The sequence below is a fragment of the Zingiber officinale genome, chromosome 3A (assembly GCF_018446385.1).
Source record: "Zingiber officinale cultivar Zhangliang chromosome 3A, Zo_v1.1, whole genome shotgun sequence".
Lineage (NCBI taxonomy): Eukaryota > Viridiplantae > Streptophyta > Magnoliopsida > Zingiberales > Zingiberaceae > Zingiber > Zingiber officinale.
The window spans coordinates 7,939,333-8,011,421 of NC_055990.1; the positions used below are offsets into that span (position 1 = coordinate 7,939,333).

A 72,089-nucleotide genomic window follows, 5' to 3' on the forward strand; every position below is an offset into this window, starting at 1 on the left:
AAATTACCAAATATACCTTATGTAATATATATCTAGATTCGGTCCAGTCCGATCCGAATTTGTAAGTGAGTTAACGAGCCGATTCTGATTATTAGATGGGGTTTCAAAATTTCAATCGTTTTTTATATAAATATATGTATATTTTTAAAATAATAATAATAATCTTGAAGCATTTTAACTGTCGTGAATTATGAATAAAATCGTAAATAGACGGTTTTAAATCATGAATTATAGCTGATTAAATTTAATTGACGTTCTAAGAATTATCAAGTTGGCGGTTTTAAACTTTCGAATAGTCAATTTTCAACAGCGGTCAGATCATCTGTCATTAGTTCGTTTATTCTATAATTTTATTATTAATAATGATGATATTGAACCATGGTCACAGAAGACTCGCCTTAGATGGAACACGGTAGTTATTAACTTTAGATAATTGAATAATCTATGGAGAAGACAGGTATCCGACTGGTAATAGAAACTTGACTCCCAAATTTTACTATGATAACACCACCATATACTAATAGAACCATAATAATATAGTTGGAGTATAAATTTATTTAATTAATAATTTAAAATATTAAATAATATTTGATGCATACTAATAATTTTAAATATAAATTAAAAAATCTGAAATTGGGCATTTAGAAAAAAAATATTTTTAAAAAATAAAAATAAAATGATAATTTTTAAAGTTTTATATGATATATTTATAAAATTAAAATCTTAAAATGGGCAGAAAAAGGTATTTCTAAAATAAAAAATAATACGTATTTATAATATTTTTATATTAATAATAGGTCGTTAAAATTATATGCACAATTAAAATGCTCTCTTAATCAAAATAGTTATTTAATTTTATCTTTTTTCTTGTATATTTTTATTTATTAAGTCAATATAAAAATAATAAAAATGCCAATAAATTCAAAGTTATTTCATATGCCAAATTTAGGTTTTAGAATAAAAAAAATTTAAAAATTCAAATAAATAAAATATAAGAAAATTATCAAAGAACTCCTATATTTTATCATATTTTAAAATGCACTTAAATTTTTGTTAATATCAAAATGACCTAATAATTTAATAGTTTATCATCCAAAAGTCTTATTTGAACATAACTAAAATAGTTATTTTGTCTTTGTAAATTATTATTTAAATTAATCATAAAGACAAAGACAAAATAACCATTTTAGCTTAATAATAATATTATTTGAGCTTAAAAATGTTTATTCATCGTGCTTATTAGTAATTAATATTTTCATAAAAATATTTTTAAAAATTTGTATAATAGAGACTTTTATGTTTAAAATATTAAACAAAAATATCGACCAATTGGTCGATAATTATAAATTTTTTATTAGTCAAAATAAATTTTGATTAATATTTTAAATTTTTATTACAAAATAATTGATTGGTAAAATATTAAAAAAAATACCGACCAACTAAATTCTGTACCGTAATTATCATTATTTATTTGTCAAAATAAATTTTACCTATCATCTAGGGTTACGGTAAAAATTTTAGAAAAAAGTTGAATTATAAATTTAATAAACAAAATCTAATTTATTGGCTAAATTTTGAGTAATTATATTAATTTTGACCGTTAATTTTTTTAAAAATGTCATAAAAAAATCCGGGCATGTTTCAAGCTTATGTGCAGTGCGCCGTTTAAGCACAAAGGACGTAGACTTGCTTAAACACGGAGAAATCTTTAGTTCTGTTGTTCCCTGCATGTTTCAAGCTTTAAATTTCATTTCCAAACGTTTTGTAGCCACTCAAAACTATTTACCCAAAGTAACCTGATTTACAAGAATCAAGTCGACATTTTGGTTCCGGAAAATGGAGTCTTGATTTGAACATCTTAGAACACAAGGGTTGAACTTAGAAAATTTTACATCCAGATATTTGCCAATCTTGTTATATATCTTGATCGTAACTAAAGAGAATGTTTTAGAATTATACTATTTAATTATCATATTATATTGATACTGTTGGGGCAATCATATTATACAATACATCAAGTATAAAGGAGAAGAGAGCATGAGATGAAGTTAATTTGCTCAAGGCTTAATGTTTCTCATCAATGTCAAAGAATGCAGCAACAGAAGATATAAATCAATTAAGATATATATGTTTTGTCATAATATCCATAATCTTCTCATGTTCAATGATCCGGCGGTAAGAATGGGGGACCCACTTCCTAAAGGGTCTCAGCTTAAGGACCGATGAAGGGCTGACTAAGCGGTTAATGGCCGCGCCGAGCAGCTGGGTAGGTCCGAGCGGAGCTAGAGATAACCCATCCATGGGCTTGGGTTTCCGACGCCAAGACAGGAGGATCGAAGGGCCGAGCGGGAGTCCGCTCGGCAGTTGCCAAAGGGCCGATCGGGTTGTCCGTTCGGCCAGAATAAGGGCGAGGGTACAAAGGTGGCCGAGCGGACAACCCGCTCGGCTCGGGATATGGGATATCAGCAGAAGCATGTCTGACGATTAGGCCGTACACAAGATCGCACGATGGAGGATCTTGCTGTCACATCGTGGAATGGTTGATACAGTAGCAGTATGGTCTCATGGACATCTTCCTGACAGATCCATATTTGGGCATGGCCCTTCTGACAGACCCATACTTGAGCATGGTCAAAGGCATGTGGTTGCTTTGACTGGAGCACCCAGGTTTCCTCAAGAGGTCTATATAAGGCCTCCATTTCTCCACCAGAGGTATGCGAAATCTTGATTTGGGAGCCACCTTTTTGTTATTCCTCGCCTGACTTGAGCGTCGGAGGACCGTCGCCGGGACACCCCTCCCGGCTCGGTTTTGTTGCAGGTTCACCGGAGCATTCGAGGATTCCGCAGGAAGCGCCACGTGCCCAGCGTCCCTTGACTCCTGATTCGGACAGGATCAAATTGGCGCCGTCTGTGGGAACGCTCCTGCATCCGATCGGAAACAATGGATGAGGCTGGACGACAACACGCGGTGACGCTTTCAACCGAAGAACTCGAAGCTCTGGTCGAGATGAGGGCTGCCAAACTAGTGGAGCAAAGACAAAAAGCGACAGCCGAGCGGCCGGAACAACAAGCGACATCTGCGTCCGGTGGCCGAGCGGAAGCACCTCAAGCCACCGTCGCATTCCATCGAGCCTTATTTCGCACCCCTGAAGCAGCACCAGCTCGAAGAGATAGAGGCTCCTCTTCAGACGAAATGCCAAGGCGGGATGACAGAAAAGGGAAAGCCCACCGGACGGACTCATCTCCCGAGCGGACCAACCGCCAATTTTCGGAGGCCATTCTGCGAGATCCTCTGCCCAAGCACTACATGCCCCCTACGATCGGCGAGTATAATGGAACAACGGACCCGGATGATCATTTGGGTAAGTTTGACAACACAGCCACACTCCATCAATACACTGATGGAGTGAAGTGTCGCGTCTTCCTTACCACTCTCTCGGGATCGGCTCAACGGTGGTTCCGGAGGTTGCCGGACGGATCTATCACAAGCTTCAAGGATTTCCGAACGGCCTTCCTCCACCACTTCGCTAGCAGTCGGCGGTATCAGAAAACAAGTGTTAGCTTGTTCGCCATCAAGCAAGGACCAAAAGAATCGCTCCGAGCTTACATCCAGCGATTCAACCAAGTGGCAATGGATATCCCAACGGCCACATCGGAGACGATGATGAACGCCTTCACACAGGGCCTTGTGGATGGGGACTTCTTCCGGTCACTCATTCGAAAGCCGCCCCGAGACTATGATCACATGCTGCACCGGGCCAACGAATACATAAACGTGGAAGAAGCTCAAGCAGCTCGGAACAAGGAAACTCCAACCGAGCGTGCACCTGTTCATGCCGAGCGGAAGCCGCACGCCGCTCAGCAACCACCCAGAGGACCGAGGGCTGAAGCAACTCGATCCCCCCATACCAGATCGCACGTACAAGAAGTGGCTGCCGCTCGGCCCAAGCCAAAGAAGAGGTGGACCCCTATGTTCTGCTCCTTCCACCAGTCAGATACGCACAACACGAGGGATTGTCGAAGCCTTCCCTTCGTGACTAACCCCGTTCCCAGGAAAGTCGAACGACGGTCTCCTCCCATCGACAGAAGACAAAGGACCTATGGAGCTGACCGGACCCGCACCGAGAGGCGACATCACCAAACGCCCGATCGGCACCGATCCCCAAGACAGGAGAATCGCCGGGCGTCTAGGGAGCGGTCCCGACCATCCACTCGGGAGGAGGAAAACCGGAGCAATACTGCCCGGGGCGAGATCAGCGTTATTGCTGGCGGGCCGACCGGAGGAGACTCCAACCGAGCAAGAAAGGCGGCCGTCCGGCAGCTGCAGATCCATGCGGTCGGCTGTAGCCAAGAGCGGGCGAGTGGACCGGAAATTACTTTCGGGCCCGGAGACTTAGAAGGGGTAGAAGTGCCCCACGACGACGCACTACTCATTAAAGCGGTAATAGCAAATTATACCATTCACCGCATATTTGTTGACACAGGGAGCTCAGTCAACATCATCTTCAAGAAGGCATTCGATCAACTACAAATCGATCGAGCCGAGCTGCTGCCCATGACGACCCCGCTCTACGGGTTTACGGGCAACGAAGTTCAGCCAGCTACCTCGCTGGGAGAAGAGCCGCTCAGGAGGACCAGAACAATAAATTTCGTGGTGGTAGACTCCCCATCATCCTACAATGTCATTTTGGGACGACCGGCGCTCGGCGAATTCCGAGCGGTTGTTTCAACCTTCCACCAGAAGATAAAGTTCCCCGTGGAAGACAAAGTAGGAGAAGTGCGTGGAGATCAGCTAGCAGCTCGGCGATGCTATATAGAGATGATCCGAGCAGAAGCTTCTTCCGCTCGGAAGACCCCCCGAATCGAGGTACACGCCATAACCGAGAAACCTCCTGCTTTAGTTTATGATGAAAAGGAGGAAGTTCAGATCCACCCGACCCGATCGGAGGCCACCACTTTCATCGCCTCAGATCTGGAGGAAAAACAGAAGGAGAGGCTGATCCAATGCCTCCAGCAAAATCATGATGTCTTTGTCTGGTCGACACATGAGTTGCCCGGAATTTCGCCAAGCCTGACGCAGTATGAATTGCATGTCCGACCGGACGCTCGGCCAGTGAAGCAGAAAAAAAGAGATTTTAGCGCCGAGCAGAATGCCATAATCCGGGCGGAAGTAGAAAAACTTCTGAAGGCAGGCCACATACGCGAGGTGCAGTTCCCGAGCTGGTTGGCCAACGTAGTCTTGGTCTCCAAGCCGGGTGGCAAGTGGAGGGTCTGTATCGACTTTCGAGACTTGAACAAAGCGTGCCCCAAGGATTTTTATCCTCTGCCCCGGATAGATCAGCTGGTGGACTCTACGGCCGGCTGCGAATTAATTTGCATGCTTGACGCCTACCAAGGATATCATCAAGTGCCACTCATGAGCTTCATCATGGCCGACGACACATATTGCTACAATGTGATGCCGTTCGGATTGAAGAATGCCGGGGCCACCTATCAACGCTTGATGAATAAAGTGTTCAGGGAGCAGATCGGGCGGAATCTGGAAGTTTATGTGGACGACATTCTTATCAAATCCGTCCGAGCGGCCGATCTTTTCAAGGATATGGAAGAAACCTTCCGAACACTGCGCAAATATGGAGTCAAGCTAAATCCCCAGAAGTGCCTGTTCGGAGCTAAAGGAGGGCGTTTCTTGGGGTATATAGTGACCGAGCGGGGGATCGAAGCAAATCCCAACAAGGTGAAAGCACTGCAAGACATGCCGCCCCCAAGAAATACAAGAGAAGTGCAAAGGTTGACCGGTCGGATAATTGCTTTATCCAGATTCATCTCCAGAACCGCCGACCGGAGCCTGCCGTTCTTCAAGATCCTGCGAAAGGCTACTAAGTTCCAGTGGGATGAAGAGTGTGACCGAGCATTTGAAGAGTTGAAGACATATCTAAATTCCCTGCCTGTACTGGCCAAGCCGATCGGGGGCGAGTCACTGTATATGTATCTGTCGTCAACTGAGCATGCTGTAGGCTCAGCACTTGTGAGGGCGAGCGGCGAAGAACAGCCGGTGTATTTTCTGAGTCATATTTTGAAAGATGCTGAATCTCGCTACACCGGGCTCGAGAAGTTGGCCTTTGCATTGGTTCTAGCCGCTCGGCGCCTTCGACCGTATTTCTTGGCCCACACAATCATTGTCCGGACGAACAGTCCACTCGGAAGAGTCCTGTTGAATCCAGAAGCGTCCGGACGGCTTATCAAGTGGACAACAGAATTAAGCGAGTTTGACATCCAGTACCAGCCCCGCCCGGCGATTAAAGCCCAATCCTTGGCTGATTTTGTGACCGAGGTACAGAGGCCAGAACTGGAAGCTCTATGGAGGATATATGTGGATGGGTCTTCCACTCGGCTCGGAAGTGGGATTGGGATATTGCTTATCTCACCGCAAGAAGAAAAGATGCACCTATCCGTCCGGCTAGATTACAAGGCCACCAACAATGAAGCAGAGTATGAGGCCATTATAGCCGGATTACAGGCAGCAAGGCATGTGGGAGCCGGTCGGGTGACACTCTATTCCGATTCGCAGTTGGCCGCTCAACAACTTGCTGGTACCTTTGAAATCAATAGCGTTCGGCTTAAGCGCTACGCTGAAGCCTTTGAAAAACTCAAAGCCACTTTCCGAGAGGTCCTTATTCAAAAGATTCCCCGAACGGAGAACCAGGCAGCCGATGAGTTGGCCAAACTAGCAAGTTCTATAACGCCGATCGCCGTTCAACAACCAATCGAAAAAGTACTGCTGGTGGCGCACGTCGATCGGATGGAAGGCCTCTCATTTCCAAGCGACTGGAGGACATCCATCATAGAGTTCCTCCAATCGGGAAAAATACCTTCCGACCGGGACGAAGCCCAGCTGCTCAGGAGGAGGGCCGGTCGGTTTACACTCATCGGAGATCAGCTGTACAAGAAAGCTTTCTCGCGCCCTTTGCTGAAATGTGTAAGCTCAGAGGACTCAGCATACATCCTTCAGGAAGTACACCAAGGATCATGCGGCGGTCATCCGGGAGGGCGCTCGTTGGCCAAGAAGATCCTTTTGGCCGGGTACTTTTGGCCAACATTGCAAGAAGACGCCGCTCGGACAGTATCTACCTGCCTTTCATGTCAGAAGTATCACAACTTCTCCCACCGACCGACAGAGGAGATGAAGGCATCAACCATCTCATGCCCGTTCGATCAGTGGGGAATGGATATTGTAGGTCCATTTCCGATGGCGACCGGGCAAAGGAAATTTTTACTAGTGGCGGTAGATTACTTCTCCAAGTGGGTGGAGGCCGAGCCGCTCGCAAAGATTACTGAACAAATGGTGAAAAAATTCATCTGGCAACACATCATTTGTCGGTTCGGCATCCCTCGCCGACTAGTGTCCGACAACGGGCGGCAGTTCACAGGGAAGATGTTAGAGGATTGGTGCAATAGCTACGGCATTGAGCAACATTTCACATCCGTGGCCTATCCTCAGAGCAATGGCCAAGCTGAAGTCGCCAACCGGGAAATTCTTCGTATTCTGCGCGCTCGGCTCGACCATGTGGGAGGGAGTTGGCCAGATGAAGTGCCGAGCATCTTGTGGGCCATCCGGACGACGCCAAAAGAAGGGACAGGAGCCACCTCGTTCCATTTGGTATACGGCGGTGAGGCCGTCATTCCGGTTGAAGTCGGCGTCGAGTCCGCTCGGATCCAGTGCTATGATGAAGGCAATGCCGAGCGGAGAAATATGGAGCTAGATATGGTCGAAGAGGAGAGGGCTAAGGCGTCCGTCCGGCTGATGGCATATCGTCAGCGGATGAAACAAAACTACAACCGACGTGTCATTCCCAGATCATTCCAAGTCGGCGATCTTGTCTGGAAGAAGGTCAAGCCGGTTGGCGACGTCGGTAAGCTGGAAGCTCCATGGGCAGGTCCTTTCAAAATCATCGAAAAGCTCCGCTCGGGCGCGTATTATCTGGAGGATGAAGACGGTCGGCAGCTAGATAGGCCGTGGAGCGCGAACCACCTCCAGCCTTATCGGGCGGGGTGAATGGGGTATCACTGTAAATCACCACGTGTACATTTTTCGACTGATTACTGAAAATGCAGAAATGGAAAGTCAGAAGAGCAAAAATAAGGCCTGATCATTAAAAATCGAAGGCCCCCGAGCCGATCGGCCGGGAGGTTTATATCCGAGCCAGGGGCTCGAAATCGAAGGCCCCCGAGCCGATCGGCCGGGAGGTTTATATCCGAGCCAGGGGCTCGAAATCGAAGGCCCCCGAGCCGATCGGCCGGGAGGTTTATATCCGAGCCAGGGGCTCGAAATCGAAGGCCCCCGAGCCGATCGGCCGGGAGGTTTATATCCGAGCCAGGGGCTCGAAATCGAAGGCCCCCGAGCCGATCGGCCGGGAGGTTTATATCCGAGCCAGGGGCTCGAAATCGAAGGCCCCCGAGCCGATCGGCCGGGAGGTTTATATCCGAGCCAGGGGCTCGAAATCGAAGGCCCCCGAGCCGATCGGCCGGGAGGTTTATATCCGAGCCAGGGGCTCGAAATCGAAGGCCCCCGAGCCGATCGGCCGGGCTGCATGCTATTAGGGCTGGATGGGAAACCATAACCCTGCGCTGTTTAGGACGGCCAGGTACATTTTAGCCGAGGCTACCTCGGAGAGGATTATATACGAGCCAAGCGCTCGATGGGAAGCCCGAGCCGCTCGGCCGGGTATATAGTCTCACTTGAAGATCGACGAGCACCGTCGTTAAAAATCAAGAGCCGCGCCGACCGGCTATAAAAACCGCGCCGTCGAGCTCCGACGATAAATATCGAGAGACGAGCCGGCGTCTATAAATAGTCCGAGCGGACGAGCCGTCTAGCCCAGACGTTAAACCGCAAAGCCGCGCCGACCGGCTATAAAAACCGCGCCGTCGAGCTCCGACGATAAATATCGAGAGACGAGCCGGCGTCTATAAATAGTCCGAGCGGACGAGCCGTCTAGCCCAGACGTTAAACCGCAAAGCCGCGCCGACCGGCTATAAAAACCGCGCCGTCGAGCTCCGACGATAAATATCGAGAGACGAGCCGGCGTCTATAAATAGTCCGAGCGGACGAGCCGTCTAGCCCAGACGTTAAACCGCAAAGCCGACCGGCTATAAAAACCGCGCCGTCGAGCTCCGACGATAAATATCGAGAGACGAGCCGGCGTCTATAAATAGTCCGAGCGAACGAGCCGTCTAGCCCAGACGTTAAACCGCAAAGCCGCGCCGACCGGCTATAAAAACCGCGCCGTCGAGCTCCGACGATAAATATCGAGAGACGAGCCGGCGTCTATAAATAGTCCGAGCGGACGAGCCGTCTAGCCCAGACGTTAAACCGCAAAGCCGCGCCGACCGGCTATAAAAACCGCGTCGACGAGCACCGGCTTTAAAAATCGAGAGCCGCGCCGACCGGCTATAAATATAACAAGCGGAACGAATATCAGAGTAAGAAACTGCGGAAACTATGAATATTAAAGCAGTCAGGCCCGAAGGGAGGTTGGTCCTCCGACACTCGGCATCTGCTGACTCCACGCAAGCGGGATATGAGCCGAGCCGATCGGACGCGTGAGGGAGAAAGCTTAAGAGCACGGCTGGCGAAAATTTTTCAAACTTTGATGTTAAGCAAACCAGAGAATATTATAGACAAGAAGTGAGAACGTTTCCATAGAAGAAAAATTATGCCGTACGGCACATACAAAAAGTTCACATCCGCCGAGCGGAGGAAGTACAAAAAAGTGCTTAAATAACGCACATCACTCCGGATCCTCAAAATTAAAAAAGGTGTCCGGGATGCCGTCGAGCATGGCCGTCAGTTCGGGAGATGGGATGCTAAGGTCAGCAGGAAGATGCCCCCCCTTCTTGAAGTACGCTGTGGTGACCTTGACTGCCTCGAGGAAGGTTGAGGAGACGTTGCCGCCAAACTTTTCGCCAAATCGCTCTGAGCGGATGTATTCTTGGCGCGCTGCAGCTAGGCGACTCGGCTCCCCCTCCTGGTATTTTTTGAGCAGCGCCCGGGAAGCAGTTAAGGAATCTTGGAGGGCCTTCAAGTTTGCTTCAGCCTTTGTGCGTTCGGCCGAACGGACCTCCCGTTCGGCGTTCAGCTGAGCCTCCAAATCCTTGGATCGCTGACCTAGCGCATGGACATCCACTTTCATTCTGTCCAGGTCAGCGATCGCCTGCCTCTTCCGGCTACCGGCGCGCTTCACCTCTTTGTCACGTTTCTTCACCAAGTCCCCTAGCCGAGCTACTTCAACAGCCAGGTCGGCAGCCTTCTTCTGTTCGGCCTCAAGAGCCTGTTTCTCCCGCTCAGACGTGGAACTTTCCGACACTTGGAGTTTTTCCAGAAGGCCCTCTAACTCGGCTAGCCGACGGCTAGTGGCAATTTGTTCAGCCCAGCGCTGTAAGGGAAATAATAATCAGGAATCAAACAATAGCATGACACGGGAATGAAGATGGGTTTACCTGAGTCGCCTGCTGCATATTGTTATCGCCGAGCTGCTTGGGCGTCATGAGGGCCGCCTGAATCTGGGCGTCCTCGAAGAGCTTGGCGAGCGGACCCGTCAAGGTTATTTCGTGGACAGGGCTCGACGGCCGATCGGCGGATAGCAAATATTCCTCCGATGGGAATCGGAGGGTGGTCTTGATGGTCGGATGGCCGGACGCCGCTTCTGCAGCTGCAGTAGCCTGGCCCGAAGACTCCCCTATAGTGGAAGTTTCGCCGAACCGTCGCAGGCGACGACGAGTCCGGGGAGGAGAACCAGAAAGCTGTGCCAGTGGCGACGCCATAGGGGTCCCGATCTGTGATGGCGTGCGGTCGGGCGAAGTCACGCCGATCGGCGCCTGTGGTCCCTCCTCCTGGGTCGGCGGAAGGTTCGGGTCTCTTCGACGTTTCCGCCGCACCTCCAATGGGGGATCCTCGACATGCGGAACGCCCAGCTCGGCGGGAGCCGAGGAAACAGGATCGATTTCCGCCTCAACCGCCGCAGAATCGGACGAGGCAGCTTCTGTTTCAGGGGCGGACTGTGCCCCTCCCTCTCCTGTACCGGCCGGGCGGCTAGGAATTAAACCCCGCGCGGCGAGCTCCTTCTTGGTGGCCGATTCAATTTCTACAGACTTCAATTTCAAGTGAGTGGTAGCCTTGGATCGCCACATGACGTCAGCTGCAGTGAAAGAAATTAAAATCAGTTAGACAAAAAAGACTAAGAGAGTAAAGAGTCCTTACTCATGCGGAAGGGAAGATTCGCCCGAACGGGAGATAATCCGAAAATATATAGCACCCCCTGCAAGAGCAATTTGTCGATCTTGTATCGCTGACCGGACAACCAATTCGCCGCATGAAGATAGGCTGGGTTACTTCTGAACTTGCCGAGCTCCGGCTGGGCCGGCACGGCGGTCTGCCATTGGGTTCGGAAGGCTGGCCGATCGGGAAGTCGAAGGTAGAAGAAAAACTCCTTCCAGTGCTTGTTGGAGGTCGGCATGTTATCAAAAAATTTAAAGCCTATTCTGCTTTGGAAGATAAAAGTGCCTGGTTCGGATTGTTTGGGGTAGAAGAAAAAATGAAATATCTTAGGGTCGAGGGGGATACTGTGCAACTTAAAGAGGACGACCATCCCGCTCAGCAACCTAAAGGAATTCGGCACAAGCTGGCCGAGCGGGATGCGGAAATAGTTACAAACTTCCAAAATGAAGGGATGAGTAGGAAATCTGAGGCCGCCCTGGAATTGGTCTAAAAAGAAACAAATAGAGCCGGTCGGCGGGTCATGAGGCCGGTCGGTTGGGTCGGCTATGATTATTTCGTGGTCATCAGGAAGCCCATATGTCCGAACGAGGCGCCGGGCGTGCCCCTCATCGAATCGGCTTTCCATGGTCAAGTACCAAGGGCCCAGAACGCTAGCAGCGGGTTCGGAGGAACTTGCCATCTCGGAAAGGCGAAAAAAATAGCAAGAAATCGAAGGAAGGGAAAGGAAAGGGGCGAAATGAGCAGGAAAGACCTAATAAGTGAAGGGAGAAGACTCACAGGGAAGAAAACGGGAGGAGAGAATCACCGATGAGGTGATCGCCGCCTAAAACCAGACACTAGATCGCCGGAAGCCGCAGCAACGGAATGAAACAGAAGGCAACGCGCGAGCGAATAGGCGGCCAAGAAAGGGACGGAGGCTTTATACAGCCGAGGCCGATTAGCCTCCACCGTCCGATCCAGGTCACGAGAAACAAGGACGCCATCGGGCCATCCATTTCAAACGGGCGCATCCCATCGTATGTGACGTCGCCGCCACACAAGGATCGACACGTGGCGCTCTGTCACCGAGTGTAATTAATGCGCCCACGTCGCGCATGCTCCCACTTAATGGAGAGGATTTGCACAATTTTCGAGGAGATCTAGACAAGTGAACATCAACAGGGAGCGACAAGACAACCAAAATAAAGAGCCGAGCGGCTGAATCTGGCAGAAGGGCTGGTCGGCCCCAGTGATATTGAAAGCTACGAAAGAGCGGCGACCACCCGCTCGGACACATATAGTCCAGTCAGTCGGACTCACTGCCTCCTTCGACTAGACTTGAAGGGAAGGCAAGTGATCCGGCGGTAAGAATGGGGGACCCACTTCCTAAAGGGTCTCAGCTTAAGGACCGATGAAGGGCTGACTAAGCGGTTAATGGCCGCGTCGAGCAGCTGGGTAGGTCCGAGCGGAGCTAGAGATAACCCATCCATGGGCTTGGGTTTCCGACGCCAAGACAGGAGGATCGAAGGGCCGAGCGGGAGTCCGCTCGGCAGTTGCCAAAGGGCCGATCGGGTTGTCCGTTCGGCCAGAATAAGGGCGAGGGTACAAAGGTGGCCGAGCGGACAACCCGCTCGGCTCGGGATATGGGATATCAGCAGAAGCATGTCTGACGATTAGGCCGTACACAAGATCGCACGATGGAGGATCTTGCTGTCACATCGTGGAATGGTTGATACAGTAGCAGTATGGTCTCATGGACATCTTCCTGACAGATCCATATTTGGGCATGGCCCTTCTGACAGACCCATACTTGAGCATGGTCAAAGGCATGTGGTTGCTTTGACTGGAGCACCCAGGTTTCCTCAAGAGGTCTATATAAGGCCTCCATTTCTCCACCAGAGGTATGCGAAATCTTGATTTGGGAGCCACCTTTTTGTTATTCCTCGCCTGACTTGAGCGTCGGAGGACCGTCGCCGGGACACCCCTCCCGGCTCGGTTTTGTTGCAGGTTCACCGGAGCATTCGAGGATTCCGCAGGAAGCGCCACGTGCCCAGCGTCCCTTGACTCCTGATTCGGACAGGATCATTCAAGTTGCGGCTTAGGATTAAATTTAAGAGAAACAAATAAGATTTCATGAGATGACTCAAAAGGATTAGGATTAAATTCAAAACGATTCAAAAAGCTAGATGAGTTTGCTAACCATTAAATTCTTAAAAGAATCAGATTGGCACGGCATTTAACTAAACAATTCAGATGGATAAAAGTAGAATTTTTTTCTTCACCTAAAATTTTGTTTCTAGCATTGTTTATTTGAATCGATCAGTGACCCGAAGCAACTTAATGATTTGCTGGATGATTTGCAAATTGAATTTTAACTTTAATTAGATGGCTTCAAAGGATTCTAGTAGATGGACTGAGAGTTGAATTTTGACTTTAATTAAATGAGCAAAGAATAGGAAGGATTAGGGATGGCTCGAAAGGAGTCTGTAGTGACTGATTTGGACCTGAGTAGTGACTTTTGACTTGAATTGGGTGAGTCAACTTGATGAGTAAGATCCAATTTGCATTAAATGAGTCAAAGGATGTGGATAGAGTTTTGGTTTGATCAACTATCAAAAAAGACTCAGAGTTTTAGTTTGTGTTTGCTCGGACAATTCAAAAGCATTCCAGAAAATTAGTTCCATCTCTTCAAAGGGATCTAGGTAGGATTTGTGGTCATTTAATAGACTCCCTTGAAGAGACAAGTTGAACGTTGAAATGGGAATGAGAGATAAGTCGATGGATGAACGGTTTATCTATAGTTTCCTTTTACTAATAAAAAGGAAAGATGAATATCTAAAGATAAATTTTGGCATCCATCTTTTGTAACTCATTACTCGAAATTATATGGAAAGAAGTTTATAAATATCTTAATTCTTTAATTTGCTACATATTACAATCATAATCACATGCAAGAATGGTGGTAAAAGGTAAATACATTCGCCCCAGCGTCCCAGCCAATCGGTCCCAGGTCAACACGGAGCATGTAAATCACGGGCAGCTATTAGCTTTTGGAATACTGACTAGTACATAAGGGAGACATTTACCTCAGTTTTGTCGAGATTCAAATCATAGACCTCATGATAACAACACCTGATATACTAGCCATTAAATCATCCCGAGGGGACTATAATCACATGCAACAATGAAGTAAAGCTTCATGATCAAGAGATTTTAAATAAGGAAATAATATAACATGGTCCAGAAACACTAGCAAAAAGTAATTCAAATAAGGGAGAGTAAACAATGATCTTTGACCAAAAAACAAAAAACTATGTACACATCTCGAAATATCCGAGACATATTTTTTTAAAAAGAACAAAAAAAAAACTTCTAATAAATAGTTTAGCAAATTAACTTTCAAATGTCCCTCTCCGAGTTACTAAATAGCCATTCGGATGTTTCACTATAGAAGAAAAGAGATATTAAGTTACATAAAAGCTAACGAAGAAATTATTCGGTTGAGGATTTCGACTTGCGATGCCTTTTTATTATCATTACAAGAGCAGCTTTTGCATCATCCAGACTTTGAATTTCACGTTCAGCCTCGAAGGATATCCTTCGAATGCTAAACTGCAAGATTAAGTCCCCAGTAAACCGTTCAATATCAACAAAGACCAATATTATGTTGAAACATATCCAAATGCCTAACATGCCTGAAACAATGATGGAAGAAACCAAAAAAATCAAAAAATAAATGCGCCCCAAAAGAAAAACAACAGTAGCAATATTGCTGTCACTTGGCATAACTGAGCGTCTAATGTAGGGTTTAACTATATGGTCAGTGAACGATATTAAATTGGCCTAAATCATTTTTTTCATTTTAAAATTTGCTCTATTCAAATCCATCTACTAGATATACTCAATGGCAAGTAGCAAGTTGCTGGCCTTGCTACTAAGCATTCGTGGGTTGTCCATGGTAGTATGTCCGTTTGAGATGATAACATGATGTTGATGAGGCAATTGACCAAGATTATAATGCCAACGTGGATGCTGTGTATCATTACGTGCTACTGAGTACATACGACAAATGGACCTAACTGGAACAATTTTTTAGAGTCGGCAATTACACAGAAACATAATTGAAATGTAGGTGATGATTAAAATCATGTTGTATGATTACCTCAGTTAATAGATAAATCAGTGGAACATGAGGATTTATTAGTAGAACAGATGAAATGTGTTTCAATACTATGAAGAGCTGCAACAGACGTGAAAGTAAGATTTACTATCAATAAGTCAGTGACAATTGATGGAAATTTCATTAATAACAAAAAAAATTATTGATAGAAATGGAGATGACCTGTACGAGTTATTTGTGATTGGTGTGTGCTCATTAGGTTTAAACATAACAATTAATAAGACTGGTACCATCCATTATATTCCATGGACCATAGTTTTCATCGATGTGTACATATTTGGTGAAAGAGAGAGAAGCAGCAAGAGAAATGATAGTTGGATCTATTATTCAACTGGTCAGTAATAATTGATAAAAATATCATTAACAACATAATGAGGTTACTGACAAAGATGCATAGCAACTATCTTGTGCAGCTATAAAAGATGATAAAATAAGAGAGAATAAGTTAAAATGACAAATATGTTCAAAGGCCACTAATAAATTTTATTATTATCATCAAACAAGTTAAATCTAGTTGAAGTTGTAAGGAGTGAAGGAAGATCAAAGATTCTAGAGCTCTAGGACATAAACATGTCCAAAGATGACTAATATATTTTTAAGTTGGGCCTGAATCAATTAGAGTTGAAGGTGTAAGAGATAAAGGAAGATCAAAAGATTTTTTAAAAAACATAATTAGCAGTGATTCAATAGATTTTAATATCATTTGTGTTTGATTTTGACCAGATTGAGAATTTTGGCGCACAATTAAAAAAATCGAAGGAATGGTAATTGCTCATGAAACAACGAAAAGACTTGTAAGAAAGCACACATAATTTTCACTTTCTTTTCAGTGATAACTCATACCTGTGCGCCTTGTCGAACCCGAACATCAGTGCCTTTACTATCTACAGATATGAAGGCAGCATCATCTATCTCAACTTTTGTTGATAAGATATCTTTAAGTTTCTTCGAAAACATTGCATTAAGTTCCTAGCATGGCATGTTAAGATGAGATGTTTTGAAGAGACCATTTCACCCTACAAAAATAATATTGAAAATGGAAACAAAACATAAGCAAGAGTATGAAGCCTACCTTCAAATTTTGATCTCCACTCTCAGCAGCAATCTTATCGGGTTTTATGGTCTCATATTCCTTCACATCCACCCACGCAACAGTTCCAAATCCTCCAATAAAATATGTCACTGAGCAATGTTGAAAACTATATTAGTCATTATATAGCAGGATACATGCTTTATTCTATATTATATTGCTAGGAAAAATACTAACTCATACAATAAACAAAACAATCATAAAGAAATGAGCAACAAAGTTATGAGAACACATTTCATAAGAATCTGTCAATCTCTACACCTTCTTAGATGGCAAAAAGGTTAGCCACTATGAGTTAAAAACAACTTCAGAATAAAATCTGGAAATAGGAACTTCAAAAAATTTAGGCAAAGTATTTGGAGACATGAGAACATAACTTCGGTCATACTGCATATCGTAAATACCTTTAATTTGAATTGGACTGGTAAAAAATTGGCAAATACTTCTGTACTTATACGAGCCAAGTTATCTAAAAGCTTGTATGTGGCAGAGATCAGTTCCAACTATGCATGTTACAGTGTGGGTGTTAACACAGAGAAGGGACCTGCTTAGTTGGAGAATCTAATGGTTGTACTAAAAATTCATCTAGAAAAATAGAGTCAGACTAGAGGCTATTGCCAACTATCACACGTCTAGTCCAGTTAACAATGCATACGGTAAAGAGTCTTGTGTGATTGTTGTGTTCTGTTTAGGCTAAAAGAAAATTTGTTGCCATACTATATAGAATGATGTGTTGAATTGCTAGGGAATCACATGTACAAAAGAAGGTTAAGATGGACGTGTAGAGTACAAGAAAGATTAAAAAAATATATAATCGACAACAATTAGATGTCGATTCAATAGATGATAAAATGTGAGGAGTCGGGAATTTCATACCGGGGGCGAATGGGTGGGTCGTGTCGTTGCCCCTCCCATTCCTATCTCTGGTTTAGATGGTACAATTGCCAGGCCTAGGGGGCACTGGGCGGCAGGACCCGCCTTTGCACAATGGTTTAGATGGTACAAACATATTCACAGACAGCTAACTAATATTATAGTTAGAAGAGTTGAATTTATTAAATTAGATTGTGCAAGGGGTAGAGTGAGAGCAAAGAAAACATTATTCAATTAATTAAAAATAATGATTAGAATGAATATTATTAGTGACAAGTAAAATGGATACTTCAAGTTTGAAGTTTACCAAGAAAACACATTCTCATAATGTTGAAAATTTTCTAAAATGATACACACACAACAAATGCTGTAGTTGACTGATTGGCGGGGGCGGGTTTATCGTACCCATTCCCGTCTCTTTCTTACGTAGTTGACTGATTTCGAGCTTAGCTTTCTAAAGTTGGGGGAAGGATGGCAATTGGCGGGGTAGGGGCAGGGCGGGTTTATCGTACCCATTCCTATCCCGTTCTTATTTTTTCGGGTTCGAGGATTCTCTGAATCCAAATCCACGGAGATCAAATCGCTATCCTCGCTCCCATCCTTGCCTCATTCCCAAATTTAATTTATATTATTATTATTATTATTTAATAATTATTAATAATTATTAATAATAATATTAATATCAATAATAATATTATTATTATTAATATTTTAAAAATTTTAATATTAATATTAACACTATTATTATAGTTCAGATCTTCTGTCCCCATTCCTCTCTGTTCCCGTGTCCCACTGTCGATCGGACAGATCAGATTAAATCTCAAGACATCTTTACACATCACGAGGATACTGTACATATCTTAAAGATGCCATGATGTCTTAAAATTTAATCCGATCCGTTCGATCGGCAGTGGGACACAGGGACAGAGAGGAATGGGGACAGAAGATCTGAACTACTATTATTAATACTTTTTAAAAATTATATTATTATTTATTAATATTAATAATAATATTTGGGACGGATTCGGAGATAGTATTTCCATACCCACCCCGATCCGTCTCATCCCTGAAAAATCGGAGATCCCCATCCCCATTTTAAATTTCCCCCCGGTCTGAACATGGGAAATTGTCATCCCTAACTGTTGGCTTGCCTTGTCAACATCACTGATAATTTATCATGATGACAAAAGGCGAATACGCTCGCCCCCAGCGCCTCCGCCAACCTGTTCCAGGGCCAACACGGAGGAGGTAAATCACGAGCAGCTACTAGCCTTTAGAATAGTGACTAACACATAAGGAAGACATTTACCTCGACTTTGTCAAGATTTGAACCCTAGATCTTATAGTGATAACGCTAGTCACTAGATCGTCCTGAAGGGACACTGATGATTTATCAGGTCCAGATGTAAGTGGATCTATCCTCTTAGAAAATAATGAGCCAATGACGGCAGAACAAAGGGCACTAAAGCGGAGCAAACGCAAAAACAATCAGCTGTTGGAACTCCTGCTTATTTAGCACCAGATATATACTTTTAGGGATGCAACCTGGTTTGCCACATTAAACTTTTCTATTGTTTTTTTCTTATTGCTCTTGACTGGATACCGACTTATGCATCATAATTATCATGTCTTTTTCTTGTGGGACGATACGGTAGTTAAGGTATACAAAATTATTATATAAGGTCTTGGGATCGTTATTCAGTACATTTGAGTATATCTTTTTTTATGTTTTGATCACTTACACTAATGGTTAGTAATCATCCATAATTTATCTCATCCATATTAGTTTAGAAATAGATTAATAGAGGCACTGGGACGAACAAATCGTCTTTTATCATATAATTGCCGTGTCTCAATTTCAGGACCAACTGCAGATGGATGGTTGATGGGTTTCATTCTTTTAGAACTTGTAATAGATATTCCTCCATTGTAGAATCCACATCAGAATAGAATAGTAATTATCCTATGGATTATTATATTTGTTGATTTTTACATAAATATAAAAAAAATCTTTTTTATTAAAAAAACATATTAGAAAATAGAAAAATAAAAGAAAAATAAACTCAAACAGAAAATATTATTAATTCCATGACTTTTTCTAACATCAACTCAAACAGTTTGAATAGACCTGCCCAAAGGAAAAATACTAATAGAAAGGGAAAATCCTAATACAAAAGAAAAAAATTTAATAGACTCAATGCTAAAAATTCTGAACGGACTCAAACCCCTAAAATACAAAATATAAAAATTATTTAAATAGTTTAATTACCAAAACCCCTAAAAATTATTAAAAATAATAATTTATTAAAAAATAATAAAAATAAAAGCTTTGGAGCCTCCTGTATCAATCATCTCATATTGGAAAAAATTTTATCCTTGAATTTTAAATAATATCATACGATAGAATAATATCATACGATAGCCCAGGAGGAAGAAGATCTCTTGATACCAAATTAGTAAAATCTAGTAATAGCTGTTACACCTCTGCTAAAACTAATTCAGATTGACTTCTGACGGTTGTCATAGTATCTTCACATTATTAATCAAAATGTCTTGATCTTGCATGCTCTGTGGCAGTAGAAACAATATCCTAAGATGTTCATCTTCAAGAGACTTCTTCTCCGCATTGTCCTATGATATGACATGCACTGCAACCTCAATGCCATCCCGCAAGCAACCATAGTAAACAGTCCCAACCCCTCCCTTACCAATTACTCTTTTGAAGTTGTTTGTGATAGTCTTTATATCTTCATATGTGAACCGACAATCTCTTGGGATAATTGTCTGTTGTTTGAAATTGTGATCTTCTGAACTAACTTCATTGCATCTTCCTATTTCTGGCTTTGGACTCTCAATAAGTGATTGGTTCCAATTTCTGAACCACTCCATCCCATATATACTCCTCTGGAACATATGAATCACCTTGTCAAATTGTCATGTGGTACATTTTCTTCAAACTCATCATAGCAGCAAAATCTTGATAATACATGGGTGTTCCTGTGAGCTCCACAGCTATATAGATCTCCGCCGCATTGAGCGACGGGTGGAAGCTGCTACCTTTGTGAGGTTAACATTAGTAATATACCCAACAATCACTACTTCATATGTGATGCTTATATTGTAGGACCGTTGGGTCGACTAGGAGAGGGTTGTTGAGTAGTCCTGTAAAATCAAAATGAACAATCCTTCTCGAACTATTTAAGCTAACACTTGCATAAATAAAGCAAAGCAGTAATTAAAAGCATAAAGAAACGAGACACAAGATATTTACTTGGTTACAACCGATGTGATTGTTAATCCAAGGAAGATTAAGCGCACTATCAAACTCCTTCAGGCGAAGAAGCCACTTACAACGTTGAAGCACAAATAAAAAGAAGCTCAACTACAACTAGAAGCGCATAAGCGTTGGATTTACAAGTACAAAGTTCGTTTTAAAAAACTTCTAGACCAAGACTATATTTATAGCCTTGGTCGGGGCGGCTGGAAGGGTTCCGGGCGCCCTAGGGGGGGATAAACTTTATCCCCCAACGTTCGGATTGAGTCAAATCTCGATCTAGTCAAAAAGCCACTTCCAGGCGCTCGGACTTGATCCGGGCACTCGGACCTCAAAGTCAACTCTGGTTGACTTTTGGTCCGGGCTCTCTTCTCCGGTTCAGTTCGCCTTTGGTCCAGATCTTCAGCTTCGGCTCCGCTTGCTTGGGTGATCTCTGACATCCGGAATAGAGCTCACCCGAACCCAACTTCCCGTCTTCTCGAGCAGCCTTCCGCCCCGGCTTTTCGTCCCTGGGAATCGTCGCGTGTTTCCTTCTCGTCCACCAGCGTACTCATCCGCAGTCTTCGTCCCTCGGTCGCACTCTATGCCGACCTTCTCGCTAGCTGCGTCTCTTACTCCCCGAGCAATCTTCCGCTCCGGCTTTTCATCCCTCGGAACCACCGCACGCTTCCTTCTCGTCCGCCGGTGTACTCTTTCGCAGCACCTCGTCCCTCGGACGCACCGCGTGCCATCCTTCTCGCTAGCTACGTCTTCCGCTCGAGTGCCTGTGCTCCTAAGCTCCTGCGCACTTAGACACAAGGTCAGAAACACACAGGACCTAACTTAACTTGTTGATCACATCAAAATAACTTTAGGGTTCCAACATATATGACTCGATGTCAGGTATTATGGGACAATAATTGCCCCATATGGATTGCCCCATATGGATCTCGAGGCATGATCACTCGAAACATTCTGCTCTCGTTGCAAGGTAGATATTCTAATTCAACAAAGTGCATATAGAAGTAGTATATGTGATTTGTGATTCTAGTGCTTGGAGGATCCATGGGATATGCAAAAGTAGTGCTATCTTTGGTTGCACCAGCAATTTGCATAACGGTCGATGGCACCTCATAAGGATCATTAGGAGGAGTGCCAATTGTAAAAATGGTGTTAATGATATTTTATGGGATATAGGAATGCCAAATCCTGTCGTACATGTCATCTAGATACCTAATCCATTGGTTGAAGCCAACGTTGTATCTCTAAGACAGAACTCAAGAAACAGTTGAATTCACATCCTGAAAGACCCTGCTGTAATCGATGAGCCTCAGCTCAAGGAAATTTATAAAAGGGGTTCTGATCTGTGTGTTCACTAAGCAAACTGAGAAGTAGTTGTCATTCTATGCTAGATCAGCGATCAGAACGTTCCACGTACTGAAAACCGAATAATCCGCTTTCTAGAAGGGTTCAATAGCTAGAGTGATGAGCCCGTAGCTCATGTACCCAATGATCAACGTGTTGTAAGTGGCACCGTCTCTGTCGTTTATTTCATCGAACACTTGACTAACAAAATCCAAGCAGTCACACTTAGCAAAGAAATCGATGATCGGATTCCTGCGGGCACAGTATGTTGACATTATGCATTGTCACTAATTCTATCTGAAAATTATAGAAATGACGCATTGAGTACGATGGTTTGATGGTTGACTGGTAAAAGACTTTTTACTTCACAGAAAAACTTCCTTTCAATCTTGTGCACACGAAGACAAGCCAATAAAACATCAGCGCCTAGAAACCAGGGGAATCCTTGGCGAAGATCCTCCGATACTCAAGTCAATACACTACAAAAAAAATACAATTTTACTGACGGGATTTCCGACGGAAAACAAATTCCATCGGTAATGTCTGAAAATCACCGATGGAATATACTATTCCGTCGGTAATATCTACATTACCGACGGAATTAAATATTCCGTCGGTAATTTTTGGACATTACCGACAGAATATTTAATTCCGTCGGTAATGTGTATTTTTTTAGAAAAAAAAAATTTATACCGATGGAAAATAATTTCCGTCAGTAATTTCTTTTTTTTTTTTAAATAATAGCTTTACTGACGGAATCTTATTCCGTCGGTAAAGCCGCCTAAAAAACCCTAGCCGACTCCTTTCCTTTCTTTCCACGCGCGCGCGGAGCTCCTTCCGATCCTCCTCCCCGATCTCGCCGATAAGACCTCTCCCCTCCCTCCCTCCTTCCTCCTCCTCATTTGTGTGCTGGCCGTTGCCGGCCGCCAGCGGCCTGGTGGCCGCTGTGTTGGACGCTGCTATGCCGAACACTGCTATGCCGAACGCTAGCCCTAGCTGTGTCGGATGCCGCCAGCAGCTTGGTGACGGGTGTGTTTCTACTTATTAATTTTTTGATAAATTTTGTGCTAATTTATTTTTATTTTGTAAACAGATAGCATTTGTTTCTCTTCTCCGGTAGACCTTCACATCTTCAGGTATACATTAGACAAAGACGGGAAGCAGACTTTATGTAGTTGGTTGAAGGAAGTAAAATTCCCATATGGGTATGCCTCAAATATGGCTCGTTGTGTGGATATGAATAGGTTAAAGATGTTTGGGATGAAGAGTCATGACTGTCATGTATTCATGCAAATACAATAGTTTTCCATGATTTGCTTTCGTATAATGTTTGGTAAGCTCTCACAGAATTAAGTCTATTTTTTAGAGATTTGATAGAGAGGTGTATTATGATGGACGATATGCTTCGGCTAGACATAGACATTTCTCTCATATTATGTAAGTTAGAGCGCATATTTCCACCCAATTTTTTTGATTCAATGGAACATCTGCCGGTACATTTGCCATATGAGGTACAAATAGCTGGTCCTGTGCAATATAGATGGATGTATCCATTCAAACAGTTTTTGAGAAAATTAAAGAATAATGTTCGTAATAAAACAAGAGTTGAGGGCTCAATATGTAATGCTTATCCGATTGAAGAAGCATCTTCTTTCTGCTCCTATTATTTTGCTGATAATGTCAAAACCAGACATCACAAGGTTCCTAGAAATTATGATGATGCTCAAGTAATAGACCATTCAATGCTTTCTATTTTTAAGTTTCCTGGCAAACCAATGGGTGCATCTATTTCTAGATTCTTATCTCTAGAAGAATATCATGTTGCAAGAACATACATACTCTTAAATTGTGAAGAGGTCAAACCATACATAAAGTAAGTTGACTTCTCTAATTTAAAAATTATCCCCCATTCAATTTGTTGTTTGATATCTCATTTACCTTAAAATTACCTTCTTTTCTAGTTTATATGAACAACAACTATATCTACAAAATCCTTCAATGGATGCAGATAGCGTTGCTGAAAAGTTAGAGGTTGAATTTGCATTATGGTTTGAAATATATGTAAGTTGGAGATTTTATTAAGTATTTAAGTTCATATGTGTTAAGTATTGTTCTAATGTCTACTAACTGTGTAGGTTAAAGACCGTAGACTATCAAATGTGACAGATGATAGGATCATGAATCTTGCATTAGGACCTCTTCGTAAAATAAAGGTCTACTCTGGTTTCTATGTTAATGGCCTCAAATTCCATGTGGCACTATGAGATTCACAGAGATTAACCTATACTTCTGGTGTTTGTGTCAAAGGATCTATGGACAACAATAACACTCAGTATGATTACTATGGTAGACTTGAGGAAATCATAGAAGTTGAATATCCTGCATTACCTATTAAGAGGTGTATGCTATTTAAATGCTCATGGTATGATCCTACCCCAAGAATAGGTACCAGAATACATCCAAAGTATAATTTAGTTAAGGTTAATGCAAACAAAAAGTTCAACAAGTTTGAACCTTTTATTTTTGGGGTACAAGCAGCACAGGTTTTCTATCTTGAATATCCTACAAAGAGAAGAAGAGGTAGTGAATGGTTGTCTGTTTGTCGAATGAAGTCTCGCTCGATTATAGAAATGTCGAATACCACTCAGGCTACTGATGTATTTCAGAATGACGAAGTGGAGAGACATTCAATTGATACACAACTTGAATCAACATCTCAATTACTTGTTGATGTTAATGTCACTTATGAGGAGATAGATGATGGAGAGATGTCCAACAGTGAAGATGAATTTGTACTAACAGAGTCTAGCGATGAAGACTTGGAAACTATTAATGTTGATTAAATAGTTGCTAATGTAATGTCTGAACTGTTATTTTCTATATAATTTTGTATTGTGTTGCTAATGTTAATGTTATGCATGTGTGTATATATATTTTTGTATTATGTTGCTAATCTTAATGTTATGCATGTGTGTATATATATTTTTGTATTGTGATGTTAATGTTAACATTATGCATGTTTGTAGATATATTATGTAGATATATTATTACTAGTACATGCATTCTATGTTATTGTGTAGATATATTATTATGGCTGAGCAGTAGACAGTAGCACCCCGTGGCTACAAGGTTATTAGAGTTGTCGGAGATACGCATGTATTTTTGTTATTAGTAATACAAGTTCATTGGTTTCTTCAATACTTTTTATATCTATTTTTTTTCCTTGCAGATTTGTTCCTGATGGCCACCGGGTAGCCTCTTATATCACTAGTAAGTTTAAAGAGCGAGTATGTACTTCTGGTACTATATGGAGGCATGTAGACCAGGAGATGAAGACATTTTATTACAATGAATTCATAGTAAGTAAAATTAATATATTTGGTATACAATAATATATTTATCCTTTCGTATACTAAAATTTATACTTATAGTTGCAGAAAAGGTATACATGGGAAGATGATCAAGAAGAACAGTTTAAAGCTGCATGGAATAGTTATTGTGCTAAACTGTATAGAGACCTTATGTATTATATCAGGAAAAGGGCACTAGGCCAGTGTATGTTTCTTAGATGACATGGAGTGCATGGACAACCACCTGGGCTACAGAAAGATGGCGAGAAAATGCTGAAAAGGATCGATCTAATAGAAATACTGAGCCAGGTGGCCCGAGCACCGGAATTGCTCGGCATACGCCAGGATCGAAATCTATTGTTGAGTATGCTATGGATTTGGTAATTTAATTTAAAGCTATAATTTTTAACAATTTTTTATTTTATTATCACATTAGTATATATAATTATGTCTCAAAATATTTGTGTATGCAGGAGCATGATCTTGCTCGGCAGCCCACATGCATGGAGGTATTCTGAAGACCCATAAGAAGAAAGATGGGTCATTTATCGATTCTCGATCTCAGGCCCTACACGTAAGATTATTAACTTTATTACATTTGTTCATGCATTTCTATTTTGATTAACTTTAATAATTGTTATCAAATTAAATATTGATCAATATTATAATTTTGAACACAAGAGCAAATAACAGAAAGAGTGGCTCAGGCCTCTCAGCCACCATCAGAGGGGGAGGAGTCACAGTCTCTATCCACCGACGCGCTAAATGAGATATATTATGATGTTGTCGGTGGAAGGACAAAAAACTCCACCCTCTACGGCCTTGGATCCCAAGCCAAAGTGACATTTGATCGTTTGAGGACTCCTAGAGGCCGTGCTAGTTCCTCTTCTTCTAGTGAGGTGCAGTCATTAAGACGCGAAAATGAAGAACTGTGCACTCAACTGAAGTCAATGGATGAGAGGATGACTTCTATGGATCAGTGGAGGGCTGCTGAGGAGAAGAGGAGGACCGACCAGGATACTCTCTTTACCAGTATGCGAGAGATCGTGGTAAATTTCACTCGCACCCAGACGCCAGATGGTCTTGAGTCGCTGGAGACTCAAAACCCATCAGACCGTGGTGATTAGCATATTTCGAGGTTTGTTCAACTACTATTTAAATATTTATTTATCATACAAGTTACATGCAAAATATATTTGATTGTTTTATTCTACTATGCTCATTTCTAAATATCACATTTTCATATGTTTCAGGTGTCAGGGTGTACATATTCAGCACGATCATCATCATCATCATCATCATCATCATCATTTTCTTTCTATCTAGGTATTTATTTTTATAAATGTAAAATTCATTATACATTTATGTAATATTTTGAATTATAGATCGATATCAATCTCATCATAATTTATTGTATTTTACTTTTTGCAGGATTTTACACTATTAGTTATTTTTGGAGTATTTGTTATCATTGTATAGATTTATATATTTGAGTACAAAAATACTTTGTTTATATTATGTTTGTTTCTATATGTTTTTATAAGTATGGAGTGTGTTGTTTATATATGTTTTATATGTATGGAGTGTTTCTTCTATATCTATGGATTGTGTTAGTATGTTTGTATCTATATATGGTTTGTTAGAATATGTAAATTGTGATTGTGTTAGTTTATTTGTAAATTGTGATTGTATCTGTGATTGCATATATCTGTGATTGTGTTAGTTTATATGGATATATAATTTGTATACATGGTTGAATGGGAATACAAATAGAAGCTATCATTTTTTTTTATTTTCCTGACGGAATACCGACGGAATACACCTTAGTAAATACCGACAGAAATGCCATCTCTATCGGTGATTTAAGTCCCCGCGGGGTTTACCGACGGAAATATAATTCCGTCGGAAATATAATTCCGTCGGAAATATATTATCGACAGAAATATACCTTCCGTCGGTAATATAGGTTTCGACGCATATCTTAGCGACAGATTACTTTCCGTCAAAAATATGTCGGTAAGGCCCTTTAACGACAGAATACCGACGGATATTTCCGTCTATAATCCTGGAAATTTTTGTAGTGGTATAAGTCCGGACGGGTGAATGAAGAACTGAGAACATACATGCGAGAGTAAGTTGTAGATGTTCAGAGAACGTATCTTCACCACGGAGAGGACTCCCCCTTTATATACCTTCTCACATAACCTCCGCGATTATGAGATGACGAAATATGTCAAAGTTTGTTAGATAAAGGGAAGAGAACAACCTAGGCAATATATAATAGTTATTCGAGAAATCTTCCTTTTACCCACATGTACATCCCTTTTGTCGTTTATAGCTTCTATTATTACTGACGTTACTGAAGGAATATGTTGTTATAAATAGTCTACTGATAGGGGACATCATAGTCCCTGAAGAAGTTTTTAGAAGAATATTCTCTGTCACATAGTTATTATTTTGACATGTTGTTAGGATTCTTTGATTATGCTGTCGACTGAGTATATCTAGGCCGACTTATAGGGCCAGTTGTCTTTATACCTGTCTTCGCATTTAGACGCTTTGTCATGTAGTGAAGGCCATGTAGAAATCAGTTTAGGAAATAATGTGGTTCCCCAAGTATATTGGAAATCCATCTGGTAACTTGTGTGTGTTATAGGTCCGTTCGGGTAACAATATAAAGTTAAGCGTCTTAGGCTCAATCAGTTTTTTGTTCAGTCGGGCGTAAATTAAGCTCTTAAAGAAATGAAACTGTGCTTTGAGAGCTTCGGTCGGTATTCTGAGTCAAAGTGCCTTAGACCCAGTTGGTCAGTTGTCCGACTGGTATATAATAACTTGTATGTAAATTGCCCTTGGCCATTCTGATCGGATTTATAAAGCTATTTTATAATTATGCATAGGAGAGATGAGTCTAGAGTCATGTAAACTCGTTTGGTTCTATTATTAAATAGATACCCATAGGGCTGACCGATGATCAGGTCGACAAGGTGTATGTGGATAGGCTCACACATAGTAAGAAGTTTGACCCTTTCTTTGACCAAGTCTATGGCTGGTCGAACGTGAGGTGAGTCGATCATTCCAATCGGCCTGTAAGGGCAGCCGTTATTAAACTTGATCGGTTATTGAGTGACCGGGCACATTATCTCTTTAGTTCAAGGGTAAAGCATTGAACCCCTTATGTTCAGTCGGCTTAAGGGGCGATCGACTTTTTTTCGCACGGTTTGGAATCTAACCAGACCGATTTCGGCAAGCCTTAGTGCTGGGCAGTCAATCAGAGCCAGATGGGGAGATAGTTCCCTTCATTGACTTTGACCTCCACATCATCTCCTGGGTCTGCTTAACCCGTATCACTAGCCCCCCCTTCAAGTCTAGTTGAAAGAGGTGTAGCTGACTGACTAGACCTAAGTCCAATTTCCACCCGCTCGTCCCTTTTACTAAGGTTGTCTGAAAAATCACATGCTCCTTCGCGCCTTAGGTACTTAGTAGTATTTTTTCAAAAACTACTTGTCCGTGGTTAGTTGGTTAAGAGCGATTACCGAGGATGTATAGAGAGGTGCTTGGACAGAGGAATGATTTGGTTGTCACTTCCATCATAAATGCCTATTTATGGGTAGACGCCACATGACGCTATTCCTTATTTTTTTAAAACAGCCTTTGACGCATGCTTCTCCGTACGAACCAACGACATATCTCCCCTTACAGATCAACGGTCTGCTACATGCCCTTTATTTTGATCGGATAATGATGATTAAGTTATAGTTTATAAAAACCCTAAGCGACACAAAATCTCAACACTTTACCTTTAATCTTCCCTGATTTCTCTCCGGTAACCTTTCTTCTGCAACCTTCTCTTCCCTTGTGACCTAAGTGCTCTAGTAAATTGTTCACTCTTCATTCATTTTGTAGTCTCTCATGGACTAGGAGTCTTTCACCCCCTGGTATACTTTCACTTGTTCAGATTTCGATGATTCTAATAGAACTTATATCCGCTCTCAATATGAAATTCCTAGGAGTTATAACATCACCATCCCTTCTCCTGACGTCCATCCTCATCATCCCCTGCTAATTGTTGGTTGATACTCGGAACACCATTTTGTTTCCCCTGTACAAAAATTTGTACAAGCACAAAACTTTACCTAGCTACCCATGTGCTTTACTGAAGTTAAACTTGGATTAGAAACAAAACTTAATATTTTTACTCCAAGTTCAATCTTCAGGAGTTAAACTTGGATTGCAAACGAAACTTAACATTATTAATCCAAGTTCAACCCTTGTGATCTTCAGAAGTTAAACCATATTACATAAGTTGATTAAATATTTATTTTAAGGATTGACTTCCAGGTTAAACATGGCAAGGTACTAGACCTTTTTGGTTATGAGATCATCCACCACTTCCTAGACAAAACCTTTCAAAGAAATTGAATATTTAAGTTTCTCACAGTAACCTTAGGTTTAACTAAAGAGACCTCAATTAAAACACATGATCGAAACACAATAACAAAGCACAAAAATGAAAAACAAAATCGCTAGCCTCTTGTGTTGGTATTTCAGGATCCATACAAAGAAAAACTAAACTAGTTCGCAGTGGAATAAAGAACTAGTTATACCTTCTTTTGCAGACAAAGACCTCTTGTATGCTGTATTTTTCTCCTCTTCTTGGACGTCGTGTGGACGACGATCTACCAAGACAAACCACCCAAAGCTTCTCTTGCTTGCTTTCAAATCCGCCGGCCACCAAGGAATAATGAGCACCTTCTCTTCTTCTTCCTCTCCTCCAATTCACCGGCCACCAAGGGAGATGGGGCCACCGGCCCTAGAGGGAAGAAGGGGAGGAAGAGGGGAAATTGGGCGCCGGCTCTAGAAGGGAGAAAAGAAGGATGCCGCCGGCCCTAAGGGGGAAAAGAAAAGGGGGATAGGAGCAAAGGGGTGTCGACCACAACTATGGTTGGAAGGGAATTATTGTTGTGTCGTTTTCGGGCATAACTTATCCTCTTTATATAGCCCTTGGAGCCAGATAAAAAAGAGAAATATTAACAGAATTTTGTTTAGAAAAATTCTCTAGAAAAGAATTATCATAATTCTTTTTAAAAAAATTCCTTAAGAAAGAATTTATTTAATTCTTTTTAGAAAATTTCTAAGAAAAAATCAACATAATTCTTTTTATAAAAATTTCTTAGGAAAGAATTAATTTAATTCTTTTTAGAAAATTTTTAAGAAGGAATCGACATAATTCTTTTTAGAAAAAAACTCTAATTTTGTCGAGAAAAAAATCCCCCCCTTTTTTTTTTCTTTTCTCTTCTTTTCTTTTGGTTTGACTGACCCCTTGCTTGGGCACCAAGAAAGGCTTGGCCAACCCCCTTTCTTGGGTAGGAAGTAAAAACAAATCGGGTGATACGAGGCTATGTAGAGGCTATAACAAGGACCGAAAGGAGGAATTAGTTTTGACCTCCTAATGGACTTGAGCTTCCTGTGTTCGACCCCAACACCTAACTCAAGTTCATCAATAATAACTAATACCACTAAAGAGTTATTATTGAACTACCGTACCAATCCCATATTATAATATGGGCTCCTTCTTATCATGAGTGCGTTAATCTCTCTGTGTTTAAGATATCGATGTTTGTTAATTAAATGAGTTACTGACAACTCAATTAATTAACATCTAGCTCCAAGACTTGTATCACTCAACCTTATTATCATGTCGGACTAAGTCCACCTGCAGAGTTTACATGATAATCCTTATGAGCTCCTCAAGGGGACACCATAAACCTAATAAATAGGACATAGTTTCCTTTTATAATTAACAACACATCATATAAATGGTACTATCTCCCAACTCATCGGGCCTATTGATTTAACGAATAAATATCACCTATTGATAAGTCAAAGAAATAAATACTAAGTATACGTGCTTGTTATTATATCGGGATTAAGAGGACACACATCTATAATAACCGAGGTTCTGTTCTTTTATATAGTCAGTATAAATCGAACAACCTCAAATGGTCCTGCTCAATACACACTTAGTGTAATAATGTAATTTTATAGTCAAGGCAGACTAATACCAAATTATACTACAATCGTTCCAATGGTTTGTCCCTATCCATCTCGGTCGTGAGCTACTATTTATAATTTATAAGGAACTGATAACATGATCTTCTGTGCAACACCACACACCATGTTATTTACAATATAAATTAAATGGGCAACTGCATTAACATATAAAATGTAACATTTGACTAAAGTGATTCTCTTTCAAAATATAAATGTTCATACAAAAGCTAGACTTTTAGTATACATCCTAACAATCTCCCACTTATATTAAAGGACTATGTTGCCACATATGCTGCCATACATCTGATTCCCATCCCTTCAACATGCCCATCAAAAGCTCTCGCCGGAAGGGCCTTAGTGAAAGGATCTGTCAGGTTATCTGATGATGCAATCTTGGCGACAACAACTTCTCCTCGCTTTACAATGTCTCATATCAAGTGGTACTTGCGCTCAATATGTTTACTTACCTTATGAGCTCGTGGTTCCTTTGAGTTTGCTACTGCACCACTATTATCACAATAAATTATGATAATTTTGGGCAAACCGGGAATCACATCTAAGTCCATTAAGAAATTTCTGAGCCATACAACTTCATTGGTTGCCTCAGAGGCTGCTACATACTCAGCTTCCATGGTGGAGTCCGAAACGCATTTCTGCTTAACACTCTTCCATGTTATGGCTCACCTTCCAAAGTAAACACATACCCTGACGTTGACTTACTATTGTCCCTATCTGATTGGAAGTTCGAATCCGTGTAACTCACATGGAACAAATCATCTGCCTGGTAAACTAGCATATAATTTTTCGTCCTTCTCAGGTACTTCAATATATGTTTTACGGCAGTCCAATGTCCCTGTCCTGGGTTACTTTGATATCTGCTATCCATGCCCACAACAAAACAGATATCCAATCTCGTACATAACATTGCATACATTAGACTTCCTACAGTCGAAGCATAAGGAACTACCTTCATCTCCTCTATCTCCTTTGGTGTCCTAGGAGACATCTCTTTAGATAAAGGTACTCCATGCCGAAAAAGTAGAAAACCTTTCTTGGAGTTTTACATTCTAAAACAATGTATGATAGTATCGATGTACAAAGCTTGGGATAAGCACAACATCCTTTTCTTGTGAATCCTTATTACTTTAATCCTAAGAATATGTCCATATTCTCCCAAGTCCATCATATCAAACTGCTTGGACAACCATACCCTTACGTCTAACAACACTTTGACATTGTTGCCAATGAGCAGAATGTCATCTACGTATAGTGCAAGAAATATCACCACATTTCCATCACGTTTCTTATATACACAAGACTCATTCGGACACTGAATAAATCTATAAGACTGGACATCAAACCGGATGTTCCAAGATCTCGAAGCCTGCTTCAGTCCATAAATGGATCGATTGAGCTTACAAACAAGATTCTCTTTGCCCTTTGCAATGAACCCCTCTAGTTGCTTCATATGGATGTTTTCTTCAAGACTTCCGTTAAGGAAAGCTGTCTTGACATCCATTTGCCAAACCTCATAATCCATATGAGCAGTAATAGATAAGAGAATCTAGATAGACTTAAGCATGGTTACCGGTGAAAATGTTTCCTTATAATCGATTCTCTCTTTCTGAGTATACCCTTTTGCAACAAGCCTTGCTTTGAAGGTTTCCACCTTCCCGTCTATCCCTTTTTTTATTTTGTAGACCCATTTACATCCAATGAATTTTACACCATTAGGTGGTTCTACAAGCTCCCAGACTTGATTAGAATACATAGATTCTATTTCAGAGTTCATTGCACTTTGCCAAGATGCTGCATCTTTATCTTGGAGTGCTTCATCATATGTCCAGGGATCAGGTTCATGTTCACCAGGGACCAAGTCCGAAGATTCTCTCAAAAATATGAATCTATCAGGTTACCTAACAACCCTCCTACTACGACGAGGTACTACTTGTAATTGTGCATCATTTATGACACGGGTTGCAGTTTCTTGTTGTATTTCATATTGTACCGTTAGTACTAAAGTAGACGTGTCTTCTCTTATTTCTTCAAGAATAATTTTACTCATGGGCTTGTGGTTTATTACATAGTCCTCTTCTAAAACTCAGGCATTGGTACTAACAATGACCTTATGATCTTTAGGACTATAAAATAAACCATCTTTCGTTCGTTTAGGATATCCTACAAACAAGCGAACTTCTGTACGTGATTCCAACTTATCAGTATCTCCCTTCAGCACATATGTTGGACTACCCCAAATTTGAATGTATCTTAGACTATGTTTACGCCCATTCCATAATTCTGTGGGAGTAGAGGACACTAACTTAGTAGGTACCAAGTTCATAATATACACCGCGGTTTACAGAGCATATCCCCAAAATGAATTTGGTAATTCTGAATAACTCATCATCGATCTAACCATTTCCATAAGAGTCCTATTCCTTCGTTCCACCACACCATTCTATTGGGGTGTACTAGGTGCAGACAGTTGGGATTGAATCCCGACCTCTGATAAGTAATCCCTAAACTCTTCTAAGAGGTACTCGCCACCATGATCAGACCGTAGTGTCCTGAAACTTTTACCATGATGTTTCTCCACATTAGCCTTGTACTCTTTGAACTTATCAAAGCATTCAGACTTGCGACACATCAAGTAAATGTACCCGTATCTTAAATAGTCGTCTATAAAAGAGACAAAACATTCGAACCCATCTCTTGCCTAGATAGTCATAGGTCTACACAAATTAGAATGAACCAATTCCAACACATCTTTGGCTCTATACTCCTTAGCCTTAAAAGGTCTCTTGGTCATTTTTCCTTCCAAGTAAGACTCGTAAGTTGGAAATGTAACGCCCGCCCTCCCACTGCTTAGGAGGGACGGGATTACTTGCATCATATCGTGCATGCATACATATAAAATCATGGCAGCGGAAGCAATTTTTTTTTTTTAAAACTAAACTAATCATCATTCTTATCATATTGAACATGTAGACATGCTAGTATTCATGCATATAACTTAATTAATATCAACTACTTGAAACATGACTCATGATATCATAAGCATACTAACATGAAACAAGGAGAATATAAGTGCATAACTATTCATACTAGTTCAAGTACTATCGAAGCATAAAGGCAACACATGGTTCATATGCAAACTTAGAACATATAAGCATAAATCAGTTTTCTTCCACCATGCCACTGCCACACACACTCTTGCCCTTCCTGCTGCTTCTCTTAGTTTAGCCACTCCTTTCCTTTTCTGCAGTACAAGGAAACATAAAACTATAAGCCCATAGGCTTAGTAAGTCCCTTTCCTACTCACAAAAACCATGAATTATGCATAAACATAAAGTGGTAACATGTTCATTTGGCAAATCATAACATAACATGTGAGAGCATAAGCATAAAGTCATATCATATCATGTGAGAGCATAAACATAAAGTCATATCATATCATGTAAGAGCATAAACATAAAGTCATATCATATCATGTGAGAGCATGAGATCATATCATAGCATGTGAGAGCATAAACATAAAGTAGTAACATGATCATATAAGCATCATAGACATATTTTCAAAAGCATCTTAAGTAAGCATAAAGGAAACCATATAACATGAACTTGTAGATGCAAGATGTTCTTTTGAAAACATGTGTCATGAGATGAGTATATGCAAGATGTCCTTTTGAAAACATATATCGTATACATACTTAAACATAATCTCAACATGAGGGCCCGGCTTGTACCACATACATACATAAATGCGCGCATCCTAAATAGATCCAAGGTAGCTAATCTTGAACCTACTAGGAACTAGACCCGTTTCATAGACCATCGACCTAGGGGAAACTTAGGAGCCAATCCCTTTTACTAGGCCCGTTTCATAGACCATCGACCTAGGGGCGCTTATGTAGCCCACCCTTGGTACAAGCCATACAAAAGTAAAATAGCATATCATGTTTCTTATCATATCATAGCATATCATGTTTCTTGTCATATCATAGCATATCATGTTTCTTGTCATATCATGACATATCATATTTTTGTCATATCATGAAGAGAGCTCTTAATCCCAACTTAAGGGAAGCATCTCCTTGTCATATCATGAAGAGTGCTCTTGATCCCAACTTAAGGGAAGCATCTCTTAGGCTTTTCATCTTACATAAGCCTTTCATACACATATCATGATAGCATGATGTGTACATAACATAAAGCATATCATAAGGAATCATAACATGATGGCATAAGTGCACATAACATAAGCATATCATAAGGAATCATAACATGATGACATAAGTGCACATAACATTTAGCATATAACATACAACATGGTGACCTAAAGTCCATAGCACATCATAAGGAGTCATTATCATGCATGGTTGGAGTTTTGATCTTCCTACAAACCCTAAATCATTCTTGGTCGAAACCTAAAGGTAAGGTTCCAAACCTTTTAATACAAAATGTAGCATGAAAACTGACAACATGTAAGTGATCATATATCATGAAGAAGCATAAACAAGCATGGTTAGATTTCAAAACTTTGCTCTAAGTCTTATATTCAATCTTGGCCGAAACCTAAAGGTGAGGTTCCAAACTTTTTAATACAACATGTAGCATGAAACTAACAACATGTAAGAGATCATATATCATGAAGAAGCATAAACAAGTATGGTTAGATTTCAAAACTTTGCTCTAAGTCTTATATTCAATCTTGGCCGAAACCTAAAGGTGAGGTTCCAAACTTTCTAGCACAACATGAAGCATGAAACTTAAACCAACCATATATCAAAGATCATACATCATGAGGAAGCATATACAAGCATAGTTAGGTTTCAAAACTTTTCCCTAAGCCTTTCATCCATTCTTGGCCGAAACCTAAAGGTAAGGTTCTAAACATTTTTAGTACAACATGAAGCATGAAATTTAAACCAACCATATATCAAAGATCATACATCATGAGGAAGCATATACAAGCATAGTTAGGTTTCAAAACTTTTCCCTAAGCCTTTCATCCATTCTTGGCCGAAACCTAAAGGTAAGGTTCTAAACATTTTTAGTACAACATGGAGCATAAAACTCTTAACTAACAACATATAAGAGGTCATGTATCATGAAGGAGCATAAACAAGCATGTTTTCATTTCAAAACTTTGCCCTAGACCTTGTACTTAAGCTTGGCCGAAACTTCAAGGTAGGGTTCCTAAACTTTTAGTACCACATGAAGCATAAAACTTTTACCAACAACATATAAGAGATCATATATCATGAAGGGGCATAAACAAGCATGTTTTTATTTCAAAACTTTGCCCTAGACCTTGTATCTAAGCTTGGCCGAAACTTCAAGGTAGGGTTCCTAAACTTTTAGTACCACATGAAGCATAAAGCTTTTACCAACAACATATAAGAGATCATATATCATGAAGGAGCATAAACAAGCATGTTTTCATTTTTACTTATCATGGCCGGACCCTAAGTTTTTTTTTCAAAACATTTTTAAACATAGAAAACGTAGGAGGCTACTTGTACTGCAGGTGAGGGGGATACTTACTTCCTCTCACTTAATTCTCTAAGAGAAGTAACCTTGCTTGTGAAGCTTTCCTAGAGAAGAAGTCTTTTAGCTTGGTCTCGACAATGGTGAGGAGAGGGAGTTTGGTTTCGGTGGAGAGGAGGAGGGAGGAGGAAGAGAGAAGAAAATGAATTTTCTCTTTCCTTTTCTCCTTTTATTCCAAATGAAAGGAAGAAGGAAAAATGGACTTTTCCTTCCCTTTTCTTTTACTCATCCTAAATGAAGGGAGAAGGCAAAACTCTCTTTTCATTGGAAGAAGAAGAAGAAAACTTGAACTTCTCCTTATTAGTGAAGAGAGCCTTCACTTTCCTTACCTTTAACTATATTGTCCCTTTCATTCTTAACAGCACACCCTTGCAGGGGCTACTGGTTATAACATGGAACCACTTACTAAGAGGTCCAAGGTTCAATCCTTGGTCATGCCTCTTTTTGGTTCTTGTTTTTCTTATTTTTTTTTGAAAATCCACATAAGCCCCATTTTAAATCATGTATGAATCTATATGAATTATTAAGGCCCATTTTAATCATGCATAAATCTATATTAATCATGCATAAATCTATATGAATTATTAGAGATCCTATGGGTGTTACAATCCCCCATAACTCATAAAAGTTCATCCTCAAATTTAAAATAGCTCCGGGTACTTTTGTTTCATATCATCTTCGCATTCCCAAGTGGCTTCTTCGAACCGTTGATTTTGCCATAGGACCTTTACTGCAGACCCTGCAACAGAAACAGCTTTATGCTAAATTCTCAAAGTATGAATTCTGGTTAAATCAGGTGATGTTTCTAGGTCACATCATTTCTAAAGAGGGTATCCGAGTGGATCCTGCTAAGATAGAAGCAGTCAACGATTGACATAGGCCCAAGAACGTCAGGGAGATCAAAAGTTTTCTTGGTTTAGCAGGATATTACAGAAAATTCATAGAGGACTTTTCCAGAATAGCCTCTTCACTTACAACCTTGACCAGAAAGAACAAAAAGTTTGAGTGGTCAGACAAATATGAGCAGAGTTTCCAAGAGCTGAAGAAGAGAATGACCAGTGCTCCTATTCTGACTGTTCCAGCTAGTGACAAGAGTTTTGACATCAACAGTGATGCCTCCAAGATGAGCCTAGGAGCTGTTCTCATGCAAGAAGGAAAAGTTATAGCTTATGCTTCTAGACAACACAAAGACTATGAGAAGAACTACCCCACTCATGATCTTGAGCTGACAGCTATGGTCTTTGCACTGAAACTCTGGCGACACTACTTGTATGGAGTCCAGTGCAGAATCTTCACAGACCATCAGAGTTTAAAGTATTTCTTCACCCAGAAAGACTTAAACATGAGACAGCGCATGTGACTAGAGTTGGTCAAAGACTATGACTATGAAATCCTCTACCACCCAGGCAAAGCTAATAAAGTGGCATATGCACTAAGCAGAAAATCCAGTGCATCCCTGATGTCTTTGTCATCATTAGCCCTACCACTGTAGAAGGAGTTGTCAGACTTTGGAATGGAAATTATTTATGGGCAACTCTCCACATTGACCTTAGAGTCTACCTTGCTTGAGGATATACAGAGAAAGCAAAGTGAAGATCTAGATATCCAGAAGATCTAGCAAGGGATACAGAAAGAAGAAAATTCGGAGTTTCGAGTATCAGACAGTGGAATTCTTTATCAAGGGAGCCGCCTTTGTGTCCCCAATGATGAAGAGCTGAGAAAGAAAAATTTTAGAGGAAGCTCATAGTACACCCTACTCCATGTCAATAGAGAAAGAAGAAAAAATTTTCTTATAGATTGCACTTCCTCTTACTGCAGATAAAGGAAAAGAAAAGATTTAGCAAGGAAGGTGACAAGGTGTTGCGGATGGTGTGTGATGCCAAGACTATGGGAGAGATCAGGGGAATTGAGTCACACTTTATGCTTTATGTCAATAGAGATTGATAAAGAGTTGTTTCTATTTTTCTAATGTTGCCATTGAGTCTATTCCGCATTGTTTGTTTGGTTGTTTCCACTGTTGGAGCTTTATTCATTTACCATTGCTAGATTAGTTTTTTTTTAAGTTGTTGTGTCTTTTTACTGCGTGGTTGTGAAGTATATATACCAGCCGCATGTGACTGATGGTTTATTATTTGCATGTATTGATGAATTTGGTCACTGGTACAGGGGAGACTCTGTCGATTTTTTTTTCGGTAGGGATTCCTCGTGGTTTCGATCACACCGGTTAAGTAGAGTTAGTAGTTAAGTAACGGTCATCCTTAGAGAGTAGTAGTGGTAGTAAGAAGGGTGGTCGTTACAGTTGGTATCAGAGCAGTTCCCATTCTCCAGCATCACACACACATCAGCATCATCCTTGCCATCTTCAAGTAAGAAAGTATTTAAGTTTTTCTTTTATGCTTTCTTTATTATTTGCAGTATGGAGTAATAGCTTATATATATGCGCCTCTGTAAGATAGAAGTTTATTTTTTTCTTTATTCATACATATGTTTATTAGAAAGGATAGAGAAGATATCAAGTCTTTTTCTCTGCATAACTAGATGTCAAGAAGAGGACATCCCCGTACTGTTCGTACTGAGAACCAAGATCAGGAGAACGAAGAGCTTAGATCAACTGGGCCTAATCTCTCTGAAGTTGTTGCCCAACTCCAGAGACAAGTAGTAGAGTAGCAACAAGTGATTGCCAACTTGATGACCAATCAACAGCCAGTTCCTCCCACTCCCCCAACTATCAATGTGGAGACCCCAGTGGTGACTGAAGTTCCACCAGCCGCCCTGGAAGTCGCCATAACACCTAGAAGACAAGAAGCATACCTGATACAGTAGCTGAAGCTGAAGATGAAGCCAGAAAGTTTCTCAGGCACGACTGAGCCCTGGGATGCTCAAGCTTGGTTCAAGACACTGGAGAGCACCATGGAGCTTCTTGATTGGCCAGAAGTCGAGGTCAAGTGTGCCTCTTTCTGCCTATCAGGAAATGCTCGTATGTGGTGGGAGAGAGAGTTAAGAGCAAGAGAGTAGTCAATCAGATGAGCTGGACTGACTCCGGGATGGAGTTTCACGAAGAATTCTTCCGCCAACGGATCACCAATAAGCACTATGAAGAGTTTATAGAATTCAGACAAGGTGACCTGTCAGTGGAAGAAGCAGTTAAAAGATTCAATAGGCTAGCTCGTCTCTGCCCAGAGCTAGTAAGTACGGAGAAGGAACGAGTCAGACTGATGCTCAGGATGTTGAGACCAGTGATAGCACTTAATGTGAGTAGTGGAACTCACCAGCCCTAGATTGGCGAAGAGTTGGTCAGCAGAGCATTAGTTGCTGAGCACTATCTGAACAACATCAAGGCACAACGAACACAATTCAAGCCAGTCAAGATAGGGGACAAGATAGCAGGAAGTCAGAAACCCCAGGCAAGTAAGTAGGACAGAAGGATAAAAAGGACCCAAGCAGGAAGATGTTCGGGTAGTCTGTGAGTATCCAGAAGTATTTCCAGAAGAGTTACCTGAACTACCTCCCAACAGAAAAGTGGAGTTTGAAATTGAATTGGTTCCTGACACCAGCCCAATTTCAAAAGCTCCATACCGCATGTCTCCAGCAGAGCTGAAAGACTTACAAGAACAACTTCAGGAGCTGTTTGACAAAGGCTTCATCCGCCCTAGTCATTCACCATGGGGAGCTCCTGTGTTGTTTGTCAAGAAGAAGGACGGATCTATGCGGATGTGCATAGATTATAGAGCTCTGAATCAAGTGAAAATCAAGAACAAGTACCCCCTTCCCAAGATCGATGACTTATTTGATCAGTTGAGAGGGGCAACAGTGTTCTCCAAGATAGACCTGCGCTCTGGGTACCATCAGTTGAAAGTGAAGGAAAGTGATATACCCAGAACAGCTTTCAGGACCAGATATGGACACTACGAATTTGTAGTCATGCCTTTTGGTGTGACTAATGCACCTGCAGTCTTCATGGACTTGATGAACAGAGTGTTCAGAGAATACCTTGACAAATTTGTCATCGTGTTCATCAACAACATTCTAGTCTATTCAAGGACCCCAGAGGAGCATGACATGCACTTGAGAATAGTACTGCAGACCCTACAGCAGAAACAACTTTATACTAAATTCTCAAAGTGCGAATTCTGGTTAAATCATATGGCATTTTTAGGTCACATCGTTTCTAAAGAGGGTATCTGAGTGGATCCTGCTAAGATAGAAGCAGTCAACGATTGACATAGGCCTAAGAACGTTAGGGAGATTAGAAGTTTTCTTGGTTTAGTAGGATATTACAGAAAATTTGTAGAGGACTTTTCCAGAATAGCCTCTCCACTTACAACCCTGACCAGCAAGAACAGAAAGTTTGAGTGGTCAGACAAATGTGAGCAGAGTTTCCAAGAGCTGAAGAAGAGAATGACCAGTGCTCCTATTCTGACTGTTCCAGCTAGTGACAAGAGTTTTGACATCTACAGTGATGCCTCCAAGATGGGTTTAGGAGCTGTTCTCATGTAAGAAGGAAAAGTTATAGCTTATGCTTCTAGACAACTTAAAGACTATGAGAAGAACTACCCCACTCATGATCTTGAGCTGACAGCTATGGTCTTTGAACTGAAACTCTGGCGACACTACTTGTATGGAGTCCAGTGCAGAATCTTCATAGACCATCAGAGTTTAAAGTATTTCTTCACCTAGAAAGACTTAAACATGAGATAGCGCAGGTGGCTAGAGTTGGTCAAAGACTATGACTGTGAAATCCTCTACCACCCAGGCAAAGCTAATAAAGTGGCAGATGCACTAAGTAGAAAATCCAGTGCATCCCTGATGTCTTTGTCAACATTAGCCCTACCACTGTAGAAAGAGTTGTCAAACTTTGGAATGGAAATTATTTATGGGCAACTCTCCGCATTGACCTTAAAGTCTACCTTGCTTGAGGATATACAGAGAAAGCAAAGTGAAGATCCAGATATCCAGAAGATCAAGGGATACAGAAAGAAGACAATTCGAAGTTTTGAGTATCAGACAGCGGAATTCTTTATCAAGGGAGCCGCCTTTGTGTCCCCAATGATGAAGAGTTGAGAAAGAAAAATTTTAGAGGAAGCTTATAGTACACCCTACTCCATGCATCCTGGTTCTACCAAGATGTACCAAGACGTGAAACAGAGGTTCTGGTAGTCTGGACTCAAAAGAGATGTTACTAAATATGTCAGTACCTGCTTGACATGTCAGAGGGTCAAAGCGGAACACCAGAGACCAGGAGGAGTTCTACAGCCTCTCCCAATCCCAAAGTGGAAGTGGGAAGACATATCCATGGACTTCATAATAGGTCTCCCAAGAACCACAAATGGATATGATGCGATATGGGTGATAGTGGACAGATTGACCAAGTCTGCTCATTTTCTAGCCATCAAGGTGTCCCACTCTATAGAGCAGTTGGCACAACTATACGTTAAGGAGGTGATCAGACTTCACGGAGTTCCTAAATCTATTATTTCTGATAGAGATGGGTGCTTCACCTCACACTTTTGGGAGTGTGTTCAGAATGCACTAGGTACCAAACTCAAGTTCAGCACAACCTTCCATTGTCAGACTGATGGACAGACAGAGCGAGTAAATCAGATGTTAGAAGATATGCTCGGAGCTTGTGCACTAGATTTCAAGGGAAGTTGGTGCAAGTATCTATGCTTAGCTGAGTTTGCCTACAACAATAGCTATCAGGCCACCATCAAGATGGTGTTAGAGTGTATACTAAAAGCCTAGCTTTTGGTATAAACATTTATCTAGAAATAAGAATCACATTGGTCAAATGTCTACATTTATGATAAATGTAGTTCTTCAATTAATTTATATTGTAGATAACATGGTGTGTGGTGTCACACACAGAGGATCATGTTATCAGTATCTTATAAATTATAAACAGTAACTCACGACCATAATGGAAAGGAACAAACCATTGAAAGGTCATAGTGTAATTAGATATTAGTTTATCTTAACTATATAATTACACTAGTACACTTAGAGTGTATTGAGTAGGACCATTAGAGGTCGTTTCTTTTATACTGACTTTATAAAGAAACAAAGACATCAGTTATTATGGAAGTGTGTGCTCTTAATCCTAATATAATAACAAGCACATATATTTGATATTTATTTCTTTAATTTATCAATGGGTGAGATTTAGTTCGATGAATCAATAAGCCTGATAAGTTGGGAAATGATATCACTTATAGTGTGTATTGTTAATTATAGAAGGAAACTGTGTCCTAATGATCTAGGTTGAGAATGTCCTCAAGAGGAGCTCATAAGGATTGTCATGTTAAACCCTGCAGGTGGACTTAGTCCGACATGACGATAAGGTTGAGTGGTACTACTCTTGGACTAAGATATTAATTAAATGAGTTGTCAGTAACTCGCTTAATTAGTGGACATTTGACATCTTAAACATAGGGAGACTAACACACTCATAATAAGAAGGAGCCCAAAATGTAATTTGGGATTGGTGCGGTAGTTCAATAATAGTTCTTTAGTGGAATGAATTATTATTGATGGAATTAAGTTGTGTGTTCGGGGCGAACACGGGAAGCTTAATTTCATCGGGAGACCAAAACCAATTCCTCCTCTCGGTCCCTATCGTAGCCTCTTGTATATAGAGATTTATACCCACCACATACCCACCTTCTTACCCAACCAATAGGGGCCGGCCAAGCTAAGCTTGAAGCTCAAGCTTAGGGCCGACCAAGCCTAAAGGTGGCCGGCCAATAGCTTGGAGCCCAAGTTTAGATGGCCGGCCACATCATATTAAAAAGGATTTTTTATTAAAATTATTTCTTATGTGGATATCATAGTTTTAAAAGAGAGTTTAAAAATTAAATCTTTCCTTTTAAAGCTTTCTACAAAAGATTAAGAAAAGATTTAAAATCTTTCCTTATTTGTAGATTGAAAGGAGATTTTATTTTTAAGAAAAACTTTCCTTTTTGACCATGATAATAATTTAAAAGAGAAGTTTAAAAATTAAATATTCTCTTTTATTAGTTTCTACAAAAGATTAAGAAAAGATTTGATATCTTTCATTATTTGTAGATTGAAAAGAGATTTTAATTTTTAGAGATAACTTTCCTTTTGGAAATTATCCACATGTTTAGAAGAAGAATTTTAATTTATAAAATTTCCTTTTTATTAACCAATCATGAAGGGATAAAAATTATTGGAGAAATTTTTATAAATTTCTAGAAACAAATTAGGAAGTTTTAATTCTTGTGGGAATTAAATTTTCCTTGTTTTGGGGAATTAGAAGTGGCCGGCCATTATTATTAAAAGAAGAAAATTGTTTTTTAATTAAAATAATTTTTCTTTTTTATGACAAAAGAATTAAGGAATTTTTTATTAAAATTTCCTTATTTGTCAAGACCAAGGATTATAAAAGAGGGGGTAGAGGAGGCTTCAAGGCTAACGACTCTATTCTATTTTTCCTCTCTTTTCTCCTTGGGTGTGGCCGGCCCTTTCTTTCCTCTCCTCTCCTTTGTGTGGCCGAAACCTTCTCATGGTGGAGATATCTTTGGTGGCCAGATCTAAGAAGGAGAAGAAGGAGAGAAAAGAAGCCTCTTTTCTAGCATCCCTTGGAGCATGGTGGTGGTGGCCGAACCTCTTCATCCTAGGAGAAGTTTTGATGGCCGAAACTTGTAAGGAAGAAGAAGGTGCTTGGTGGTTCTCATCTCGGAAGATCGTTGCCCACACAACGCCCGAGGTTAGAAGAGGAATACGGTAGAAGATCAAGAGGTCTTTCTAAAAGGTATAACTAGTAATTTTTGTTTCCGCATCATACTAGTTATTTTTGGAAATAATACTAAATACAAGAGGCATACGATTCTAGAGTTTCGAATTTGTTTTCAATATAATGTTCTTTTGTTTTTCTTTCCCTTGTGATTTGATTGTTCTTTTCGGTTAACCTAAAGTTATTTTAGGAAATTAAATATTAGCTTTCCATAAAAGGTTTTGTCTAGTCGGTGGTGGTTGCTCCCATATCCAAGAAGGCCATGTGCCTCGCCACGTCAGTACTGGAAACCAATTATGGAAATTAATATTTAATGGAATTAATAACTTAAGGTGATTTGGGTCGAACGTGTTAAGTTCCGCAGGAGACCCAAGCCAAAACCTAAAGGAACGAATAGATTAAGTTTTGGATCAAACGTGTTAAGTTCCGCAGGCGATCCAAAATTTAATTTAAAAGAACACATGGTAGCTAGGAAAAGGTTCAGACCTTTGTACAAAATTTTTGTACAGTGGAACCTCTAGGTTTTCCGAGTAGCAACCAACAATTGGTAGTGTAGCTAGGTTTCAGTGTATTTGGTATTAGTTTAATTACACTTGTATACATAATGCAGGTTAATAGTAGGATGTGCTAACTTTGTGGATGCAGGATCCAACTATTATGACTTTTAGTTATTATGTGTGTGATTGGACCCTTGGACATGTCAAGGGCATTTATATGTGTGTGCATGATTGTATTATAAAATACAGCAGGAGCTGTATTTAGTTTTATTAGGATTTTATTTTTGATCTAGATACATGTACATTCCTTTTATGGAATATAGGATCAAAAATGTAAAATTCTATTTATGTCGCGGATCGAATCTTGCAAAGCGTGGAACCTTCTAAGGACCAGAGGCGCAGCGAAACTAGGAGCAAGATGGATGCGACAGCTAGTCCCGGTGGCGGTGGCTAAATATGGCAGCAGCTTGGGATGACAACACACAGAGGACAACTAGAGATAAAAGCCATAATAGTTGAAAATTAGATTTTCTATTTATTGCTTTTATATTGTGCTGTGTGTGCATGTTGGTTTACATATTTAGTAGGCTAGCATAGTTAAAATTCCTCATTTATAAATAACTAAGTGGGAGAGGGATTTTTAAGTAAATCCCATGGTCTCCATTACTGGTTTGTAAGTGATGCAAACAAGCTTGCGCGTTGGCTCTGAGTGCCTTCCTCCATAACGGATGAGCTTGTTTGTGGATCACTAGAACAGACTTCCATTTTTGGATGACTATAGGAAGTTAATTAAGAGCGTGTGATCTTCCCCAACGGAAGAGGCATAATCTTATTAATGGACTTAGTGTCAAGTAATGGTATACACTTAGACACATTTAATAGTATCCTTCCCAACGGAGTCACTACTATCACTTGTGTGACCAAAGGGAAACCAACTATTGATTTGTCATAAAACTAGATTGGCAATATAATAAAATTAATAAACCCCTCTTACAAATGTTTGAATTTGTATACGTCCACACTAACGTGTCATACAAGATTCATGGTGTTTGAGGTAATTTTATTTGTCAAAAAGTTATATTGACAAGATAGTCAATGGGTAAAACCCTCCTCTTACAAATGATGAATTTGTATATGTCCACACTAACGTGACATGCAAAATTCACGGTGTTTGAGGTGTTGGTAAATTTAAATAATATTGTTTGAGGAATCAATGTTATTTTAAATTCAAAGAGTTTTGACCAAAGACAGATCAACTATTAATTTTATTCGTCATAAAGTAAAGTTGACGAGATAATAAAATTAATGAATAAAATCTCCTCTTCGATTTTGTATACACAAAATTCATGGAGATTTTAAGGAGTTGATCTTGACCAAATATTTTTGTGATTCTTAGGATGTTTGTCAATCCCTAGTAGTCATACTATAGAAAAAGACTTAGTAGTCCAAATTGTAATGATTGGAAATAGGACTTGGACATTAAGGTAGACTGTCTTCTTAGAACTAAAAACAATTTAGGTGTATTTAATTCATTAGTTGAAACATGTCTAGTGGTGTTATCTACCAGAACCTGGAGTGTAGATACAAGATGCCATTAATCATGTCTGTAATTCATTGCAGGGTTCCAGGAAACCCGACAACTAAATGAAAGGTAAATCACCGTCCACATGGGCACTACTGTAAAAGTGGTAGCTGTTGCAGTGGGAGATGTTTATCTTATGATAATAATAAAATATGGATTTTAAGTAATTGTCTTTACGTACCAAGTTTAGAAAGAACCTGATTTCAGTTTCTAAACTATTATAGATATTGTGTCTATTTTGATAACAAAGTTGTTATCAAGAAAAATAGGAAAGTTATCTATTCTGGTATGATGGTTGACAATTTATAATCCAATAACTCCCACGATGCAACATATGGAAATTAGTAACACATCTTCTAATTTTAAGAGAAAGCAACCTTCGAAAATGAACCAATTATATCTTTGGCATCTAAAGCTAGGTTATACTTAAGTAGGATTCATTGGTAGCTGATGAACGTTTGGGTTCATTGGTAGTGGAAATCTTTCCAACCTGCGAGTCTTACTTGGAAGAAAAATAACCAAGAAGCTTTTAAGTCCAAGGGGTATGGAGTCAAAGATACGTTGAAATCGGTTCATTCTGATTTGTGTGATCCTATGACAAGAGGTAGTATTGAATATTTTGTCTAATTTATAGACAACTATTCAAGATACAAATAAATTTACTTAATGTACCGCAAGACTAAGTACTTTGATTAGTTCAAAGAGTACAAGGTTGATGCGGAGGAATAAAGTAAAAAGTCACTATGGAAGATCGTAGTGGCAAGTACCTCTTGAGAGATTTTAGGAGTCACTTATCAGAAGTTGGATTTCAATCCCAACTAACTGCATCTGGTACACCCCAACAGAATGGTGTAGTAGAAAGAAGGTAAAGAACTCTTATGGAATAATTAGATAGATGATGAGTTATTCAGAAAATTACCAAATTTATTTTAAGGATAAACTCTGAAAATGAAAGTGAACATAGTGCCTTCCAAGTCATAACTCTCTACTCATATAGAATTGCTGAATAGGTGTAAGCCTATTTTGAAGCATATTCGGATTCGGGTAATCTAGCACATATGTTAAAGAGAGATAATGATAAGTTTGATAGGAGTTCACTTGTTTGTAAGTTATCCTAGATAAACAAAAGTAGGTTTATAGTCTTAAAAATCAGAAGGTCATTGTTAGCATCAATGACTGATTTTTAGAAAATGACTATATAATGAACCACGTGCTCATAAGTAAATTTGTTCTTAAGGAAATAATAAAGGACATGTCTAACCTAGTACCAACTGTACAAGATGAGATACCACAAGAAAACTGCAACACGTATCACATATGATACACAATTGCAGAAAGTGCCTTGTCGTAGTGGGAGGGTTGTTAGGCAACCTAAATAGGTTCATGTTTTGGGAGAGTTTTTGGATTCGATCCCTGGAGGACATGAACCTGATCTCCGGTCATATGATGAAGTACTCCAAGATAAAGATGCAGCATCTTGGCAAAGAGTAATGAATAACAGAATTAGAATATATGTATTCTAATAAAATCTGGAAGCTTGTAGAATCACCAAATGGTGTAAAAGCCGTTGGGTGTAAAAAGGTCTATAATAGGAAAAGAGGGATAGATAGGAAGGTGGTAACTTTCAAAGCAAGGCTTGATGAAAAAGGAAACTTTTTCACTGGTAGCCATGCTTAATTCTATCCGGATTCTTTTATCTATTTGGCAAGTGGATGTCAAGACAGCATTCCTTAATGGAAGTCTTGAAGAAAGCATCCATATAAAGCAACCAGAAGGGTTCATTGCAAAGGGCTAAGAGCATCTTGTGTGTAAGCTCAATCAGTCTATGGACTAAGGTAAAGCTTCAAGGTCTTGGAACATCCGGTTTATCAAAGTAATCCAGATCTATGGATTTAGTAACCGGATAAGTCTTGTGTATACAAAAGGTGTGATGGAAGCGTGGTGGTATTTCTTGTACTATACGTAGATAACATTTTTGGTAGTTGGAAACAATATTAAAATGTTGTCAGAAGTAAGGGTATGGTTGTCCAAATAATTCGATATAAAGGACTTGGGAGAATGTATATATTTTTGAGATCAAAGTAATAAGGGTTCGCAAGAAAAAATATATTTATCCCAAGCTTGATACATCAGAAAAATCCTTGCTCGTTTTAAGCATGCAAAATTCCTAGAAAGGTTTCTTACCTTTTAAGCATGGAGTGTCTTTATCTAAAGAGATGTCTCCGATGACATCAAAGGAGATTAAGGACATGTAGGCAGTTCTTTATGCTTCGGCAGTTAGACAACCTAATGTATGCTATGCACGAGATAAGAAATCTGTTTTGCCAAGGGCATAGTTAGCAGATATCAAAGTAACCCTAGACAAGGACATTGGACTGCAGTAAAGCATATATTAAAGTACCTTAGAGACACTAAAGATTATATGCTAGCTTACAAGGCAGTTAATTTGGTTCCTATGGGTTGTATAGATTTTGACCTCCAATCGGATAGGGACAATAATAAGCCAACCTCGGGGTTTTGTGTTTACTTTAGGAGGTAAAGTCATAACTATGGAAGAGTGATAACCATAGGTGTTTTTCTGGACTCCACCATAGAAGCTTAGTATATGGCAAGCCTCTGAGGAAACCATAAAAGCTGAATGACTTAATTACCTCAAGATAGACTTAGATATGATTTCTAGTTTGTCCAAAGATTATTACAATTTATTGTAATAATAATGGTGCAGTAACAAACTCGAAGAAACCATGAGTCTATAAGGCAAGTAAACACAATAGAGCGCAAGTACTACCCAATACGAGAAATCGTATAAACGAGGAGAAGTTGTTGCCGCCTAGAATGCATCAGATGATGACCTATAGATCTTTTCACTAAGGTCCTTAAAGCGAGAGCTTTTGATGGACATGTTGAAGGGTTGGGAATTAGATGTATGGCAGCAGATATGGCAGCTTAGTCTTTTAGTATAAGTGGGAGATTGTTAGAGTGTATACTAAAAGCCTAGCTTTTGGTATAAACATTTATCTAGAAATAAGAATCACATTGGTCAAATGTCTACATTTATGATAAATGTAGTTGTTCAATTAATTTATATTGTAGATAACATGGTGTGTGGTGTCACACACAGAGGATCATGTTATCAGTACCTTATAAATTATAAACAGTAACTCACGACCATAATGGAAAGGAACAAACCAATGGAAGGTCGTAGTGTAATTAGGTATTAGTTTATCTTAACTATATAATTACACTAGTACACTTAGAGTGTATTGAGTAGGACCATTAGAGGTCGTTTCTTTTATACTGACTTTATAAAGAAACAAAGACCTCAGTTATTATGGAAGTGTGTGCTCTTAATCCTAATATAATAACAAGCACATATATTTGATATTTATTTCTTTAATTTATCAATGGGTGAGATTTAGTTCGATGAATCAATAAGCCCGATAAGTTGGGAAATGATATCACTTATAGTGTGTATTGTTGATTATAGAAGGAAACTGTGTCCTAGTGATCTAGGTTGAGAATGTCCTCAAGAGGAGCTCATAAGGATTGTCATGTTAAACCCTGCAGTGGACTTAGTCCGACATGACGATAAGGTTGAGTGGTACTACTCTTGGACTAAGATATTAATTAAATGAGTTGTCGATAACTCACTTAATACAATTTGACATCTTAAACATAGGAGACTAACACACTCATAATAAGAAGGAGCCCAAATGTAATTTGGGATTGGTGCGATAGTTCAATAATAGTTCTTTAGTGGAATGAATTATTATTGATGGAATTAAGTTGTGTTCGGGGCGAACACGGAAGCTAATTTCATCGGAGACCAAAACCAATTCCTCCTCTCGGTCCCTATCGTAGCCTCTTGTATATAGAGTTTATACCCACCACATACCCACCTTCTTACCCAACCAATGGGGCCAGCCAAGCTAGCTTGGAACTCAAGCTAGGGCCGGCCAAGACTAAGTGGATGAGCCAAGTTGGTGGCCGGCCAAAGTTTGGGTCCCAATATTAAAAGGATTTTTATTAAAATTTTTTCTTATGTGGATATCATAGTTTTAAAAGAGAGTTTAAAAATTAAATCTTTCCTTTTAAAGCTTTCTACAAAAGATTAAGAAAAGATTTAAAATCTTTCCTTATTTGTAGATTGAAATGAGATTTTATTTTTAAGAAAAACTTTCCTTTTTGACCATGATAATAATTTAAAAGAGAATTTTAAAAATTAAATATTCTCTTTTATTAGTTTCTACAAAAGATTAAGAAAAGATTTGATATCTTTCCTTATTTGTAGATTGAAAAGAGATTTTAATTTTTAGAGATAACTTTCCTTTTGGAAATTATCCACATGTTTAGAAGAAGAATTTTAATTTATAAAATTTCCTTTTTATTAACCAATCATGAAGGGATAAAAATTATTGGAGAAATTTTTATAAATTTCTAGAAACAAATTAGGAAGTTTTAATTCTTGTGGAAATTAAATTTTTCTTGTTTTGGGGAATTAGAAGTGGCCGACCATTATTATTAAAAGAAGAAAATTGTTTTTTAATTAAAATAATTTTTCTTTTTTATGACAAAAGAATTAAGGAATTTTTTATTAAAATTTCCTTATTTGTCAAGACCAAGGATTATAAAAGAGGGGGTAGAGGAGGCTTCAAGGCTAACGACTCTATTCTATTTTTCCTCTCTTTTCTCCTTGGGTGTGGCCGGCCCTTTCTTTCCTCTCCTCTCCTTTGTGTGGCCGAAACCTTCTCATGGTGGAGATATCTTTGGTGGCCGGATCTAAGAAGGAGAAGAAGGAGAGAAAAGAAGCCTCTTTTCTAGCATCCCTTGGAACATGGTGGTGGTGGCCGAACCTCTTCATCCTAGGAGAAGTTTTGATGGCCGAAACTTGTAAGGAAGAAGAAGGTGCTTGGTGGTTCTCATCTCGGAAGATCGTTGCCCACACAACGTCCGAGGTTAGAAGAGGAATACGGTAGAAGATCAAGAGGTCTTTCTAAAAGGTATAACTAGTAATTTTTGTTTCCGCATCATACTAGTTATTTTTGGAAATAATACTAAATACAAGAGGCATACGATTCTAGAGTTTCGAATTTATTTTCAATATAGTGTTCTTTTGTTTTTCTTTCCCTTGGGATTTGATTGTTCTTTTCGGTTAACCTAAAGTTATTTTAGGAAATTAAATATTAGTTTTCCATAAAAGGTTTTGTCTAGTCGGTGGTGGTTGCTCCCATATCCAAGAAGGCCATGTGCCTCGCCACGTCAGTACTGGGAACCAATTATGGAAATTAATATTTAATGGAATTAATAACTTAAGGTGATTTGGGTCGAACGTGTTAAGTTCCGTAGGAGACCCAAGCCAAAACCTAAAAGAACGAATAGATTAAGTTTTGGATCAAACGTGTTAAGTTCCGCAGGCGATCCAAAATTTAATTTAAAAGAACACATGGTAGCTAGGAAAAGGTTCAGACCTTTGTATAAAATTTTTGTACAGTGGAACCTCTAGGTTTTTCGAGTAGCAACCAACAGATGACACCTTATGAGGCGTTGTATGGTAGGAAGTGCAGATCACCCATTTGCTGGCAAGAAGCAGGTGAAAGAAGAGAAATGGAAGTAGAGCTGGGCATTCAGACTGAGATGATAGAAGAAACCACTCAGGCTATCCAGAAAATCAGACAAAGGATTGAGACTGCCCAGAGTAGACAGAAGAGTTATGTTGACATGCACCGTAGGCCACTTGAATTCCAAGTAGGGGATTCAGTCTTTCTCAAGGTTGCTCCTATGAAGGGAGTGATGAGATTTGGCAAGAAGGGTAAATTAAGTCCTCGCTATGTAGGACTTTACCTGATTACAGAGAGGTTTGGGAAAGTAGCTTACAGGTTAGACTTACCACAAGACATGTCAGCAATACATAATGTATTTCATGTCTCCATGCTAAAGAAGTGTATTCACGACCCTAGCCAAGTGATTCAGCCTCAGACAGTGCAGATCCAAGAGGATCTTAGCTACGAGAGCAAACCTACGCAGATAGTGGACAGAGCAGTCAAGAGACTAAGAAACAAAGAAGTGCCACTAGTGAAGGTCATCTGGCAGAACCAAAAACACGAGGAAGTCACTTGGGAGCATGAGGACAGTATGAGACAGAAATATCCAGAACTATTCTAAGTTCGAGGATGAACTTTTTATAAGGTATGGAGAATTGTAACAACCCAATTTTCCCTATTTCAAGTTCTAAATGTCCTTAAAAATATTTAGAAATGCTTTAAAAATATTCTAGAGATTTTTATAAATTTTTAGAGTATTTTTATGAAATTTTTGGAGGTCGTTTGGTATTTTTACTAAACAAAGGAAGTTTTGATAAAAAATTGTCAAAGCCGAGATTCGAACCGTGGACCTCGGACCTGAACCGAGCCTTAACCGAATCTAGCCAGCCAACTGGTCCGCGACTTTTTTGTAAACATATATGTAACGAAATATATATAAGCAGTAGTTAGAAACGTTTAAAATAGATTGAAATAAAAAGTGCCCGGTTGAGGAATCGAAGCCGAGGCCTTTGACCGGAGCAAAACCCGCCTGACCAGCTGTGCTGGTGGCCGGTGTTAATTAAGGAAAGAGTGAATAATATTTAAGCAGTAGTTAGATGATAAAAAACCCTAGTTATAAGAAGAGAACCTAGGTTTTATCCCGTGACCTAAAATCTCTTCTCCTCTGCTTTTCGCGTGCGACGGCGCCGATTCTACCGAGCGAAGAAATATGAAGCCCTAGCTTCATCTCCGGCAGCTGGTGAAGGCCTTCTTTCGGCGAACCTTGCGGATTCGAGCTCCTCTCGTCGAAGAGAACGCGTGAGCATGAAAGAGAAGCCGAAGTCTTCATCTCCCCGAAGCCCTAGCTGCTTTCTTGAGTTGTAAGTCCAAGAACAGCGATGTAAGTTGCTACTCACCTGCAGTAGGATAGCTCCGAGGTTTATTCCTTGTTCTTCTTCTTGTTTTCGAATTTAATTTGGTGCTTCCTTTGTTTTTTTTTGGGTATGCCGTGAGAAGGGATGGATTGCATGTTTTCTACCATGAGGTTGAAAGGATGAATATGAAAAAAATAGGTGTGAGGAACATTTAGTTCCTTTTGATCACTGGCTGTGCCACAGTCCCGGGAGGAATTGACTCCTGTTGGCTTCGGATTTTTGTTGTAGGGAATTAAGATGTTAGGGACCTTAGAACAGATTCATAATGTTGTCTGTTTTCTTTGCCATCTGATGAAGCTTGATTGGAGAATTAGGGTTGCTTACAAAAAGGGTTAAGTTGTGAATTTGATATATATGTTTGTTTGAATAGCTATGTATAGCATTTTGTTTCCCTTATATTGCTTTCTTGTCGTGGAACTACAGACAGGTCCCACTAGTAGGCATGAGCATGAGCAGATTCATTCAAGTGTGCATTTATATTCATTCAAGTAGGAGTAGGCATGGACAGATTCATTCAAGTGTGCATTTATATATTTATTCAAGTGTACAAATTTTTATTGAAGCATGAGCAGATTTTTGGGTGCATTTAGCTCTTAGAATTCTTATGAAGCAGTAGGCATGTACCACAAGTAAGAATAGCCATGACCGAACTATGCAAAGATATATATGTATATGAGTTCTAAATGCCATGATGGAAACATGCCATTACACTTTGTTTGAATATAATGTTGGATCGAAACCGCGCTAGAGGGGGGGGGGGTGAATAGCGCTCGTGGCTATTTTGTTCAATTATCGGAAACGTAAGAATTATCGAAGTAATTAAGCAGCGGAATAAAACAAAACAAGCACACAGAGACAGGAGGATTTTTACTTCGTTCGGAGCCTTGATCGACTCCTACTCGAAGGCCCGCGATCCTTGATCGCTTCCGGTGGGCAACAACTATAAGCTCGTTAAAAGATTACAATTATGAGTACAATTAAAAGCTATAAATTATACCGACAACAAGAAATGCTAAATCTGAAGCTTTGGGTCGTCGGGCACTTGTAGCAGCACTTCGGAACGTCTTTTAGAGCAGCACGTTGATGAAAGAACACTTGGTATTAGTTGATGGGATGCTGCTGCTCGAGTCCCCTTATAAAGGGTGTTCAAGGCGCCTTGAAGCCCTTCAAGGCGCCTTAAACAGGCCGAGTCACCCGTGAAGATCAGCACAGACTTGGTCGAACTTCATCTGGTTCAAGGCGCCTTCAGCCTATCCAAGGCGCCTTCAACCTTCGACCCAAGGCGCCTTGAGCTCCATCTAAGGCGCCTCCAACCTTCTGCGCTGGCTTTTCCTGGTTCGCACCCGAGACGCCTCCAAGCTCCATGGAGGCGCCTCGGTACTGTTCATCCGTGGCCAATTTTACACTTTGGTCCCTACAAGATACATTAATCCCAAAAATATCCTGCAGCACAAAGTTAGCACAAAATAATATGAATTATGAAGGTTTAACAGCCTTCGGACTGTCCGGGTCTGACTTCAGGTTTCCGACCGGAAACCCTAGGTCGACCCGATGCCTACTGTTCCCTCTTCGGGGAACGCGTCCTCACCTACTCCACTCAGGAGATTTACCTGTTGCCAGTCGATCCTCCAGATCGACTGGACTTTTGCTCAGCACTCGATGCTTCCGGACTTTCTGCTGGACATCCGCTTCCCCGGCTAGTCCAGTCTTTCACCTGGTTCGCGACACCAGGACTTTCCACCTAGGGTTACCACCCCCTAGGACTTTTGCCTGAAGACATTGACCTGTCAAGACTTTTCGCATAGGGTTACCACCCCCTATGACCTAGGGTTACCACCCCCTAGGGTTTTACCTTTGCCTAACCGCAGCTAGGACTTTCCTGAAATCCTCAAGTAGACTTGTTAGACTACAAAACATCTTAACTTTGAATTCTTTGCCGTTATCAAAACACGAGTTCGATCGTTAGATGCTTCCCGCACCAACAATCTCCCCCTTTTTGATTATGGCAACTCAAATTCAAAGTTAAGTAAATAAACGAATAAATAGACATTTTTTAACACTGGCAAATCTGCCAAGTATTGATGAACAAGGTAACTAAAGCAAATTTGCCCTATATGCTCCCCCTTAACTTTTGCTCCCCCTTAATTTTTAACTTGAATTTTATGTTTATGTTTACATTTTTACTACTCTCCCCCTTTGCCATAACTCAAAAATGGGCAATAATAGATATTTGATTGAGTTATACTTGATTTAAGGTCATCAGGTTAGCAATGTTCAACAGGATTTGAAAGTTAAGGCTAATTGGAATAATATCTTAAGTTTTATGATAAGGTTAATTATTTAAGTTCAGTTGGTCCTTAAGTCCAAGCATAAGTCATGTTCACTAGGTATCAGAGCCATAAAGAACAAAACATTCTTAACTAAAAAAAATTAAGTATCTTTTACCAACTGTCTAACCTTTAGTTACTTGTTGATTGTCTACAGGACAATAGCTTTCACTAGGTTAGTCAAGTTAAATTATTTTGGTCCAGATAGACTTGACTAGAGCTGGAGAATTTAACTTGATTAATGTTTATTGCATATTTAATGCCCAGACTCATATTGATGCACAGATATAAGCATTCTTGAGTCCAGGCTAGACCCTATGCATCTCACACCGTTCTATGTTTGTCAATCACAATCAAGGTAAACCTAGGTGCTTGTGAGATGCTCTGGCTTAATTCTAGGGGAACATGATTTCTAGAGGGAAAAGCTAGGCTAATTCCAGAAAGTTTAAAAGTCTAGCAAAATTGGAGTTTTGAAAACTGTTTTTCCTAGAATTTGAATAACAAAACAATAAAAGAAATAATGGTAAGATATCTACTCTACCCAACACATTCCTATTTGCCTTCTAAGTCCACTGAACTCAAGTTCAGATAAGGGTTTTGTGAAGATGTTAGCTAAGTTTGATTTGGACTCAACATGGTTGAGTGCAATTTCACCTTTAGCTACATGATCCCTTACAAAGTGGTGTTTTACCTCTATGTGTTTGGTCCTAGAATGGTGAATAGGGTTTTTGGTCAGATTAATTGAGCTGATATTATCAATAAAGATTTTAGTATTTTTATAGTCTAATTGATAGTCTTTTAGTGTATGCATCATCCACAACAATTGAGATGCACATTCTCCTAGAGCTATGTATTCGGCTTCTGTAGTGGATAGAGCAACACAATGTTGCTTTCTGCTTGACCAACTTACTAGGGACTGACCTAGAATTTGGCAGCTACCACTTGTACTTTTCCTATCTAACTTGCACCCAGCATAGTCTGAATCAGAATAGCCATAAAGGTCAAAGGTGCAAGTTCTTGGATACCAAAGTCCTACATTTAGAGTTCCTTTAATATATCTAAGTATTCTTTTAACATATATTAGGTGTGATTCTTTTGCACAGGATTGGTATCTTGCACACATACCTACTGCAAACAATATGTCAGGTCGACTTGCAGTTAGATATAGTAAACTACCTATGGCACTCCTATAGTATTTTGGGTCTACAGGTTTCCCTTCGGGGTCAGAATAAATGTTTATGTTGGTTGCCATTGGAGTATTTATAATTTTTGAATTTTCCATGCTGAATTTCTTGATTAACTCTTTAGCATATTTAGTTTGATAAATGTAGATTCCATCTTTGGTTTGTTTTATTTGTAAACCTAGGAAAAAGTTGAGTTCTCCAACCATGTTCATTTCAAATTCACTTTCCATTAATTTAACAAATTCTTTCAAAAATTTTGAATTAGTTGAACCAAAGATTATGTCGTCAACATAAATTTGGGCTATAAATATGTCTTTTTTCTATAGATTTTACAAACAAGGTCGGATCGATTTGCCCTTGGTTAAAGTTTTTGAATATTAAGTAATTAGATAATCGTTTATACCATGCTCTAGGGGCTTGTTTTAGTCCATATAGTGCCTTTTTTAATTTAAATACGTGATTAGGGTAGTCTATGTCTTCAAACCCTGGAGGTTGGCTTATGTAGACCTCTTCCTTGATAAAACCATTTAAAAAGGCTGACTTAACGTCCATTTGGTACAATTTGAATCCTTTATTTGCTGCATAGGCTAATAGCATCCTAATGGACTCAAGTCTAGCTACTGGAGCATAGGTTTCATCATAGTCTAAGCCTTCGACTTGACTAAACCCTTTGGCTACTAACCTTGCTTTGTTTCTTATGATATCACCGTGATCATCCAACTTGTTCCTAAAAACCCATTTGGTGTCTATTATTGATTTATCTATGGGTTTAGGTACAAGGTCCCAGACTTGGTTTCTCTCAAATTGGGCTAATTCTTCCTGCATTGCAATGATCCAGTCTGGATCAGGCAGGACTTCTTCTATAGTTTTAGGTTCAATTTTGGAAATAAGGGCAATCTGACTAAGGTTTCTATAGGATGATCTAGTTCTGACTCATAGGTTTGGGTCACCCAAAATTTGATCAGGTGGGTGAGAAGTACTTACTCTAGAGGGTCTTATTTATGAGTTAGAAACTGGTTCTTCTGACTCATTAAGATTAGGTTGGATTTCATCATCGTCTATAGTTCTTGAATTAATGTCAATATTTTCATTTATAAAAGGTAAGCTGTTTTCTTCATCAAATATTACGTTAGTTGTTTCTTTAACTTTCGAGTTATTTTGATTATATACTCTAAAAGCCCTACTGGTAGAGGAGTATCCTAAGAATATTCCTTGGTTAGACTTGGGTGTGAATTTTTCTAAGTAATCTTTAGTATTTAAAATGTGAACTTTACACCCAAATACTTTTAGATAGTTTAGATTGGAAATTTTATGATAGTAGAGTTCATATGGTGTTTTATTGTGAAATTTATTAATTAAAATTCTATTTTGAATATAATTTGCAGTATTTATTGCTTCAGCCCAAAATTGATGATTTAAGTGATATTCGTTTAACATGGTCCTAGCTGCTTCTTGTAGTGTTCTATTTTTGCGTTCTACTAGGCCATTTTGTTGGGGTGTTCTTGGACATGAAAATTCATGTTGGTATCCATTTATTTTACAAAATTGGGTGAACTTATGATTCTCAAATTCTCCCCCGTGATTACTTCTTATTCTTTTAATTTTAGTATCTTTTTCATTTTCTGTTAATTTACAAAAGTTACTAAATATTTCATAGGTTTCATCTTTTATTTTTAAGAATTTTACCCATGTGTACCTAGAGTAGTCATTAATTATTACTAAACAATATTGATTCTTGCTCAGTGACTTGGCTCCATGTGAGTCAAATAGGTCAATATGAAGGAGTTCGAGTATGGTGTTGGTTTTTTCTAGGTTGGTTGATTTGTGAATTGACTTGGTTTGTTTTCCTTTTTGACATGCATCACAAATTGAGTTTTCAATGAATTTTAATTTGGGCAAACCTCTAACTAGACCATTGTGACTCATTTTTGAAATGAGTCTGGTGTGAGTGTGACCTAGCCTTCTGTGCCACAGTTGGGTTTCCTCTTGTTGTGTCAATAGACACTTTATTGAGGATAATGATAAGTCAATTGTGTAGATGTTATTCTTCCTAAGTCCCTTAAGCCTAATTTCAGGATTTTCGATGTTTTTAATTAAACATCCAGATTTGTCAAAATTGACTAGATATCCGCTGTCACATAATTGACTTATACTTAGTAAATTAAAATTAAAATTTTCAACTAATAAGACATTTCGAATAATGAAATCGGAGCTAAGTTCAATATTACCTTTTCCGATTACTTTAAGTTTACAGTCGTTGCTGAATGCAACTGATCCTAACTTCTTGTACTTGAGTTTAGTGAACTTCAACTTATCTCCAGTCATATGTTTAGAGCATCCACTATCCACCATCCATTTTTCCAATTCAGCGGAGTCTGGCCCTTTGGAAACGGATGCAGATCCGTGGCTTTGCTCGGAGTCGGCTTCTGACTCGCTCTCGGATTCGTTGATCTGGTCCCGGGCCATTAATGCGAGTAAACTTGTTTGGTCGAGTTCGTCGTCTTCGTCCTCTGAAGAAGATTCATCCCAGGTTGCCTTTAGGACTTTCTTTCTTCTTTGCTTCTTGGCTTCCTTTTGGTTGGGGCAGTTGGCTTTTATATGCCCCTTCTGGTTGCACCCATAGCAAGTGACTTCGAATTTTACCTTTGAGCTCTGTTGGGCCTCCTTGGATTGAACTGCCTTCTTTAGATCCTTTTTGTTGAAGCCCTTCTTCTTTTTGTAGAGCTTCTTTACGAGATTCACTAGTTCGCTGGTCAGCTCATCTTCTGAATCTTCTGAGTCGGGTTCGTCTTCTGACTCCGATTCAATTTTTCGCCGTACTCTTGATTCTCGTGTTCGACTCGTACCTGCAACCAAAGCAATTCCCTTCTCGGATGGCTGTGCATTAGTTTGTTCATGGAGTTCAAATTCACTAAATAATTCGTCTAATTTTAAGGAAGACAAGTCCTTAGAGACTTTTTAGTCATCTACCATTGATGCCCACAATGTACTCCTAGGAAATGAGTTAAGGGCATACCTTATTATATCTCTGTTTTCTACCTTCTGCCCGATTCCATGTAGAGAATTCAGGATATCTTGAATTCGAGCGTGTAAAGAGCTAGCCGTCTCGCCTTCCTGCATTTTCAAATTGTATAGTTTATTTAGTAACAAATCACGCTTACTTACCTTGGTTTCCGAGGTGCCTTCGTGAAGTTCGATCAGTTTCTCCCATAGCTCTTTTGCAGAGGAGAATGGACCGACTCTGTTGAGCTCTTCTTTGGTAAGACTGCACTGAATGGTGCAGGTGGCTTTGGCGTCGGCTTCCACCTTTTTGATAAATGCTGGCTCCCAGTTCTCACAGGATGTAGGCTTACCGTCTGTATCAGTTGGTAGTTGTAGTCCTGTTTTGACGATCATCCAGGTGTCGAACTGGATCTTTAAATATATTTCCATTCACCCCTTCCAATATCCGAAGTCTTCTCCGGAAAATAGTGGGGGATGAACGGTGCTATATCCTTCCTGTTGGGCCATTTAGATCTACAGAAACAGAAACAACAAGATCTATTCCAAGACTGTGTCTTGGATTAGTAGTGCGGGTAGAGAAAAGAAAAAAAAAAAGAGCCCTAAGTGGTATTGACCAACTTTGAGCAACTTCGATATGAAAAGAATTAGAATATAGCTATGTGGCTAAATTCTAATTGACTCCGACAAAACCACGAAAAAAAACTGTTTTGAATGGTGGTTGCACCAACCCAAAACAACCCCGCTCTGATACCAATTGTTGGATCGAAACCGCGCTAGAGGGGGGGGGGGGTGAATAGCGCTCGTGGCTATTTTGTTCAATTATCGGAAACGTAAGAATTATCGAAGTAATTAAGCAGCAGAATAAAACAAAACAAGCACACAGAGACAGGAGGATTTTTACTTCGTTCGGAGCCTTGATCGACTCCTACTCGAAGGCCCGCGATCCTTGATCGCTTCCGGTGGGCAACAACTATAAGCTCGTTAAAAGATTACAATTATGAGTACAATTAAAAGCTATAAATTATACCGACAACAAGAAATGCTAAATCTGAAGCTTTGGGTCGTCGGGCACTTGTAGCAGCACTTCGGAACGTCTTTTAGAGCAGTACGTTGATGAAAGAACACTTGGTATTAGTTGATGGGATGTTGCTGCTCGAGTCCCCTTATAAAGGGTGTTCAAGGCGCCTTGAAGCCCTTTAAGGCGCCTTAAACAGGCCGAGTCACCCGTGAAGATCAGCATAGACTTGGTCGAACTTCATCTGGTTCAAGGCGCCTTTAGCCTATCCAAGGCGCCTTCAACCTTCAACCCAAGGCGCCTTGAGCTCCATCTAAGGCGCCTCCAACCTTCTGCGCTGGCTTTTCCTGGTTCGCACCCGAGGCGCCTCCAAGCTCCATGGAGGCGCCTTGGTACTGTTCATCCGAGGCCAATTTTGCACTTTGGTCCCTGCAAGATACATTAATCCCAAAAATATCCTGCAGCACAAAGTTAGCACAAAATAATATGAATTATGAAGGTTTAACAGCCTTCGGACTGTCCGGGTCTGACTTCAGGTTTCCGACCGGAAACCCTAGGTCGACCCGACGCCTACTGTTCCCTCTTCGGGGAACGCGTCCTCACCTACTCCACTCAGGAGATTTACCTGTTGCCAGTCGATCCTCCAGATCGACTGGACTTTTGCTCAGCACTCGATGCTTCCGGACTTTCTGCTGGACATCCGCTTCCCCGGCTAGTCCAGTCTTTCACCTGGTTCGCGACACCAGGACTTTCCACCTAGGGTTACCACCCCCTAGGACTTTTGCCTGAAGACATCGACCTGCCAAAACTTTCCGCATAGGGTTACCACCCCCTATAACCTAGGGTTACCACCCCCTAGGGTTTTACCTTTGCCTAACCGCAGCTAGGACTTTCCTGAAATCCTCAAGTAGACTTGTTAGACTACAAAACATCTTAACTTTGAATTCTTTGCCGTTATCAAAACACGAGTTCGATCGTCGGATGCTTCCCGCACCAACATATAAGGCTATGATTGATAAACAAGATTAGTTTCACATAGGTTTTAATTCCAGCAAGGTTTAGATTTAGTTTGAGTTTGAATGTAGATTTCTTAGAGCTTAAATGAATATTTTTATAAGTGTAGTATGCTGATTTTGTTTTCCCATTTGCTTTAAGATGTGCATGAATAGATTATAGAATATACATGTATATACATAGCATTTAGTATAGACTGTTCTTGCTATAATGAGTAGTTATAAGTAAGAAAAGACCAAGGTCTTAAATTGATCCTAAATTCTAGAAGTTTAGGATTAAAAGCACACTAAGTGTTTGAATAAATGCCAAGACATTTTGTTATAAGAGAATTAAAGAATAACAAGTATAAGGAAGTTATAGTTAAAAAGAAAATAAGTATTTTACTTTTAATGGCATGTACCGGACACAAGGTCCATTGGGTGGGCTCCTAGATCGCCCCTAGGCACAAGATCGCCTAGAAGTACCTTAGTAGTTTTGGGATTAGCTACCTCGACTCATATTAAGGATGCGCGCAAATTGGTACAATTCCGGGCCTAAGAGAAGTTGATTATTATTTTAAAGTAATAAAGTATAAGTTTTGAAACAAATGAAACAAGCACCATTTATGCTTAGAATCAGTAAGTTTAATTCTTTTGAATTCTAGCATGCAGTATTAGTTTTGTTTGTTTCCTGATTTTATATTTAGCTTGATTATCTTTATCTTCTAGCATGCAGTTTTATCCTTGTGTAGCATGATTAGCTATTAGAATTACATGAGTAGATTCCTTAGCTTTTCTTTGCTATTAGTTTGACATGAGCAGTTATGTTTATGCTTTACTTTCTTTTAGAGCATATAGTTTCTAGTTCTTTCTGTATACATGCATATTCGTATTTTTGTGAGTTAGATAGCGCTTACTAAGCAAATTTTGCTTATAGATTGCATTTCCTCTTACTGCAGATAAAGGAAAAGAAAAGATTTAGCAAGGAAGGAGACAAGGTGGTGCGGATGGTGTGTGATGCCAGGACTGTGGGAGAGATCAGGGGAATTGAGTCACACTTTATGCTTTATGTCAATAGAGATTGATAAAGAGTTGTTTCTATTTTTCTGATGTTGCCATTGAGTCTATTCCGCATTGTTTGTTTGGTTGTTTCCACTGTTGGAGCTTTATTCATTTACCATTGCTAGATTAGTTTTTTTTTAAAGTTGTTGTGTCTTTTTACTGCGTGGTTGTGAAGTATATATACCAGCCGCATGTGGCTGATGGTTTATTATTTGCATGTATTGATGAATTTGGTCACCGGTGCAAGGGAGACTCTGCTGAAATTTTTTTTCGGTAGGGATTCCTCGTGGTTTCGATTACACCGGTTAAGTAGAGTTAGTAGTTAAGTAACGGTCTTCCTTAGGAGAGTAGTAGTGGTAGTAACAAGGGTGGTCGTTACATTTACTAAGGGCACTTCTTTGTTCCTTAGTCTTTTGACATCTCGGTCTATTATTTGAACCGGTCGGTTCTCATAACTTAGGTCCTCTTGCACTTGCACTGTCTGTGGCTCGATCACTTGGTCTATGCCAGGAATACATTTCTTGAGCATTGAAACATGGAACATGTTGTGGATTGCTGACATCTCTTGAGGCAGCTCTATCTCGTAAGCTACCTTGCCGACTCTTTTCAGAATCGGATATGGTCCCACATAGCGCAGGCTTAGCTTTCCCTTCTTTCGGAATCTCATCACTCCATTCATAGGAGCTACTTTGAGAATGTTAGTTAGAGCCCTAGAGCCAATCATTTGATGATTGTATTATGGACTTATTGTATCATATTCTTATATAAATAAAGGCATTTAGTTTTTGGTTATTATGCTTACTTGTATTGGTGCCAAATAAACTAAGTATAATAACGTCCTTGAGTAGAAGGTTCTTACCTATATCAATCGATTGGTTGAATCGATAGTGAGATGATATAGGGAACACTACTCTTAATCATTCCTAGTTGAGTATTAACATTCAGGGACAATGTTAATGCAATAAGACTAGCATGTAGGTCAACTCGATGGCTTGATCTCACAAGTCATGGATATAGAGATATCAAGTTGGCACATGGGTATGCATTAGAGAATGTATACTGAATGACCCGCCATGAGAAAGTATCATGGATCGTTATATGTGTGTCATATACTTTCTCATGTGGCTATTAGTATGACTACTAATCCTTAAACCTGAAGTCACCATAGTTCCCTACATAAGGAGTTATGTACTTTGGTTTCGTCAAACGTCACCGGTAACTGGGTGGACTATAAAGGTGATTGCTGGGTATGTAACGAATTATGCGGAGGGATGTGAGTGATATAGATGAGATCTATCCCTCCTATATGACGGGAGAGACATCGATATTCTTGATAGAGTGAGACCACGAAGTGCATGGCCATGCCCAAATGAGTCAATATGAGATATTGAACTCATTTTTTTTAATGAGTCTACTTAGAGTTCAAGATTTAGATTGGTCAGAGGATGACACGGTCTATACCTCGCATTGATCAATCTAGATGTCTAGGATAGAAGGACACTTGTCATATATTATGAGGAGTCACAATTAGTAGTCACAAGGTGATGTTGGATCTCAACATTCTTATAACTTGGGTAGTAATGATGTGTTTCTAGATACCGCTCATTACTTATGCTCCTAAATAGGTTTAGGGGCATTGCCAACGTTACAAGAACCTATAGGGTCACACACTAAGGACAATTAGATGGAGATTAGGTTCATATGATGAACCAAGAGGATTAGGTTCATGTATTGAACCAAATTGGATTAAGAGTAATCCAAGTTAGGCTAATTGAGTTGGACTCAAGTTGATTCATGTGTTCAATGAGTCTAATTTAGATTATGACTCATTGAATCAATTTAATTAAATGAATTAGATTCATTATATTAAGTTGGTTTGAATCAAATGGTTAGATTAGATCAACCATGAGAGAGATTTTATCAAGTTTGACTTGACTTGAGAAGGAAGATGAAAGGTCAAGTTTGACTTGACCATTTGGCACCTCATTTGTGAGTTGGCAATAGGAGGACTAATGATGATGTGCCACATCATCAAGGCTAACACATGTGTGTGCCATTCATGGAGGTTACAAACCCCTTTCCATTTAATGTGGCCGCCCACATTAATTGTAAAGGAGTTATAATTGTGGCCGACCACTCAAAATGAATGAGATTGATTTTCTCATTCAAGCCAATTCATTCCATCATCTTCCTCCTTGAGCTCTTTCTTCTCTCCCTCTCATCCTACCTTGGCCGAACCCTACTAAGGTACTAGCATACTTTAGTTTGGTTTTCACCCTCTTTTGTTCGTGTGGATACGTATAGAGGGTTGTCTACGTTGACAATTTTGAGATCCGGCACCTTGGACGAGCGGGATTGCGAAGGGCAACGCATCAAGGGTGTTTTACTTGTAAAAATTGTAGAAAAAATTACAGAAAATTATAGATATTACATAATTTAGAATTATGTGTTATTTTGTGATAGTCATGGCCCAAAAGACCCAATTTGATTGGAAATGTGTTGTAATTCATAATACGGCCTGCGTGTAGTTATGTGATGTGCGTGTTGTATATTTGATTCGCGACCTGCACGTCGTGCCTTTCTCTATTTTATATTCTTGTTGTAAATTAGTTCAGACTCAAATGTAACTCAAGTTTCAAAATTGTAATGTACAAAATTGGAGCGGTGGAAGGTCCACTCGAGACGGAGTTACGAGGAGGGCGCGAGCAATACAAGGTGGTCAAAGAGAGGAGCTTGAGAAGCTGTTGACCTTAGGTTGACCATCTGATCTTCTCATTGGCTTGAGAAGATCGTAGTAGGGCCATGACTAATCACAAATAATTTAATTAAATACTTGTGTGTATGTGATGCATAATTAGTAATTAATTAGTGCCTTAACGATTAGATTAGATCTAATTCGTGTACAAGATGCACCCTATCGATTAGATTAGATCTCAATCGCGTCAACTCTAATGCCTACCGAGTCGTGATACCTATCACTACCTCGATCACATGTGTTGTTGAATCTGCCAAAGCAGAGCAACACATATTATCTTGGTCCCACCTATCAACGCATGGGTGAGTACAACTCAATTAGATTGAGTAACTAGTTAACTCAATTAGATCGAGTTTAACTATAGACATTTTCCAATGGTTGGTTGATAGGTCAAAAATCACATTTATATTAATTCTTGGGCGTATTAGCCAAAGCTAACTCAAGTCTTAATATACATGCGGATCTTGTCCTATAAACAAGAGTTGCATAGAGATGTAATCGGTAATTAGTTACCTACCGATCATATTAAGTCTTGGGCGATTTAGCCAAAGCTAACTCAAGGCATAATATGATGTGGATCTTGTCCCACTTGAATTATAGAATTCAGTGGGAGCATCATTTAGTTAAAGGCCTAATTAAATGATTACTAGAATATGATGTTTATTTATTTTCTGTATTTTTCTGTTGTAGATAACCATGACGTCAAACACGAATACCTTCTCTCTGCGTTCTGTCCTTGAAAAGGACAAGCTCAACGGAGCAAATTTCCTGGACTGGTATAGGAACCTGAGAATAGTTCTCACCCAAGAATGTAAACTGTACATTCTGGAGCAGCCCATTCCGGAGGCTCCTCCTGCCAATGCCACGCGAGCTGACCGAGATGCTTACAAGAAGCATCAAGATGACGCATTAGATGTGTCCTGTCTAATGCTCACGACCATGAACTCTGAGCTTCAGAAGCAACACGAGTTGATGGGCGCTTATGATATGGTTGAACATCTTCGTCAACTGTATCAAGGACAAGCGAGGCACGAGAGATTTGAGATCTCAAGGGCACTATTTCAGTGCAAGATGTCAGATGGGGCTCCCGTAGGCCCATATATACTCAAAATGATTGGGTACATAGAAAACCTACAGAGGTTGGGATTCCCGCTTGGCCAAGAACTGGCCACTGACCTGATCTTGCAATCCTTGCCGGATAGCTATAGTCAATTTGTTCTAAACTACAACATGAATGAAATTGACAAGCCACTGCCCGAGCTGCTTAGCATGTTAAGAACTGCTGAGCTGAACCTTAAGAAGGTTAAATCCCACTCTGTTCTGATGGTTCAGAAACACAAGGGCAAGGGCAAGCCCAAAGGCAAAGGAAAGTCCCAAGCCAAGGGAAAATGCAAGGCACTGAAGCCTAAAGGAGGGGTCGCCAAGGATGCTACCTGCTTCCATTACGGTCAGACCGGGCATTGGAAGAGGAACTGCAAGGTGTACCTGGAACATCTTAAGAAGAAGCGAAGTGAGACTTCCACTTCAGGTATATATGTTATAGAAGTCAATCTATCTTTTTCTTCATCATGGGTATTAGATACCGGATGTGCTTATCACATTTGTACTAATATGCAAGCGCTGAGAAATAACAGGGCATTGGCAGAGCGAGGTGGACCTACGCGTAGGCAATGTAGCACGGGTTGCTACTGTTGCTGTAGGTACTTATTTTTTATCTCTACCCTCTGGGCTTGTATTAGAATTAGATGATTGTTGTTATGTGCCTGCTTTAACTAAGAACATAATTTCAGTTTCTTGTTTGGACAAGAAAGGTTTCTCTTTTATAATAAAGGACATATGTTGTTTAGTTTATTTAAAAGATATGTTCTATTGTAGTGCACCTCTGATGAACAGACTCTATATTCTAGACCTTGAAAGCCCTATATATAATATAAATACCAAGAGGTTTAAGTCAAATGACAAGAACCAAACCTATCTCTGGCACTGTCGCTTAGGTCATATAAATGACAAGCGCTTATCCCAGCTCCATAAGGATGATTTGCTGGACTCATTTGATTTTGAATCTTATGAGACATGCGAGTCATGCCTACTAGGCAAGATGACCAAGACTTCCTTTAGTGGACATAGCGAAAGAGCGACTGATTTGTTAGGACTTATACATAGTGATGTATGTGGCCCTTTCAATGTCGCTGCTAGAGGCGGTTATATGTACTTCATCACATTTACTGATGACTTCAGTGGATATGGTTATGTGTACTTGATGACACATAAGTCAGAATCCTTTGAAAAGTTCAAAGAATTCAAGAATGAAGTACAGAACCAGCTTGGCAAGAGTATTAAGATACTTCGATCAGATCAAGGTGGAGAATACCTTAGCCATGAGTTTCGTGACTATCTAGCTGAGTGTGAGATTCTATCCCAACTCACTCTTCCTGGAACACCACAGTGGAATGGTGTATCCGAAAGGAGGAATCGTACCCTATTAGATATGGTGCGATCTATGATGAGTCACACAGATCTTCCTACATTTCTTTGGGGCTATGCTCTAGACACGACAACTTTTATACTCAACCGAGTTCCATCCAAGGCCGTGATAAAGACACCATATAGGATATGGACTGGGAGAGATGCCCAGGTGTCTTTTATGAGTATTTGGGGTTGTGAGGCTTATGTTTGATGTCAAGTCTCAGATAAATTGGGACTCAAATCTGACAAGTGCTATTTCATTGGATATCCCAAGGAAACTAAGGGATATTACTTCTACATTCCCATTCAGCACAAGGTAATTGTGGCAAAGACTGAAGTATTTCTAGAAAGGGACTTTGTTTCTAGAAAGACTAGTAGGAGTACATTTGATCTTGAAGAAGTTCGAGATGCAGACCATAGCACTGAAGTCTCGATGGAAGTTGAACTGGAATCACAAAGTGTTGTGGATGATGTTCCACAGGGAGTTGAGGAACAACAACCAGTTTAAGTAGACATACCTCTTCGCAGGTCTGATAGGGTACGTCGTCAGCCTGAGAGATACTCATTTCTCTTGTCTGACCATGATGACGGTGTGCTCATAGAGGATGAGCCTACCACCTATCAGGAAGCTGTGATGAGACCAGATTCTAAGAAATGGCTAGAGGCCATGAGATCCGAGATGGAATCCATGTACACCAACCAAGTATGGACTTTGGTTGATCCACCTGAAGGAGTAAAACCCATTGGGTGTAAGTGGGTCTTTAAGAGAAAAACTGACATGGATGGACTTATCTATAAGGGTCGCTTGGTATCTAAAGGTTTCAAGCAGATTCATGATATTGACTATGATGAAACCTTTTCTCCAGTAGCGATGTTTAAGTCCATTCGGATCATGCTTGCTATTGCAGCATACCATGACTATGAGATATGACAGATAGATGTCAAAACCACATTTCTGAATAGAAACCTGCTCGAGGATGTGTACATGACACAACTTGAGGGTTTTGTAGATCCACAGCATACTAGCAGAGTATGCAAGCTGCATAGGTCCATTTATGGACTAAAGCAAGCTTTTCAGAGCTGGAATCTTCGATTCGATGATGCAATCAAACAGTTTGATTTTATCAAGAATGAAGATGAACCTTGTGTCTACAAGAAGGTTGTAGGGGACATAGTTGTCTTCCTCATATTGTATGTGGATGACATACTGCTCATTGGGAAAGACATCCCTTTGCTACAGTCTGTCAAGACTTGGCTAGGGACTTGTTTCTCAATGAAGGACTTAGGTGAAGCATCCCACATTCTAGGGATACAGATCTATAGAGATAGATCTAAGAGATTACTTGGCCTAAGTCAGAGTACATACATTGACAAGGTACTCCTTCGGTTTGCCGTGCAGAACTCCAAGAAGGGATTTCTGCAGATGTCACATGGCGTGAGTCTTTCAAAGACTCAAGGTCCCCCTTCTAGAGAGGAGAGAGACCGCATGGATCAGATCCCTTATGCTTCAGCTATAGGATCTATCATGTACGCCATGCTATGTACTCGACCTGATGTCTCGTATGCTTTGAGCATGACGAGCAGATACTAGTCAGATCTAGGTGAAAGTCACTAGATCGCAGTCAAGAATATTCTTAAGTACTTAAGAAGGACTAAAGAATATTTCTTGATATATGGAGGTGATGATGAGCTAGCTGTAAAGGGTTACAGTGATGCCAGCTTCCAGACCGACCAGGATGATTATCGATCGCAGTCAGGGTTCGTGTTTTGCATAAATGGTGGTGCTGTGAGCTAGAAGAGTTCGAAGCAGGACACAGTAGCTGATTCTACGACAGAGGCCGAGTATATTGCTGCATCAGAGGCAGCAAAGGATGCAGTTTGGATTCGCAAGTTCATCACTGAACTTGGGGTGGTTCCTAGCATTGCTGACCCTATTGAGCTCTATTGTGACAACAATGGAGCTATAGCACAGGCGAAGGAACCTCGCTCACATCAGCGGACCAAACACATACTACGGCGCTTCCATCTCATTCGAGAGATTATCAAGAGAGGAGATGTGAACCCACAGAAGCTAACATCGCAGATCCCTTGACCAAGGCTTTGGCACAGAGAAAGCATGATGGTCACACTAGGTCATTGGGGCTTAGAGCCTACACTGATTGGCACTAGTGCTAGTGGGAGATTGTTAGTTAGAGCCCTAGAGCCAATCATTTGATGATTGTATTATGGACTTATTGTATCATATTCTTATATAAATAAAGGCATTTGGTTTTTGGTTATTATGCTTACTTATATTGGTGCCAAATAAATTAAGTATAATAACATCCTTGAGTAGAAGGTTCTTACTTATATCAATCGATTGGTTGAATTGATAGTGAGATGATATAGGGAACACTACTCTTAATCATTCCTAGTTGAGTATTAACATTCAGGGACAATGTTAATGCAATAAGACTAGCATGTAGGTTAACTCGATGACTTGATCTCACAAGTCATGGATATAGAGATATCAAGTTAACACATGGGTATGCATTAGAGAATGTATACTGAATGACCCGTCATGAGAAAGTATCATGGATCGTTATATGAGTGTCATATACTTTCTCATGTGGCTATTAGTATGACTACTAGTTCTTAGACCTGAAGTCACCATAGTTCCCTACATAAGGAGTTATGTACTTTGGTTTCGTCAAACGTCACCCGTAACAGGGTGGACTATAAAGGCGATTGCTGGGTATGTAACGAATTATGCGGAGGGATGTGAGTGATGTAGATGAGATCTATCCCTCCTATATGATGGGAGAGACATCGATATTCTTGATAGAGTGAGACCACGAAGTGCATGGCCATGCGCAAATGAGTCAATATAAGATATTGAGCTCATTTGTTTTAGTGAGTCTACTTGGAGTTCAAGATTTAGATTGGTCAAAGGATGACATGGTCTATGCCTCACATTGATCGATCTAGATGTCTAGGATAAAAGGACACTTGTCATATATTGTGAGGAGTCACAATTAGTAGTCACAAGGTGATGTTGGATCTCAACATTCTTGTAACTTGGGTAGTAATGATGTGTTGCTAGATACTGCTCATTACTTATGCTCCTAAATAGGTTTAGGGGCATTGCCAACGTTACAAGAACCTATAGGGTCACACACTAAGGACAATTAGATGGAGATTAGGTTCATATGATGAACCAAGAGGATTAGGTTCATGTATTGAACCAAATTGGATTAAGAGTAATCCAAGTTAGGCTAATTGAGTTGGACTCAAGTTGATTCATGTGTTCAATGAGTCTAATTTAGATTATGACTCATTGAATCAATTTAATTAAATGAATTAGATTCATTATATTAAGTTGGTTTGAATCAAATGGTTAGATTAGATCAACCATGAGAGAGATTTTGTCAAGTTTGACTTGACTTGAGAAGGAAGATGAAAGGTCAAGTTTGACTTGACCATTTGCCACCTCATTTGTGAGTTGGTAATAGGAGGACTAATGATGATGTGCCACATCATCAAGGCTAAC

General features: G+C 40.0%; 1 protein-coding gene across 1 annotated transcript; it reads right to left on the reverse strand.

Moving 5' to 3' along the window:
- Positions 1 to 14,749: 14,749 nt before the first annotated feature.
- LOC122050186 lies at positions 14,750 to 20,289 on the reverse strand. The gene is made up of 4 exons (XM_042611117.1): positions 20,109 to 20,289; positions 16,510 to 16,619; positions 16,281 to 16,406; positions 14,750 to 14,869 (listed from the first exon to the last, which is right to left on the reverse strand). The coding sequence occupies exons 1-4, from the start codon at positions 20,287 to 20,289 to the stop codon at positions 14,750 to 14,752; spliced, it is 537 nt and encodes a 178-aa protein (XP_042467051.1).
- Positions 20,290 to 72,089: the final 51,800 nt, after the last annotated feature.

Coding starts and splice junctions, on each gene's coding strand:
- LOC122050186 (XM_042611117.1), bottom strand. CDS start 20,289: ATGGAGTGGTTCAGAAATTGGAACCAATCACTTATTGAGAGTCCAAAG. Junction 16,407..16,509: donor GTGGAGATCAAAATTTGAAG/GTAGGCTTCATA, acceptor ATGCCATGCTAG/GAACTTAATGCAATGTTTTC. Junction 14,870..16,280: donor GGGTTCGACAAGGCGCACAG/GTATGAGTTATC, acceptor TTAATCTTGCAG/TTTAGCATTCGAAGGATATC.